Source organism: Cololabis saira, chromosome 6 (genome assembly GCF_033807715.1).
Source record: "Cololabis saira isolate AMF1-May2022 chromosome 6, fColSai1.1, whole genome shotgun sequence".
NCBI classification, from domain to species: Eukaryota; Metazoa; Chordata; class Actinopteri; order Beloniformes; family Belonidae; genus Cololabis; species Cololabis saira.
In genome coordinates, this window is record NC_084592.1 from 15754916 (window position 1) to 15827004 (window position 72089).

At 41.3% G+C, this 72089-nt stretch overlaps 3 protein-coding genes across 3 annotated transcripts; all 3 read right to left on the reverse strand.

Moving 5' to 3' along the window:
- Nucleotides 1–386: 386 nt before the first annotated feature.
- On the reverse strand, nucleotides 387–32716 carry LOC133445866 (follistatin-related protein 1-like). Its single transcript, XM_061723366.1, has 11 exons — nucleotides 32582–32716; nucleotides 32397–32453; nucleotides 13009–13110; nucleotides 12786–12915; nucleotides 10880–10912; nucleotides 10583–10713; nucleotides 8264–8382; nucleotides 6763–6875; nucleotides 5187–5297; nucleotides 5002–5096; nucleotides 387–1908 (listed from the first exon to the last, which is right to left on the reverse strand). Exons 2-11 carry the CDS (start codon nucleotides 32451–32453, stop codon nucleotides 1867–1869), a joined length of 933 nt encoding a protein of 310 aa, XP_061579350.1. The 5' UTR covers nucleotides 32582–32716; the 3' UTR covers nucleotides 387–1866.
- A 20137-nt stretch (nucleotides 32717–52853) lies between these two features.
- Nucleotides 52854–58675, reverse strand: LOC133446412 (uncharacterized). The gene is made up of 5 exons (XM_061724435.1): nucleotides 58534–58675; nucleotides 58126–58440; nucleotides 57920–58016; nucleotides 55586–55655; nucleotides 52854–54060 (listed from the first exon to the last, which is right to left on the reverse strand). Exons 1-5 carry the CDS (start codon nucleotides 58640–58642, stop codon nucleotides 53830–53832), a joined length of 822 nt encoding a protein of 273 aa, XP_061580419.1. The 5' UTR covers nucleotides 58643–58675; the 3' UTR covers nucleotides 52854–53829.
- Nucleotides 58676–66018: 7343 nt separating this feature from the next.
- Nucleotides 66019–68670, reverse strand: LOC133445568 (E3 ubiquitin-protein ligase SHPRH-like). Its single transcript, XM_061722893.1, has 7 exons — nucleotides 68484–68670; nucleotides 67260–67301; nucleotides 66924–67012; nucleotides 66731–66837; nucleotides 66516–66621; nucleotides 66210–66280; nucleotides 66019–66108 (listed from the first exon to the last, which is right to left on the reverse strand). Exons 2-7 carry the CDS (start codon nucleotides 67292–67294, stop codon nucleotides 66019–66021), a joined length of 498 nt encoding a protein of 165 aa, XP_061578877.1. The 5' UTR covers nucleotides 67295–67301; nucleotides 68484–68670.
- Nucleotides 68671–72089: the final 3419 nt, after the last annotated feature.

Sequence of the window (72089 nt, forward strand, 5' to 3'; positions counted from 1 at the left end):
ATATTACGACTTTATTCTCATATTACGACTTTATTCTCATAAATTACGACTTTATTCTCATAAATTATGACTTTATTTTCGTAATGTTACGACTTTATTCTCGTAATGTTACGACTTTATTCTCGTAATGTTACGACTTTATTCTCGTAATGTTACGACTTTATTCTCGTAATATTACGACTTTATTCTCATAATATTACGACTTTATTCTCGCAACATTATGACTTTATTCGCGTAATTTTACGACTTTATTCTCATTATATTATGACTTTATTCTCGTAATTTCCATTTTTTTTGTCTTAGTTCGGCCCTAATACTCCGTCGTACATCGTTTTTCTCTGTGCTTCTTTCGGCATTTAAAAATGAAAGCACACAAAAGACGACACTTTTTTGTGACGTAGGGGGTTTATTGGTATACATACATTTTCCTTACAGTCTCTGCACTTTTAGTGGAATAGAAAGATTGAGCTCCAACACTGTAATGAAATATCCACAGACATTTTTTAAGGGACAGAGTAACAAAGCGCTAGTTTTCCCTCTAAACTTTAGCAAAGCACACTTGTTCTTGTGATGCGCTTGTGGGATAACAGCCAGCATACAGGTTCGGTCGAGACCAACGCCGCTTACAGGTCTAAGGCACTGATTTCATTGAAAAAGGAAATTAAAAAAATCCCCAATTTAGGTACAAGTTTTAAACAAATACACATACATAAAAAAAAACAACATCTGCCATCAGATTCACGTTAATAACACACACACTCACCCCAAACACACACACACTCACTCACTTTTCATGTGCACCCAGATACTGATGCGTCTACGCTACTTCAGCTGACAGTGAGGCTAGTCCTTCTGTTAGTGACTTTGAAAGCACAGGTATAATATCGTTGCTGGGTCCAGAGTAATGGTTTACCTGGAGAATTTTGTACATCATTCAAACACTTCATCAAGACTTTGGTTTCAGTTTTTCACCATGCTAGACAGAGATGCGGTCTCGCCTGGGAGCAGAGAGTTGGACGGCTGGTCCAGCTTCGTCTCAGGACAGAAAAAGATGATCGAAAACACCAACCAAATAACAAAAAAAACACTGCACCAGTGAGACCTTGTCAAAGTATAGCATGGGAACAAGACGAGTTCAAGCCAATAACATGCTGTACATAGAGATAATCTACTATTTTTCCTCTTTTTTGGAAAAAAAAAAATCTTACTTGAGAAGTACAATACAAAGAAATGTGAGCATTGCGGTAAACTAAAGCCTAGCAAAGATAGGAAAACAAAAAAACAAAAAGAAAGAAGTGCATTGGTCAAGTAGTGACCCACTGTGTCAGTCCTAAACAGTAGCATAATCGAAAGCACGAGAAGCTCTTTGTTCTTATCTCCGCTTGTTCAAAACGTCTGCTGACACGACGGTATGGAGAAACACGCCGCACCAGGTGCTCCAACAGCTCTGCAAAAAAAGAAAAAAGGAAAAAGGGCCCTCCGGGCTCCAACCATCCTGTAAAACACTGACTTTCATATCCCAAAAGGTGTAAAAAACATAACACTTTCTTTTGTAAAGACTTGAAAAAAAGAGGATTGTAGTAAAAAAAGAAAAAAAAGAAAGGAAGAAAACAACACAGCCCCAGGACCAGTGTAGGAGCACAGTAATACAATCAAATATAACAGTACTGAACACAAGGCAATCTGATTACATTCTGTCATTGCCACGGCAACTAATAAACGTCGACATAAACATTAAAAGACTGAATAATAATTAACATGGAGAAACGTGGAAAAAAGTCAGTTTGATAACACTCGGTCCCGAGGAGGATCGAGTATGGAAGAAGGGGGCGATGGCGCGCATCCTCTTCCTCGCCATGTCTTTACTCAGGCCTCTTTTGTGCTGGTCTTCATCTTCTCAACTGTTTCCTGGATTAGAAAACAAAGTTTAAGGTGAAATCGAGGACACATTACGCCTTTGCTGACTTGAAAAAGGTCCAAAGTGGGTTTAAAAAAATGATTAAAAAGGTTCAACAGAGGAGTCATACCGGGAGCAGCCAGATTATTGGTTTGTTTTAAATGACTTCCTGCTTTTGTAAACATTGATTGCATAAACAGATTAAGCTACTGTAGCTCACGACCCCCATGTGGGGTCAGACCTGCCCCCTGAGACTCTTTCAGTTCTAGGGCTGGGCGATATGGACCAAAAGTCATATCTCGATATTTTCTAGCTGAATGGCGATACTCGATATATATCGATATTTTTTCTGTGCCATAATTGGGGTTTCCCCCAAAGCATTATAGCATAGCATCTCTGTTAGCTTCATTTTTTTCTGAGGCAAACCCTTAAAAAAACAGTCAGTTTTAATACAAAGCCTCGTGCCAAATGTCACACAGGTTCCTTTATTAACAGAGGTCTGCACAATATCAAAATGTATAAAACAAATGAAATAAAAATAAACTGCCTGCATATATATAAAAAAAAATGCTTCTTGAATAAAATAAAACAAATATCCCTTTCCTGCATAACAATTAAATTAAAATACACTGTGCAATTAATACAATGTAGACAGTAACAGGCAGACTTTTCCACTGAGGTTGACAGTTGTGCAAATAACAAAACATTTGTGCAAATCTCAAATAAAATATTCAAGTCAATTTGTCACAAAATAAGCTATATCAAAATCATAAAAAAAAAAAAGTAAAAAAAAAAGAATTCATATAAACGATATTGTCTCGTACCATATCGCGCTTGAAAATATATCGATATATATAAAAATCTCGATATATCGCCCAGCCCTATTCAGTTCAAGCAAAAATATCCTCCAACTGTCTCCGTTGCCGTGGCAGCAACGTATCTGATTGGTGTAGGTCGGTAACCAATAACCGTAGACCTTTAAACACAGACTTTGACATACATTTGGAAACAAATGTCTATATATAGTTGGTCCTGTGTCCTCAAATCTAAATAAAAATTCTGTCATGCAAACAAATATCACAGATAAAGATATATAAGTGCTGCAGCCTTTTACTGTGTTGTTAAAAAGAAAAGAACAGAGTGAACAAGCCCTTAATTGATTTTAAACGGTCCCAAACTTTTGTTTTTTTCAGGAAACCTGGATCGTTTTTTTGATCATTAATTCAGCGGACACCTTCCTAAAGTAATGCAATCAGGGCACTATTTGCCTGCCGCGGCATTACGAGCTGCCCTCCTGGGGTACAGAGTACATGATCTTGTTGACTCAGCTGTGGCCTCAGGCCAGATCCCTGGAGCTGCGTCGTGAGCATCATAATCTCTTTCACACATAGAGGCACACACACACACACACACACACACACACACACACACACACACACACACACACACACACACACACACACACACACACACACACACACACACACACACACACACACACACACACACACTAACCACAAATATAGCATATGTTTGCATTCATTTACTATTTTTTTTTTTTATGAGCATAATTCATTCAATCTTGTCACTGCTTCAGAAGCGCATCGAAGGGTAATTAGAAATGCACTCTTAGGGAATAACTAACGATTCACATTAAATTCCACATGAAGATGAGAGTAATGTCCCTCTGCCATCTGGGCTTCTACTTCCAACCCATAAAATGGTTTCATTGCTCCAATTCAGGGACCGTTTTATTATTTTCTAAGGTTAAGATTTATTATGCAGCTTCACGTGCCTACAGTGACAAAGCTGCAGACGCCGCGGCTCGCTCTGCCCCGTCAGGCTGGTGCACACTCGCATTAAAAGTTAACGCCTTATAATTCCTCCGTGAACCGTATTGTGCCGGCACGGCGTTGAAATGAAGATGCTTTTATTCAGGAAACCCACACTGCCAGTATTCAGGGGTCTACATCTGAGTTATATATATATATATTTTTTTTTACATTTATTTATTTGACAGGGACAATACAGTCAGACATAAATACAAGCTTGCAGCTGATGTGATGCATGTAGAGTTTATAGCTAGTGCTAATTCTCAACCCCAGTTGGGCTCTTCCACAACATTGCAGTACAATATAAAATTCATATACATCAATTAAAAAGACCATTCAATTCAATAATACAATCATGCAATATTGCATTTTCATGATATAAAACCTTCCCTCACTCACTCTCCCACACAAATATACACACTATTTACAGATGAGTACAGTTTTGATTTTTCTTTAACCAGGTTTTAGTTTTGGTGATGAACATGTTAAATGGATTTAATTTCTGAAGGCAGTGAGTTCCAGATTTTACAGCTCTTATAGGAGAAAGTTGTCCTGCAGAACAGGATTTTGAAATTGTGGTTCGAGGAGGTTCTGGTGACTCTGTTGCTGTTTTGTCTCCCAACAAATCGACAAAGTGGCTCAGGTGCTAAGTTGTTTATACACTTAAAAAATAATTTAAGAAAACATAAATCACTAAAGCTTTCAAAGCTTAGTAAGTAATATTTTTTGAGTATGTGGCAGTGGTGGTACCTGACTGGTTTTCTATCCGTCGTATATTTATATACGTCTTTGAGCGCTGGAGAGCTCATTCAGCGACAGGCTCCTTCACCCTAAATGTGTGAAGGAGCGCTACAGAAGGTCCGTCCTCCCTGCAGCTGTGAGACTACACAACCAGCACTGCTCACAGTAGACCACATACATAACAACCTGACAATAAATGTACATACTGGAAAATACATACTGGAAAATAATGTGCAATATCATTCACTGCAAAGTACAATTATGTAAATATCCGTCTGTTATCTTATTTATATACCAGTATTTTTTATTATTATTATTATTGTATATACCAGTACTGTTTATAGTGTGTCATACTCTGATATTATTATTGTGTTATTATTATTTCTATCGATGCCTCTTGTTTTTGCACTATCCCCTTTGCTGCTGTACACTGCGAATTTCCCCGCTGTGGGACTAATAAAGGAATATCATATCTTATCTTATCTTATCTTATCTTATCTTTTGATGGGGTTTGGGATGACAGATACAGACCTGGTGCTTGTTGAGCTCGGCGACGCGGAGGTTCCACTCCTCCTCGGTCATCTCGGCTCCGGCATCAGCTGACTCCTCCAGGGCCGCGTGCTTGTCTGCATATAGAGATAACGGCGCGGTCAAGGGGCATGTTATTGAGAAGGGGAGTAAATCAAAGCTCTCCAACGGAGCTGAAGAGGCCTCACCGGTGCAAGTCATAGCGGTGCAGACCCAGTTGCCGCAGGCGCAGACGCAGCGGTTGCACTCCACCTGGGTTTCTGCTCCGTCCTCGTAGGTGTCGTCCTCCAGGGCACATTCTGCAGGGAAACACACCACGACATGACGACAGATAACACACGGCAGCACGGGTCGACAGACCGGCAGTGCACGCTAAGTAGGAGGGGTCAACGAATGACTATTAAAGAAAAAAAAATACACCTACTACTACTACTACTACTACTACTGTCATTTAGCAGACACTTTTATCCAAAGCAACTTACATCTGAGAGAACAACACAAGCACAAAATCACATAAGAGGATCCAGCTGGATAAGTGCTGGTCAGACTGCTGCCACGCCAGTGCTAGAATATATATATATATATATATTAGGGCTGGGCAAGTCAACGCGTTATTATCGCGTTAACTCATTCATTTATTAACGCCGACATTTATTTTATCACGCATTAAAGCATGTTGCTCACATGCTTTTGTTTTGAAAAGTCTTTTGCCGGCTGCTGCGGAACCGGAAGAGAGTTGGCGGAAAAACATGCGGAAAAGCTAAAACAGACATGGAGAGCGGTAAAATTAAGGTTACATGGACATTTTCATTTTAAAGTTCTCCCAGACGGCGGATTCGACCCCTGTAAAGGAAATTTCAATAATGATTTTGTGCTTCACACTTTCTAAAAGGGACATTTGGTGATGAATATAGACGGTAATGCTGCTCCCCGTTAAAAGTTTCTGCTGTTACCTCAGAAATTGCCTGTTTTAATGTCATGATTGTGGATCAGGATTTTGTTTATTTTTCATTTTTTTATTTTTCATAAAAAACATGATGGCATTAATGCCCTGGCAGTGGCAATTTGACATTTTTACACTAAATATGTGTTACTGGCAAGTGCTGATGTTTGCACAACAAATGTTATGGCACTTTCGTTCATACTTTTATAAATAGAAGTGCACTTTACACAACTTTTGAATTCATTATTTGATTTTGCATATACAATGTGATTAATCGTCACAATGGAGGAGAAGAGTCTAGCTACTGATTTCACGCCACGTGGTGGTGGAAGCACCAGGCGTCTTTCACTGGCTGGGTGGAGCCGTGGAGAGGGAGTGTTGCTCTGGATCAAGTAGTGATCAAGTGTTTGGTAAGCCAGAAGCAGAGCCACTTAATTGTTTTATAACCCTCAAGCGTGACAAACTTGATTTTCATTGCCAAATAAATCCTGTGCATGTGCAAAAGACATAAAAAAAATTGAGGCCAAGTGTGAGTGAGTCCATGAACTTTGTGTAGCTTCAGGGTTCAGTGCTCCAAAATAACTAGCTGAGGAAGGAATGCCTTGGCTTCCTGCGACCTTTACCCCAGATACACCGGCCCCACAGCTGACCGACGGAGCAGACTGCCGAGGCGACCACGAAGCCAACTGCGTCTCAAATTCTCAGCAGAAAGCAGCGACTGGGTGATGACTTCCACAGCTCCCCCCCAGCTTTTTTTTCTTTACGATTCAGGAGTCCTAACTTTTATGGTACATTATTTAAAACGGTCCCTTTGGGCTCACTCTTCTCTGGTGGGTTGAAGCCAGGCTTCAGACAGTTGAGGAACTCATCAAAGCTCAGCTTCCAGTCGGCGTTCTCGTCAGAGAGCTCGATGAGGGCGTCCACGCACAGGCTCCTGGGAAACACAAATATGCATGAAAACACAGGAGAAAAAAGTGACAAAAAACAGTATTAGAAAAGCAAGAAGCATGAAATGGTAGTTTATAGATGGTTAGGAAAATGGGAAGTGGCATCTCTGTTGTTAGAAGATGCAGGACATATTTGTCACTAAAATCAACTGAATTAATAACACAAGCTTTAATCTGTCGACCCTTGACTACTGCCCAGTGGTCCGGTCAAACGCCACAGCAGACATGATAAATAAACTTCAAAGAGTGCAAAATAGAGCTGCTCGCTTGGTCCCGGGTTGTGATTTCAGAACAAATGTATTTAAAATGCATAGAAATCTCTGCTGGTTAATGGTAAGAGAAAGACTACTTTATTCTTTATGAATATTTGTAAGAAATGTATCCATATCAAAAACCCTGCAAGTTCTATACAAAAAATTATGTTACAGTTCAGAAAATCAGAGCTACAGCACAAGACGTGCTCTCAGAGGTAATTACTCACTGTCAAAAATAAAGACAAACTATGGTAAAAGATGTCTGGAACCCACTTCCCAAACACTTTAAGCAAACTATTAACATAAAAGAATTCAAATTGTTGGTAAAGAAAGATCTCTTGAATAGATACATATAAAAGCACTTTGAGATTATTTTATGAAAAGTGCTTTACAAATAAAATGTATTATTATTATTATTATCATTATTATTATTATTATTATTATTAAAACTTATTTAATTATTATTAAATAAATAAATAATGTAGATAGTATATGGGTATGTGTATTATATATATATATATATATATATATATATATATATATATATATATATATATATATAAATAAATTTATTAAATTTATTAAAAATGGTTATTGGTGAAAACTATGATAACTATACATTGTTTGAATTTGTTGATGTTATAAAATGTATGAATATGTATTGTTTTTATTTATATCTAAATGTTAAACGGAATGACTATATTATTATTATTATTATTATTATTATTAGTTTTTCCTTTCTTTTTTTATATGCCACCTCTTTAGGTTTGCTTTTAATTTTTTATTGTAATGTACTGTGTATTATGGGTCGGACCCCAGGAAGAATAGCTGCAGTTTTGCTGTAGCTAATGGGGATCCAAATAAAACTATAAACTATAAACTATAGAGGTTCAATTCCACAGGGGATAGGTGTTTGTTCATTCGCAGGCTCCCAGGGGGGGCCCGGAGGAGTGTTTGCTCACACAGCGTGATCTACATGAGCACTAACACAGAAGCAAATACTTCAAGGAGGTGGAAAAGGTGGAGATAATGGGGGTGGAAAAATGCAGATAATGGTGACAGCTGCAGGAACCGTCTCACACACTCTTACGTAAGCCTGCAGATGCAGGGAAAACTCTGACCTGAGCAGCTTGTTGCTCTCCTGATCCGCATAGGACTGCAGCTCCACCAGCGAGTCGTTGTGCTGGATGAACTTGAGCAGCTCGGCGGAGTCCAGCTTAGAATCGCCGTTGTCGTACGACTGGGGACAGGTGGATAAACACGGATAAACAAAAAGGTAGCACTTTCAACACCTGACAGTCCCTTACTCTCACTGAGTAACTGTATTCATCAAATCAATGAGTGGATGTGCCAGAATTTTCTCCAGCTAAATGCAGAAAAGACAGAGGTGATCCTTTTTGGCCCTAAAAATGCAAGATAGCGACTTTTTTGTGTCAATTGGAAACCATGAGTCTGAGAGAACCAAGATCACATGTGGGGTTCCTCAAGGGTCCATTCTCGGACCGCTTCTATTCAACATCTACATGTTACCCCTAGCCCAGATTATGGAACATCATAACATTTCCTACCATACTTATGCCGATGACACACAACTATATATTTCAGTGTCAACACCTGACTACAGTCCCCTACTCTCATTGAGTAACTGTATTCATCAAGTCAATGAGTGGATGTGCCAGAATTTTCTCCAGCTAAACGCAGAAAAGACAGAGGTGATCATTTTTGGCTCTAAAAATGAAAGGGAAACGATCAGCGCTCGCCTTGGCTCCATGTCATTGACAGCTACAAATCTAGCCAGAAATCTTGGTGTAATTATTGACTCAGACCTGAACTTCAACAGCCATCTAAAGTTTATTACTAAATCTGGCTATTGATACCTGCAAAACATTGCTAGAATTAATGGGTTTCTGTCTAAACAAGACATGGAAAAACGTATTCATGCATTCATTTTCAGGAGGTTGGATTATGGCAATGGCATCTTTACAGGCAAATCCATCAGGCAGCTGCAGCTGATCCAGAATGCTGTCGCCAGAGTCCTCACAAACACCAGGAAACTGGACCATATTACACCGGTCATGAAATCACTACACTGGCTTCCAGTGAGTCAAAGGATAGAGTTTAAAATCTTACTGCTGGTCTACTGAATGGCCACTGAATGGTCTTGGATCAAAATACATGCTGGATCTGTTAGTTCCTATGAAGCTCCCAGACCCCTGAGGTTCATCTGGATCTGGTTTGTTGTGGTTCCAGAACCAGAACCAAGCAAGGTGAGGCAGCGTTCAGTTATTCTGCTCCTCACCGGTGGAACAAACTTCCTGTAGACCTGAGGTCTGCTCCAACTGTCAGCTCCTTCAAATCGGGCCTAAAAACATTACTGTACAGCACTTTGAGGGGAAAGGAGAAGGGGAGTGCTAGAAATAAAAAAGAACATTGTATAAAATTGCATAATAATACTATAGATATGTACAATAAATATAAATACAAAACATTGAAAAACATTAAGACATTGGGATGTGGCAAGTCGGCCTGATCAACAGGCCGACTTGATCAACAAATACTTACCTGCTGTACTCTACTGCCCTTACTTTTTAACGTGTGCTTTTTATTATTTTACCTCTTTTCTTATAATTTTATTCGTTTTTACTGTTTAATTGTGTCTTGCCGCTTTTAATGTTGTTGTAAAGCACTTTGAATACCTTGTGTTGAATTGTGCTATACAAATAAACTTGCCTTGCCTTGCCTTACCTGTGAAGGTGTGGCAGAAAATCACGCTTGTCACGTTTTGTTCGATACGTCTCATGTGGGCCGTGAAAATTAACGTGCAAGACGAGTGAACTTGCACTCGCTCTGAAAAAATACCATGACAACCGTGCTGTAATTCTGATTCAGCTCGCCAAGAGCCACTCAAGCACTGGCCTTATTTAAAGTCTGCACTGTTGTTGGATTGTATTTCCAAAAGGAGACAGAGTTGTGGCCCAACATGAGACATTCTACTTATTTCTGGCCTACATTTTCATATGACTGAAGTAAATATTCACGCTCTGGAGGGGCTGCGTAATGAGGCTGTCGAGGTAGTTTAGGAGTGTGAGCGCCGGACTCGTCATTATTTAATAATTTTTGTAAGCTTGTGCAACAAAGATGATGCAAAAACTTTCCCTGCACTCTCAGAAAGTGCGCAAACGTCTCTCATAATGCAGAAAGAAACAGCGAGATACTTCTATTTCAGCGAACTTCAAAGCCCCATCTGCCCCTTGTCCTTAATATCATTCAGGTCAGAGAGGCGGGGGTCCTCCTCTGGAGAACAGAGGTCCTCATTAAAGGGAATTACAACCTTCAGTTGACACGCTTGGCGTGTCCGCCAGCCCAATAATCGGGCTCGGAGGAGGGACGTGCACTAGCACAGGCAGGGGTTCGGGCGCCGCCGGCGAAAGGAGGCCTACCTTGAAGTACTTGTGCAGGATTTCGGAGAAGTTGGAGCCCTTGACAAACCAGCCGTCTGGAACGACCTCGGTCTGCAGCCACTGGATCACACGACTCCGCAGCTCGTTGCGGTCGGCGGCGTAGCACACCACTGCAGCGGTGGAGGAAATATTTCCAAAGGTCAGAAGCGATAATTAATACCCCCAAGGATAAATGTTGTCTCAACAGTGACCGACTCTCGTCCTTTTTCTTTACGCCCTTCCCACCGAACTGTGTGAAGTGCAGTACATAAATGCAAAGAGGAGACACATGCTCACCTGGACTGGCGGCTGCCTGCTTTGATTTCTTTTCTAAAAAAAAAGAAAGAAAAAGATTTCAGATTTGTGGTCACTAGCGAAGGCCAAAGGTGCAGAAGAATGGGAATGTGACGTAACCATAACGACGTTGATCAATGTTCACGACACCCGTGACACAATGAGCGTATGGTTGGGGGGGAGTTCAGTCCAGATAAGCTGCCATTATTAGATGTGGCACCTTATCATCTAATAATGAAATGATAAGTTGAGGTCAGCGGTGTGAGCGGAACGGCTCGTTGGCAGTTTCGCATGGTGACCTTTAATGTTTCACTACGAACCCAATCACCTCGCTTTATTGTGTCCATGAAAGAGTCCATGTGCAGAGATCACATGTTCAGAGATCACATGGGCAGCCAGGTTAGAGAAAAAGCTCAGTTTGTCAAACTGGCAGGAAATGTTACTATGGGAGTTGGTGCTGTTACTGAAATACTCATATAAGTGCAGTCTGATGTTAAAATGGTCAAAACAGTAATCAATTGTGCATCTTTCACGCATCTGATCCCCGAGTCCACATAGCTGTTTAAAAAGTGGCATAAATGTGATTAGTTCTTGAATGTTTAGTCCATTTCTGGCTTGTTGAAGCAGCTCCATGTAACAATACCCCCTCTGACCACACGGGGGCGGTATAAACACACACTGAAGTGCATCTCCAGTAGGACAAAGGGCTGCTACAGGACATGCCGGACCGTCCCCACTCATTAAGGCAGCATTGTTAGTGGCTCTGTGGGCGACACAGCAGATCTACAGCATACGCCCCCTTGTGGTGAGAAGTGGTATTGCAACACAGAGCGACTTTAAAGCACCAGGAATACTGATTTCTTTTTTTTTTTAAGAAAGTCTCATGGTCCCTACTTACAGCAAAACCACCTAAATTATGTTTGGACTCCGGGTTACAGACATCATCATCAAAAAGACTCGAGAAAGTAACAATGGAAGAGAAAATGAGAATGACTTGACGAGTGAATCTTGCACAGCGTCATAAAACCTCCACACCTCTAGGGGGAGCCTCTGAGCTAAATGTTGCAGAAGTTCCTTTGTGTCGCATTGATTTGTTGTTTTTCTGGCATCATTTAAAAAAAACAACACTTTCCTTGATATCACAAATGATTCCCACGTCCAAGGCGCCTGTTAATGGACCTTCTGTCAGCGTTTTTTCTGTAACTTTATTCACTTCAACAATACTTTTTAACATCCCAAATGGAAATTATATCTTTATTATTTGCTCTGCAACTGTTTCTGTGTTGTTGTCACACTGGATTATACCATTTTTGTAACAAAGAAGAATCAAGATAACAAAGACATCAAAGTGGCATTGAAGATTAGTTTAGCTTATTTTATGAGACTAAATATAATGCAATATTCATTGCATTATATATTCATTTTTAATTAAATCACAGCAGTGTTTATGGATTAGATTTAAATTTTATTTATTTTTTTTACTTTTAACTGGACATAACGAGTTTAAACACATATTCTCAGTCACAGGCGTGGAGGTGGAGGAGCTCAGTGGGATTTATCAGAGGTGGCGATCAGGACCAGAGTTTATCTGACATTAGCAACACGTTATTAACCGTCTGATAAGGCGGTCGAGCCAGCAAGCGAGGAGAGCTGCAGCAGAGTCGAAGGGTAAGCAGCTGCAACGTGGCGACCGGCGGAGATAGAGGCGGGCCGCATTTGAATATCCGTGGCTTTGCATGCATTAAATGAGTTACACCTAAGTCATTGGACGCCATGAGGGGGATTATGAGAAGCTCTAAAGCCACCCACATAAGAGAAAGAAATCCCTTCAAAAAAGACTTTAACATTCACATGAAAGAATGAAAATGAAGAAGAGTGAGCGTCTGCGGCGATGAGCTTGTGCTTGTACCCTGACAGTGTCCTTCGTGGGCCACTTGGATCTTCAAGCCGGTCAGACAAGCGTCCCTGTGCAGCTCGCAGTGATTCCTGTAGGTCTTGCTGTTGCTGCCGCACACCGACCTTTTGTGTGGTTTACAACTCTGAGGAGACAGAGGAACAAAACCCGAGTGAGAAGGAAATGGAAAGTGGAGTTTCTGTTTCTGCCAGGCGGAAACCGCGAAGGCAACCCTCACCTCGATGCACAGGCAGCTGGGCTCCCCCTTCTCGTTGACGGCACACTCCCTGCCGGCGCCGCAGAACACGTTGGCGCACACTTTGCTTTTGCTCTGCGGCTCCTGGATGACACGAAAGACACATCGGTGACACGTTAGAGATAGTTGCAGCTTGGGCACACAGGGTGGTGCTGTTGCATCTGTGGAAGTGGTTAACAAGTCTGAACTAGGGCTGGGGATCGATTAAAATGTCAAGAGTTGATTCGATTCCGATTCTTAAGATTCAGAATCGATTATCGAGATTTGATTCGATCCGATTCGGTTCCGATATTGATTTGGGTTAGTGTTATTAAAACTGTTTTTTGAGCTGTTGCATGAATTATATGACTGCAGTTATGCAAAATATTACTAATAGTATCATATTGAGATTAAACAGCAAGTATTGGCAGCTAATGATGCTGTAAGGACCAATCAGCTCCCAGAATGCTGATAGAACTGCTTTCAGAAACATCGTGTGGCAGAATTATCAAACAGATCCAGGGAGGAAACAGAGACGTATGAAATCGGTTTTATTTTTTCCCACATTCCGTTTTTATTTGTTCCATTTTCGGTCTATTTTGGTTTTTAATTTTTGAGCATTTGGTTTTTAGCATTTTTTGCAAATGTAACCCCAAGACAGTATATAAAGTAATGAAATATAGACAATTTATGCTATTATAACCTAACACTTTAATGTTTTCATACCTTTAAACATATTTAAAGGCAAAAACATGGCACCAGTTATTCTCGTGTCCAACAAAACATTCCTTTTTTGGGGATAAACAAAAAAATAACCAAAAGTTGTAATGTAATGATGAAAAAAAAAATACATAAATAAATAAAAGAAAAAATAAATAAATAAATAAATCGATCTTTAGACATATGAATCGATTTTTAGGAATTAATATGAGAATTGATCTAGAATTGGGAAATCTATTTTTTCAACACAGGCCTAGTCTGAACAATCAATAAAAACGTGAAATCACAACCAATAAGACATTTCTGAAACCTCAATTTAATCAGTCTTCACATGTAAATCCCTTCTTTTTTTTCAAGTGTGTCATATTAAATATCATATAAAGGAACTATAAAAAGCTTAATTAAACCCAAATTATTAAGATTAAATCACCAAAGATCCGCTGCAACTTGCTCGGTACATTCTGTACCAGTGGAAGTGGAAGCTTAGGAGACAATATTCGTGTTATGGCTAAACCAGGCTTCTTTTAGACTCCAATACCCTTACAGTTTGACTGAATTCATTAAGTGAAACCAGCTTCTTTACATCTCGCTGATTTAAAACTTATTTCTTAATTCAATGCAGCCATTTGGGGTGAATAGCTTTAAGCTTTAAGTCTTTGGAGCAGATTCAAGGACTAAGTGGGGAGCAGACCAAAGATTAACTTGATAGATGAGCGTAATAAGACTTTAGTATTGCGTGATCCACTATGTCAAAAGCCTTAAAAAGATCATTAAAAAAAAAGGGCTGCACAGCATTACTTGCTTTCCAAAGGTTCGATGAAATCAGTCTTGACTTTAAAAGCTGCTGAAGTCGTTCTCTGTCCTGATGGACAGTCTAATAAGACAGAAACTTTCAGTTGTTCATTCTGAAGAGTTTCAAGAACCTTATGGTGGACAGACAAGCTGGAGATGAGTCTGGAGCCGCCAACATCCGCTGGGTCTGCGTCTTTAAACACGGGAGGGCGGAGTCTCAGAGGTGAGCATTGATTTTTGCGTTTGTGACGTTAAAAAGAGGCTCACTGACCCACCTCGGCCACGTTTGACGATAAATTTGACGATACATTCTCACAATTGCGTGAGATCATCGTAATCACACGGAGTGAAACAGCATTTATGACCGTGTTTTAACGATTTGTGAGAACTAAGGTTTAACATTTAAACAAACGAAGATGGGAAATATAATAAAACAGAACATTTGTTCGCGGTTCAGCCTCAGACCGTCTCCTCTACAACTTTAATTCACTCTCGTCTGCTCTTGTAAACATTCCTCATTTGTTGTTCCGACGTCTTTTCTGTTTAGTTTTTTAGAAAATTGCAAACAGACTCAGAAAATGAGGTCACCGCTGTTGCAGAGCAACCAATCACGGGATGCCAAGCGGCGCTCGGCGGGCCGCTTGTTTGACCCTGGTCACCTCCTCCTTCGCCCCCGCCTCCGACTGTGTGTGTGTGTGTTTGTGCGCTGGAGTTTGCATGTGTGTACAGGGTGTTTCCACATCTGGAGTCTTAGCTGTGTTTTCCTTTTTGGCCCCTTCCCATGAGCAAATCTTTTCTCCTCCCCGTGTCCCGGTAATCCCCTCCTCCTGCCTCTCTGCCGCTTCCTGCAGACGCCAGGCCAAAAAAAAAAAAAAGTTGTCATTTCGTTGCCTGAATTCACACGAGCTGGATCCCAAGTTTCTGCGAGCGTTCCTGTGTTTATACATCCACCGTCTGGTATGTAGCTTTGAAACGAGGTGGATTGCTGTCACGGCGCCTTAATAAGCTGTAATGATAAATATAGCCGTGTGGATTTAGGGGGTGGGGGGGCAGTCACATGCTCGCGTCACGCTGCAGCAACTCAGGAGAACTCCAGCGAGAGGAGGGGGGATTGTGGGGGATTTATCTTATTCCTCTGCGTATTTCCTCTCATGAAAAATCTTAAAAGCGATCCGTGTTGCCTTGAGCGAGTTGGACAATTTGGTGTGGTGGGCGCCGAGGGGCCGGGGGCCCAATGAAACCTGCGGAGGCCCCCGTAACAGCATGAATAATGGATGGACTCCTCAGATGAACCCGCCACGAGGAGTGGGTGTTCTTTGGTCCGTCCCTCCGAGCAGAGGATCCCGGCACGCCGCTAATGAAGGCGGAGGCGCCTGATCTGAGTGGATTGTTGCCATAGTGAACGCATGAACAGCCTCCTGCCGCGGCCTTTCTACACAAATGTCAATCTTAAATCCACAGCGGAGAGCGTAACTCAGATTTTATGACTTGCAAAGACGTAAATGTCACAAACGTGGAGGTGGAGCAGCAGGCGCTGCTGACCTAGTGGTCTTCAGGGTCGCTTATTCTCCATCCAAAGTCTGCAGATGACATCGTGCACATGACGAAACCGGTTACAGGTGTTACCGCCCCCTTTTACAAAGTTACCGTCCCTTTCTGGATGGAAACAACTCATCAAATCTGAACGGTCGTCATGGAGACGTCGATAGCTGGATTATTTCATTTCAAGGTGATGCATTTATGGCTCTCGTGGATCTCATTTTAGTGACTTTTAGTGACCTCTCTGGCCCACCTGCGATGAAGTAATTATCACAAACGACCGGTTTCGTCCTCCAGCGCCTCACTTTTACAATCTCCTTGCAGGGAATTTTCAGCAAGACGCCTCTTCTTCCACGGTCCCAAAGTGGGCGTGGTCAACTCAAGAGTGGGACATCTGGCTAGCTAATGTGGACATGGAAAAGCACCACCATATCTACAAGACCTCATCACTCCACAAACCTCCACCCGGTCCCTCAGATACAGGCAGCCTGCTCCTCCGAGTCCAACAAACAAGACTCTGCACCATTGAGGGCTCCACAGAACTTGGACAATTTTAAAACAGGCCTAAAAACCTTCCTACTCAGGAAAGCTTTTAACTGCTAAGGAGAGGAGAGAGGAGAGGACGTTGGCGTGTTTGTTTGCCACTTTTCCGTCTCTGAGTTCTTAAATTTCTTAATTTTATTGATTTTGATTGATATTTATTGATATTTTTTTTTTACTTGTTTTTAATTCATTTTAATCTTGTAAGCACTCTCTGAATGAAAAGTGCTCTATAAATAAAATCTATTATTAGGGCCCGAGCACTTACAGTGCGAAGGGTCTATTGTATCTGTAGGAATTTTTTTTTTTCTTTCTTTCTTTTTTCGACGAAATGAGGGCCTTTTTGCCCCCCTAAACGTTCCCCAAAAGTCACCAAATTTTGCATGCAAGCCAGGCCTGGCGAAAAATTTGATATTTCATGGTTTGCACTAATTGGCGTGGCAAAATGGCTCAACAGCGCCCCCTAGAAAACTTTGTGCCTCAAGCCCCACAATACGGTTTGACGTACATGCACGAAAATCGGTACACACCTGTATCATGGCACAACTTAAAGAAAAGTCTCTTGGCGCCATGGCCGAAACCAAACAGGAAGTCGGCCATTTTTAATTAATCGTGTAATTTTGGCGCAATTTATGCCATTCCTTCGGCAGTTAATACGGGCTGAACCGTAACGTGCACCCAGGTGTGTTTATACATCAAAATGTGCGTCTCCATCCTGCGACGACGTGCATTACTTTTCTCTGTCAAAAGCGTTACCGTGGCAACGCTAGACGCCAAAAAGCGCGCCCCCCCTTCATCTGATTGGTCCAGACAGAAAAAGATTTGTGCCTCAAGCCCCATAATACGGTTTGAGGTACATCCACGAAAATCGGTACACACCTGTATCATGTCGCAACTCATGGCATGAATTAGCCCCGTCCCTTCTTCTGATTGGTCGATATTTGATAGATCCTATTTTCTGCCATAACCTTTAAATGGTTTGACATACATAGTCGTGGGTGGTGTCATCGGACTCGGTTTTGACTCCTTCACCTTAATTGGTGCAAATTAGCCCCGCCCCTTCTTCTGATTGGTCGATATCTGATAGTTCCTACTTTCTGCCATAACTTTTGAATGGTTTGATATAGAGAGTCGTGGCTGGTGTCATCCTCTAAATGTCCAGGCCTGAAGAATCTACATGCAACTCATACAAGCTTCCACTGCAGCCTTAACGTGCACGAGGGTGCGAGGGCCCGTTCATCGCTGCTTGCAGCTTTAATTATTATTACCTATTATTAGCTTTACTTTAAAAAAAATGCTAAATGGCCTTGCTCCCTCCACTGTCACGGACATGAGACCTGGAGCTCTGTTTCATCGCGAACATTCGGCTACAAGCCTCCGAGGTCTCTGGTTAAGTTTCTACCTGGTTGCAGGTTTGAGTTCCACACAGTGGTGTTGGTCTCAGTTTCAGAGTCTGCAGCATTGCCACCGCTGGAAGAGGGAGTTTCTGAGGGATAGATGTATCGAATAGCTCGCACTGCGAGTTTGTAATACGACCCGAACATCCTGTGACAAGCTTTTGCTGTCAGAGGCTTCCTGTCAGGTGACCTCACCTCTCACTGTCGCCACTACGGACTGATCTTGTCCTCTGCGTGACGTCTGCAGCCGTCCTTCCACCCCGGTTAGTACTTTCTACACTGTCAACTCACCCGTTCAGCCCCCGCTTATACCTCCCACCACAGATCAGCGTCGCAATGTAAAAAAAACTACCTGAAAACAATGACTACGTTTACATGCAGTCAATAACCCTTTTAAAACCCGAATATTGACAATAACCCGAATTTGCATGGCCATGTAAACACCAATAACCCCTTTGAATAACCCGAATTTGCTCATATTCCGGTTTTTAAAAACCTGAATATGACCCCTGGGTTACTCCTTTTAAAACCCGAATATTGACAATAACCCGAATTTGCATGGCCATGTAAACACCAATAACCCCTTTGAATAACCCGAATTTGCTCATATTCCGGTTTTTAAAAACCCGAATATGACCCCTGGGTTACTCCTTTTAAAACCCGAATATTCGGTCATGTAAACGCCAAAAGGAATATCCCCATCAAACGGAACATGAATTTGTTTTTTGCACATGCTCTGTTCACAAGGAATCCTGGTCTTTTGAGTCCAGGAAGTTCTTATAAACACGGAGAAACACAAGACCACGCCACACTTTTGGAGTGAGGAGGAGACTAATCACTTCATAAATGTAATGAAGGATATGAACATTTTGGCATTTGTAGACGGTAGAAAGTACCGGGATAGCGAGATTTACAAGAAGGTGAGCGAAAAGTTGCGCGAAGCAGCATTTGTTTTGAATTTGGATACAGGAAGAAGAAGCGGAAATGACGCTAATTGCGCCATCACGTTCTTCCGAATGTTTCAGTAACCGGAATATTAGCAATAACCCGAATTTTGACTGCATGTAAACGTAGTCAATTACGCCGCTCCATGTTTGTGTTCTTCACACGGCACAGTGAAGTGAAGTAAAGATGCTACAGAGCCGAAACCAACCGACTGCGTTAAGAAAGCTAAGGATCATCGCAGATACTTTAAATATTCCCAAGCATCTTGCAGGAATCTCATTTTTTATCGTATCTATAAGAGAAACTTGAGCCACTCGGTCACACAAACACTTCTTTACTGGTATCGGTACAAGCGGTCGTTGACCCGGCCATCGGTGGAGCAGACGCTGGAAACACAACTCTGGTTGTCCTATTTAAAAACGGGGGAACATTTCACTGACGTCAAACCATTTCCTTTCTCTCTGGATGGAAACTAATCACAGCAGCTTGTTGCTAAATGAATCGCACCAGAATAACGAGGGTCGTTTATAGAACGAGCTGCCCACGTATGAACCTGCTCTACAAAGCTCTTTTTGACTCTTCTTCTTTTTTTTATGTGTGTGTGTGTGTCATCTTCTGATTAAGTTATTTTCCTTTTTACAAACATGCCAGTGAACCAAGACCGGACCCAGGGGGCTTAGATGGAGGTCAGGAGGAAAAGGAGGGGGTTATGAGGAGTGTGGATGTTTGGAAAAAAGGCAGAAGGTGAGGATGAGGGAGGAGAGGACAGGCGCTTAATCGTCTCCCTCCCACATGTTGCTCGGCTTGGAGCTGCGGCAGGCTTCGTTTAAAGGGCGATGTTCTCTCGCTTCACTGGAGAGGAGCCTCTCCTGTTTTCCACAGACGACGAGCATGTAGGCAGTATAATATAACGGCAGTGACACAATCTGCACGCACTAAATAAAACACTTTACATGAGCCTGCGGGCCTTTCTCGCCAGCGCGTCCTCACGCCGAGCCATCTGAGGAGCAGAGCTCATCCGACTGTCTGAGCGGGTTTTATGCACACGCCATTACACGTGTGTGTGTGTGTGTGGGTGTGTGTGTGTGTGTGTGTGTGTGTGTGTGTGTGTGTGTGTGTGCGCATCGGCCCGAGATGCTCCACGGATCCAACGAGTAAAATCGACGTTTCTTTTCCTGCGGATGTCACTTCTCCGCCTCTGTGAATCCACTCCCACGATGCACCTTGCCCTTCATTAGCAGAGGAAACATTGATTCAGAGATTGTAAACACCCCCTTCAGAGGCAGCAAACTGCATAATGGAAGCTCATTTTAGGGGGTTTTGGGGGGGGTAAGTGCTCTGAATCCTGGATGGAGTCTGTTCGTGGAGCCATTTAATCAGCGATTATTTGGCACAGCGAGCTGAAGTCGATGCCATCCAATACGGGCAACTGTTCAGCCTGTTCTCATTTTTCCTCTTGGAGAGGCGCCGCATCAGAGCTCGACTCCATCGCCAGACGAGAAGGATGGATCGACATACAAATGATTGCTTCAATCATGACAGCATCTGGACGTACGTACTAGAGCGAGCTGATGTCTTCATCTGCTGAAATAAAACCCGATTTGGGGGTTCAGGGTAGGGCTGGGCGATTTTGGACAAAAATAAAATCCTGATTTTTTTCTCTGAAAACCTGATTTTCGATTTCGATTTTTTTGGTAAAACTACAAAAGACAATGGAATACATTGTTTCAAAGATTTTATCTTTATTTCTAAAGAAAAATAGCAAACAAATGTCCCTATTGGGAATGAAGTGCAATTGAAAGATACTGTAAATCCTCCTTGAGTTTAGTAAAGTGACAACATTAACAATTTTCTTGACCAAACAAAGATGACTAGACGCATGCAGCCAGCTGCAAAAAAGGAAAATCGATTTTCCGATTTTCCTTTTTTTAACATCGTCTTGATTAATAAATCCGATTTAGATTTTAAATCGATTAATCGCACAGCCCTAGTTCAGGAGTACAGATAAGGTAGTGGAAACTAAAAAACGTGTTGCATGACTGTTTAACAAGAATGAGGTGAAGTAATAGAAGCGAAACAAGACACAGAAGAGAAGTGACAGAGCAACTCGGGGAGGGAGGGAGGGAGAGAGGGAGGAGGGGGCTGCATTCCTGAGCTATGTTGTGTCTCAGCTGGCGTCCAGCACAGTTCGCCTTCCCAGTATCTGGGTCAGAGAGATGCCGCCGCTCTCCCGCTCTCCAGCGTTTCCTGTTCGCCCCGGCCTCCGTCTGCCTCTCGGCTCCACCAGACCTGGGCCTGATCCAGACGGGGGGCTCAGAACCGTTAAGCTTCGGGGCCAAGAAAGACCTCCTCTCTTCTGTTTAAGCAGGACTTACCAGAAGAGAGGTGGACCGCTGCCAGCGGGGGAACGAGAACCTCTCCCACTCCGCACACTGTAAAAGCTCACAAACCATCCAGCTCTCTCCTGTAAGGCATTTATGCGAGCTTGTGGCTAAATCCATCACGCAAGGGGAGAAACGTGACGAGACTATCCTCACAGAAACATGTAGCACTTGTTCTCAATTATTTAAACCCATCCGATCTCAAACTCCTATTTGACTGCGTCTTTACTGAGATCAAATCAATTTCCGTCTCACTTTATTCTGTTACACCGGCAAAGACCTTCCATCGGTCCCCAAAGAGACACAATCAACCTGAGACGCTCAAACGCCTCGTTATATTTCATGGCCTAAACGGCGATTGACTGACAGTTGAAAGCAGATAAAGAGGAGTGTGTCCTTGGAGTAATGAGGCCGAAGAACGAGAGATGCGTTTGAGCCTGATGGATCATCTCTGAGGCCGAGCTGGAGACCAAACCAACGGGAACGAGACTCCGTTTCAGTCGCCTGTTACTTCTCCCTGTTTCTTATTCAGTGTGAAAAGAATGCGCCGATGATGTCATCCCCGTCTGCAGCGTGTTATTTTAAACCCCCCGTCCATCGTTCTGCAGCTGCAGCCAGGCAACTCCACCCTGACAGACATCGGATTCAGCAAAAAATAAATAAAAAATGACAGAAACACAATAATGAAAGGAGGCAAGGAATGCAAAGAGAACGGGGCGAACACAGAAGAAAAAAAGGGGTTGGAAAGAGAGACTAAAGAAATGCAGGAAATAAGTCACGGGCTGCGCAGAGCTACATCTGCTCGCAGTTAAAACGTCAGCAGAGGACATAAAACACAGAACGCAGCGCCGTCCCCGGTCCTGTTCATCCCCGGTGTCACTCCGCCGAGACAACAGTGTCCCTCCTCTCCTCACCGCCTCTCCTCATCATTCCCCATGTCACCCTGTTCAGGACTTCTCTCTGTATTGCACTTTTAATAACCAGGTAACCTTGACAACGGCCCTAATCCTGTCCAACGTCCTCTCATTTCCTCACTTTGTCACCTTACTGCCCCCTTGAACCCACGCCTGATCTTTTCTGGGCTTTTTTTTCTTCCCCCCCATCGCCGGGGAGGTGAAGCGAAGGGAAGAGGGAGCGAGGGAGGGAATGTGCAGACATCCTCCCCTCCGCTCGGAGGCCAGTATCGGGGCGGAGGACTGGAACATGTTTGGAGAAGGAAAAGGCCCTTTTACAGAGTTCAGTGTTCGGGAGCTGCTCGGCCGTGAACCAAACCTGCGATGACGTCCACGCAGCTACTGATCCGAACCAACCCGGCTGGTTCTTTGCTCCAAACAATCTTAAGACTCACGATTTAATAGGAATCTGAAGGAACGAATTAAATGATCATCAGCTGATTCCAGGAACGTCAGAGACGTTCTGGTGAAAACCTCCTGGAGAACTTGATTCTAGTCTTGACATGTGTGGACATCCATGCATCCATCCATCCATCCATCCATCTATAATCCATCCATCCATCCATCCATCCATCCATCCATCTATAATCCATCCATCCATCCATCCATCTATAATCCATCCATCCATCCATCCATCCATCCATCCATCCATCTATAATCCATCCATCCATCCATCCATCCATCCATCTATAATCCATCCATCCATCCATCCATCCATCTATAATCCATCCAACCATCCATCCATCCATCTGTACATCCATAAATCCTCCATCCATCCATCCATAAATCCTCCATCCATCTGTACATCCATCTGTACATCCATCCATCTGTACATCCATCTGTACATCCATCCATCTGTACATCCATCCATCCATCCATCCATCCATCCATCCATCCATCTATAATCCATCCAACCATCCATCCATCCATCCATCTATAATCCATCCATCCATCCATCCATCTGTACATCCTCCATCCATCCATCCATCCATCCATCCATCCATGCATCCATCCATCCATCCATCCATCTATAATCCATCCATCCATCCATCCATCCATCCATCCATCCATCCATCTATAATCCATCCATCCATCCATCCATCTATAATCCATCCATCCATCCATCCATCCATCCATCCATCTATAATCCATCCATCCATCCATCCATCCATCCATCTATAATCCATCCATCCATCCATCCATCTGTACATCCATCCATCCATCCATCCATCCATCCATCCAACCATCCATCCATCCATCCATCCAACCATCCATCCATCTGTACATCCATCCATCCATCCATCCATCCATCCATCTGTACATCGTCCATCCATCCATCCATCCATCCATCCATCCATCCATCCATCTGTACATCCATCCATCCATCCATCTGTACATCCATCCATCCATCTGTACATCCATCCATCTGTACATCCTCCATCCATCCATCCATCCATCCATCCATCCATCCATCCATCCATCCATCCATCCATCCATCCATCCATCCATCCATCCATCCATCCAATCAGGTTGCCAGTCCATTGCAGGGATCTTTCATGGATAAAAAAAGAAAACAATCTTCTGAATAATTATTAATCAGCACAAAAAGACCAAGAACCTGACAGCCTCATCAATACACGGTCCTAACCAATCATCCTTGTTTGGAGCTTCTGTCGTCTTTGAAACTGAGCCAACACTTCAGCCACCTTCCGCTGCATTTTGTCTTTTTGTGTTCACTTTATTTTTTATTTTCATTCCATAAAAAATCTATTTTATCTGTCAAATTCCACCCCATGAAAAATTACATTTACATATATTGACCATCATCGGATTGTAGCCGTCACGCTTTATAAAAGCCTGCAGAGCAATCGGCTGTTTGCAGGTGAATGCACAGCCGGAGAGTGGAGGCGGATCTTCTCCGGTGCATCTCCATAACAACATCTGACTCAGCGCTTTGCAATATACCGTTTACCTTTACTCTTACTTTGATTTAATGCTAATTACACCACATTAAACGTGAGGTATTAGGTATTCAGAAGCCACATTTACTTCCTTGTTGCTGTTCAGTACAGATACGAAGTCTGTTTAAAAGGGTGCTACATTTTCTTTTACTGTCTTCTGAAAAAAGTATCTAAAAAGGTCTTTAAATGAATTTCCTACATGCCACTTGACAGAAGGCAATATCTCGTGAAGGTAAATGGATGGTTTTCTTTTTTTTGAAAAGTACATTACAATGAAATTCAATCAGTTCTGCAGCGTGTCACATTAAAAGATAATTTGACCCATCCTGAGATTGAGCTCAGCCGAGCAAAGAGGTGGCGCAGCTGTGATCACTTATAAATTCATGAGACATTACTGAACAGACTAACACGTTCAGATAAGTCCTGAAATATTAGGACAGAATGATGTCTTTTTACAAATGTAAGCTGTCTAACGATACATATTCATGTCTCGGTTATAGAGTTATAGAGAGAATGATGACTCTCGGCTTTACTTTTAAAGTATTCACGTTCGGCGAAAGTCGAGGAACTACAGCTTTTTAATGTGTAAAACTCTCTTTCTCAGTGGCTGAAGCAGACAGGAAAGCTGTTTGATGGACAGATGCGGGTCATTCCTTCGCCATTTCTTCTTCAATTGAGCCAATAAAAGTGTGCCGTTAGTGAGTCCACCATTTAAAAAGAAAAGGCCTCCATGAAAGACATCAGCGACGTCTAAGATTGGAGCATCGCTTCTCAAGTCGGCCGTGAAAGGAAGAATTCATGAGATCAAATACAGAAAAGAAAATAAAGACCAGAAAAGATCTGAAACCCTTTAAAGGAAGTTAAAAGGGACCAAAACGACGACAATCAAAACAGTTTTGACTGATAACAGGCCGTTTTCAACAAAGTGCCAATTACTGCTAAAACCATGGTGCAATCGACCGATCCGCACTATCACTTAAGTGGAATGACATTTTTGTGACCTTTCGTGGCCTTGAAATATTTATACAGTAAAATATTTATTTTGACTTGCACTTTTTGGAGATGTGTTCCTGTTGACTTTACCGAGCCGTGATATTCAGCTCCCGCTGGAGCGGGTCGCAGCCGAGCGTGAAGCGGCGGGGATGAGAATCAGCACCGGCGAATCTCAGAGCGCGGCTCGGCGGTCGGGTAACCGGAAAGAAAAACCTCAGGTGGATGCATCTCAGGGGTTTTTCACGTTGTTGAGGGAAAGAACGGGGCAGGAGATTGGCAGAACTGTGCAGCATCAGCGGTCACGTAGACTTTGTGCAGGTCCGTCGAGGTGAAGAGGAAGCTGAAACCAGTCGGTCTGTGTCCACACCGAGACAAGGAGCCGTCTGATTGGACATTTGGTGAAGACACCCCTTCAAACACCTTCCTGAGGCCTCAGGCAGACCGGGGAGCCACTGGAGAGATTATATCTCATAGCTGACACAGAAGAGCCCAAGGAGCCAGAAGGGGGGAGGAGGGTGTTCCTCAGGCTGGAGACTAGGGCCCCGTACACACGTAGCCCATATCTGCTAAACCAAAGATATTTTCCTACGTTTGGACCTGTCATCCACATGAAAACGCAAATAAACGAATGTTTAAAAAAACTCTGGGCAAAGTGAAGATTTTTGAAAACTCCGTTTATGTATATGCATGTAGACCTGGTGTAGACGAAGACAACCCGGAGTTTTGCGTTTTCGAACGTCACATTATGCGCCAAAACAACAACAAATCTGCTCTGACGTCTAACGTGCGACCTTTGTTTACTACAGAACTACAGATGATCCACCATCTGTTCTCCAAGCTATTCATTAAATAAATGGTCTCTACTCTTGACCACCGTTTACTGCGTTACACCGACACAGAGCCTACGCAGTAGGGTACGCGGCGACGTGCACCGTACGGTGCGCGGCTCCCGCGGAGGCAGGCCCGAAGGCCGGAAGAACAGATGATCTACAGGTTAGAATGCTTATGAATGTGGTCGAAAATGCAGATCTTCGGTTATGTGTGGAAGGTTCTTTTTTTTAAAACGATGTAATGTGGATACAAATTATTTTATAAACGGAGGGGGGAAATATTCGGTTTTAAAAATACCCGGCAACGTGTGTACATAGCCTAGGAGACTAGTGGAGGCAGAAAGGTCCTTTGGCAAGACTGTTCCTGGTTCAAATGCGGCCTTTGCAATATCTCCCATACCCATTTTCCATCAAACTGGTTCCAGTACTGGTGCTAGTTCATAACTCGTTCAACTTGCGAACCAGCTTAGAACCGGTTTGATTTTTCCATAGCTCGGGTGCTAAGTGGAGCCACGTCATTACGTCATAACAAACGTGAGTTACGTCGCTGCGTTTGCGCGAAAGTTGAAGCAACAACAACATATACATGTATGCTCTAAACGGACATGGTCCACGTAGCACCTCCGTGGACCGTATCACTAAAAAGACAGGTTGTCTACTCCTCAGACCACTGCTGCTTTGCTGCATCCAGATTAATTTGTCGCTTATTTGAAAATGTCTCCGTCTCTCAGTTTTGCTATTGCGGTTGGTCTTAATAACTCCGCCCCCTCCGCTTACGTAAGAGTTCTTTCCTCCAGCCCAGCAAAGAGTTGGTGCTACTTTGGAACTGTTTTTTCTGGCCCGGAGCCAGTTCTTTGTCAGTGGAAACAGAAAGCCTGGTTCCAAACTCAGCACTGGCCCAGAACCAGAACCAGCCCTGGAACCGGTTTGGTGGAAAAGGGGTACCAGTGCCTGTGTGGGTTTTCTCTTGGTAGCTTTGTCCAAAGGAGGGAATAGTTTTGGTTCCTTGGAAGCCATTTTCTTTCCCAGGCATGAAACTTTACCCTCCCTAGCATCCAATAATAGGCCCGTGTTTGTTTCGACCCCCGAATTGGTACTTTAAATATCCAGATCTGTTCTAAGACGGCTTTGTTCGGATTAAACTTTTCCAGTGAGATGAGAGAGTGTGAAGAAAACAAAAACTCCTCCTTTTCATTTAGATCTAAATGTTCATAAATTAAAAACGATGCCAGAGTCCAAATATTTATGGGACCGGCCGCATGTTTAACTTTAGTTGTTTATGACGACATGGTCATTATCTCGGTCTCCAGAGGCCGAGGTGGCGCTCTGTCTGCCGGCGAATGTGCTCATCTGGGCGTGTAAGCCGGCAATGATAAGATGCTCGTGCAGCTGGAAGACTAAATGAGGAATTCTTTCAAGCCAGGCCAAGAGAGAGGAGCACACACACACACACACACACACACACACACACACACACACACACACACACACACACACACACACACACACACACACACACACACACACACACACACACACATATACACACACACACACACACTTCCCGTCTCCATAAAGCTACGTCTTACCTCATCCCCCCGCTATAATTGCACGAATGTGGTCCACCTCCTCTCTGTTTTACATCCCTGCACCTCGGCGCCCTGCACAATCCCTGCACAGCATCCATGACCGGCTTGCGGAGCTCCAGTAATTAGAGCAGGCTGAACAAGACAGAGGACACAGCGTCCCGCCCCCCCCCCCCCCCCTCCTCGTGCTTATGTTCCCTCCACCTGAGCAGATATTTTTAGCCCACCTTGAATGAGAGTGAGCGAGCATCAACATGGAAGCGTGGCAGGGTGCCTGCGTGAGAGGCGGCGACTTAATTAGCTCGGCTACAGACCCGGGGCCACGGCAGTGGACGGCGGCAATTCTTCTTTGTCCTCGTGATTGTTGGGCTCACTCCATCGTGAAGTATCCCCTTACTTTTTTACCCCTTTCTCTTACATCCCAGTGCAGCAGTAAGAAATGAAGCACTGTGTCATTGCACCCTCCTCCATTCAGACTCATGCAACCACACGCTGTAAAAAACAGTACTATAAAGACTCCCTTCCCCTCTGTTTATATGCCGTTATGGTGCACATTTGTGTCCCCTGAGGCTGCAAACTCTTATGACTTTCACGATGCCTCAAACCTCCTCTGCATTTCAAGTTGCCAGTGTGCTCGAGTAAAATAAATAAATAAAATGTGAATAAGAAAAAGGGAAAAAAATCAACATCTTATCCACAAGATGCATATCTTCCCTCCAGCCTGCAGACACACACACACATGCAGAGCCCCGACCCCGGCCACCCTGCCAGACTACATCTCCGAGCTGCTTATCTTCAAACACAGCAATTTCTCACCTCAGGCGGCTCGCGGACTTTTCGCCTTGATGATAAATTAGAAGTAACTGTCCTCGATTTTGAAAGCGCACAGTCAATAAAAACATCAACCGATGCGTTGCTCTATCATTCAATCTCTTGTTTTTTTGTTGGTTTTCTGCACATTAACGAAGGACACCCCTCCCACCATAACGCACATGCTCAGACTGCCTTCGGAGGGAGGTTTGCTCCGACTTGTTGACCTCCTCCGAGACGGGACTGTGGTATGCCGGCTCAGGCTCTTCCCACAGCAGTCAACAGGCCGTATATTATGTAGGTAATTACCTTCGGAGAATAGATGCCTTTCTAATGCCCCCTCCACCCCCACCGTCACCACCCTCGTTTACTACGCCCAGAGCTGCCCGCTGCGTCTCCTCCGCTCCACGCCGCGCCTCACAAGACCGCGGCCACGGACTCCACAAAGGTGCAACACAATGGCACATTGAGCAGCCGGCGGGCCGTGACGGGAACGGCGGCGGAAGGTCAGCGGGGAGGGCGGGCGTTCGTACGTGTCAGGCATTGAGCAACGTCGCCGCGGCAACGAACCCTAGGAAGATACAGCAGGAGGCGAGACGCCTGGTCCATCTCCAGGCTCTAATTAGACGACGGCTATGTGTTTATCTCTCCATCCTGTAATTGTGCAGGTCAACAGGAGAGTAGAGCCAGCTGTTCGACAGCTGTGTCGTCTGAGATTAGGCCAGCTGTTGTGTGTGCGTGAGTGTGTGTGTGTGTGTGTTTCTGCTTCTTTAAGGAGTTTGGTGGGAAGGTCGGTGCAGCTCTCATATCTGCACGGTTTTCCCGAACGCTTCTGGGAGCAGATGGCTAGCTCAGCCGAGAGCGTGGAGGAGATGTGTCACTTTTACATGGCGATGCGCGCTGAGCTTTCTTTCTCGGCTGGAACCTGTTGCCCAGCAACCAGTCTTCAAACGGGTTGTCATAGTCGGGTACAGCAAAGCTAGGTGTGTGACAACTTCCAGCATACGGCAGCTGCAGTCTTAGATGTTTTCAGGGCAGGGGGGGTAGCTTTCTTACAGCTGGAGTTCTCCATCTGGTTTCAGGTATAAACTTAATGAGTCAGCGCAAAAATGCTGAAGCCACAATACATAATTTGGTCATTAAAAAAAAATGGATTTGGGAGACAACGTCCATCCATCAATTATCAAATCCTCCTCATTCCTTTTTTGGGTTTCAGGGAGCTGCTGTGGTTTATCTAACCAAGACCGGTTAGGTGATAACAGATGTCACTTATCTGAATGTTTCCATTCGTTTTGGCTTTCCCCCAGCATCATCGGCACGTCCTACACACCATACGCAGAAGGGCTCGTTTACCCCTTTTTGACTGCCACTTTTCCCACGATCAGCAAGTGATGCTGGAAACATCCCCTTCAACAGCAGTTTTACCTTCTTTGTCTTTGTCTCTCGGGGGTATTTTTAAATATGCAGGATGAAGAGGACCAGAGACAGTAGGCCTGTATTGAAAAGATTGATTCTCCGATTTTAAATCGATTCTCATATTAATTCCTAAAAATCGATTCATATGTCTAAAGATTGATTTAAAAAAAGAAAAAAAAATAGTTTTTTTTCATCATTACATTACAACTTTTGGTACTTTTTTGTTTATGCCCAAAAAAGGAATGTTTTGTTGGACACGAGAATAACTGGTGCCATGTTTTTGCCTTTAAATATGTTTAAAGGTATGAAAACATTAAAGTTTTCAGTTATAATTGCATAAATTGTCTATATTTCTTTGCTTTATATACTGTCTTGGGGTTACATTTGCATAAATGTTAAAAACCAAATTCTCATAAATGGGGAAAAAATAAAAGCGATTTCTTTCGTCCTCTGTTTGCTGCCCTGGATCTGTTTGGTAATTCTGACCCACATGATGTTTCTGAAAGCAGTTCTATCAGCATTCTGGGAGCTGATTGGTCCTTACAGCATCATTAGCTGCCAATACTTGCTGTTGAATCTCAATATAACACTAGTATTAATATGTTGCATAACTAGACAGTCATATAATGCATGAAACAGCTGAAAAAACTGTTTTATTAACAGTAACCCAAATCAATATCGAATCGAATTGGACTGAATCAAATCTTGAAAATCGATTCTGAATCTTAAGAATCGGAATCGAATCGATTCTTGACATTTGAATTGATCCCCAGCCCTAAGAGACCGAGCAGAGAGAGGACCCTTCTCACTTCCCCCTGCAGCTAAATACCTCAAAGTTATTAGTCTGCTCTCAAAAACACCGTTGCAAACAACACCTGGGGTTTTTCGGGAACAGCCCTGACCCCGGGGGCCGCCTGGCATAAACGCTGATTTGTTGAGACAACATTGTTTAGAAGCACGAGCTGGCGACTTTAAAATAACGACTGAACAGTAAAAGTACTTGCAAATGGCAGATTGTAACTTGAGCTGCACTGACACATTCTGTCCTGCCACCTCAACTGTTTTCTGATAGGAAGAACTGCTCTGGTTCCTCTGGATCTGAACCCATTTACAGCACCATTCCTCCCGCTCAATGCTTGTTCTGGTTTCTGGTGTCAGTGTTTCTCTGACCCCGATTCTGTAAAATAGCTGCTGCTGTTTCCTCCGTCCTAGAGCCAACACTCGAACTGCTGGAATCAAAACAACTGGCTCAAAGTTGGGCACTGGTTCTAAACCGGCACCATTGATAATATCAGCGACGAGGGGAATAACTACAGATGTCACTGTTAAGTGAAGCAACCTGATCCGATCTGCGGCTCGCGTTGGTCCCAGTGTGCCATGAACCAACGGCACATTGCCTCTATGTTTGCTCTGCGGCCGGACCACTTAGGCCTGCGGTGCGAGCCGTCTCACCGCCCTGCAGCAGCAGACAAACACGGCTCTGGGACCGACCACCCTGCAGCGTCTGAGTGCCATTTGGGCTGCTGCCAGTTGGCAGGTCGTTGTGTGGAAAAACATCCATGATGATGATGATGATGAAGAAGAGGGCCATCATTAAAAGGGGGGCCTATTATGAAAAACACATTTTTTCTTGCTTTAACATATATAAGGTGGTCTCCCCTCACCCTGCCAACTCAGAGAAGGAGGAAAGCAACCAAATTCTGCAGTGTCTGTACAGCCGCCCGGATGAGCCGTCCAGTGTGATGTGGATCTACGAGCCGTTCAGATTCTGCTCCCTTTCGTTACGTAACCAAAAAGCGATTTTTACATAGGTTGTCCTCCGATGCGTGAAACCACACCCACAACTAACTCTGGCCGGAACAACAACAACTAACTCCGCCGGCCGGAGCTTCTGCCATTTTTCCGTAGCGGTGTATCGCGTCATTCCAGCAGCCAATCAGCACAGAGCCTCATTATCATAGCCCCGCCCACTCAGAATCCCTCATAGATAATGAGGTTAGAGAATGGGAAGATAAAGTCATGGCTCAGAGGCTGAATTTCTAATTTATCTAGCAAAAACAATCAAAAACTTGTTTTTAAGACATTCATGACCTGTTTAAAATACGTATTAGATGCCATAATAGGTCCCCTTTAAACCCTATTTTCATGTTTTTCTGCTGAACTGAGAGGTGGAGGCAGAAAAAACAGGCTGGGAGTTTTATTCAAAAAGAAATAAAGTGACTCATGAGTGAAGTGGATGTGAATCTATTGAAATCTGCTCCCAGAGGACAAAATGTGAGGACAATACGGACATGATTGTGTCCTCATGGGACCAAATGGTCCAAACACCGATGAGTTTCTCCATGAGCTCATTTGGAGCGTTTATCTCCGGCCCCCTCCAGATGTGAACAAAAGCTGCCCCACAAGTTTTTTTTCCAGCCTCCAAACCTCGCATATTGTCTGATACGAGTCTCTGGGCAACGTTTGTTGCCGATGTGAGCCCAGGAAAAGCCCGCGTTTGGGTGGTAAGTTGAGTCGGGGAAACTTACCTCTGCGCCGCAGAGAGCCGCGGCCAGCAGCAGGAGCGCAGCGCCGCTTCGCAACATCTGGAAACAAACACACACAAAGAGCGCTTTTTCTTAGGGGGAGATTGAGGAAGGACGCGTCGCTCCCCTTTTTTCATCCGATTTGGGGTTAAAAAAAAAAAAACTTGTGTAAAATCTTATTTTGGTACCGTTTTCGTGAAAAGTGGGAGATCTGGCCTGGATGACGGTCCGGACGGAGCTGGAGGTCCGAGATTTGAGGAAATTTGAGGAGCACAGAGGAATTCCTGCCGGTCCGTCAAGTCTCCCCTCCTCCTCTTCCCCTCCTCCCATCCTCCTCTCCTCCTCCTCTCCCATCCATGGCCAATGGAAACGCGCGGACTCCTCCGAGGACCTCCACAAAGCAGCGAGGAGGGGGAGGAACCGGGGAAAGTGCGATTATTATCAAGCCTGGTTTATGGTTCCGCGTTAAATCGACGCCGTAGGGAACGGCGTAGCCTGCGGCGTAGGTTACGCGGCGACGCGCAGGGTACGGTGTGCGTCGCCGCGTACCCTACGCCGTAAACTCTGCGTTGGTGTAACGCAGAACCATAAATCAGCCGTCAGCCCAACTCCTTTATCCTGCATCTGGAATGTCAAATCATGTTACTCTTCTCTTTTTACCTTTGGCAGGATTTCAGTATCAAGTCTAATAAAAAGGTTTTTTTGATTTCACATCGCGCTTGTAGGAAATAGTATCAGTGCCAAGCAGGAGAAAAAATATTTGAGAGGAGGAAGATTTTTTTTTATTGTGCACTTTGAAAAAAAAGTCGAAATTTCGTGAATAAAGTCGAAATGTCGAGATTAATGTTGAAATACAATTTCTAGAAAAAAGTCGAAATTTCATGAATAAAGTTTTTTATTCGTTTTTTCTCAACATTTCAACTTTATTCAAGAAATTTCGACTTTTTTCTCGAAATTGTACTTCAACATTAATCTCGACCTTTCGACTTTTTTCTCGACATTGTACTTCAACATTAATCTCGATATTTCCACTTTTTTCTCGACATTTTGACTTTTTTCTCAAAGTACATAATGAAAAAAAAAATCTTCCTCCTCTAAAATATTGTTTTTATTTTTCTCCTGCCTGGCCCTAATACTATTCCTTAGGATTTCAGTATCAAGTCTAATGAAAATGTTATTTGATTTCACATTGCGCGGTCTTAATGGCTCATGACTATCTTTATCTTGTACAATAAAATAAAAACACTTTCTCTCTCTTTCTCTCCCTGTGCATCCAATAACCCAGTTTGACAAAGTCCCTGTTTACTGACATTCTCATTTTAAACGGATTTGCAGAAAACTCCTATAATTGTGTTGCTTTGAGAAAACAAAACAAGGAAGGCGACTTCTAAAACCTGTTAAAAACCTGATTAAAACCTGGAGGATGGCGGTGAATCATCTTCAGGAGAGAAAAAAAGAGTAGAAAAATTCCTCTGAGAGCACACAAGGGATGAAATGAGCAGGAGAACCTGCAACAATATTCATTAGTGAAAAGAAGATGATTTCCACGGTTATAATTTGAAAAGAACTCAAGGTAATGGGGCTTAAAAGCTGCGCTTATCAGTGAGCAGGGGCGCGCCTAGGGGATTTGGGGCCCCATGAAAACTATTTAAAGGGCCCCCAACATGGCGGTGAAAGTTTTTGATGTTATTTTACATAAAATTATGCATTTTAATGGTTTTTTTGACTATTACCATATTTGTGAAAGAAGAAAAACACTCTGAATGTGCTACCTGCGGCTGATCCAGTCGGACTGAACCATTTTACATAAAGGAGGGGGGCCGCAGGCATTGATTTTTCCAAAACAAATAAAGTTAGCTAGGACATTGAAAATAAAACATTTGTGATAACATGTTAGTTAATAACTTATTTCATCTTCATTATCATTATTTCACCTCTTTGAATCCGTCTCCTTTGCCCCTTTCGGTGCCCCAGTCAGTGAGATTAATCCAGGAGAAATATGCCAATCTGCTTGGGAGCCAAACACTGGACTGTACAACAAAGGAAAAGCCCAGTTCCTGCCATGCAAGCCTGTGGCATCAGTGACGGTGTGAAGATGCTCCAGTTGTTCAGCTCTTGGTCTCAGATGACGTGGGCCTTTTGCAGGACGACAATACCAGGATTCATGAGATTCAAAATGAGTCGTAAGATTCAAATGAGGCGTTTTTTAAGACATCATCAGTACAAAAACAAAAAAAAACACCTAAAATCCTGAAGAAATAATACTTGTGATGCTGGGTGATGTAATTAAAGCTGAAGGCCCCCGTGAAAATATAAAGGTGTGAGGTTCTTTGGCCGAGCAGTGCATTATTAATGCACTCTTTTTACAGTGTGTCAAAAATCCTTATGGAGGATGTAAATATCTTCATCTCTCCTTCCCTTCATAACATATCAAAACGTAGTGTTTCAGAGGGTTTTATACGAATCTTAAACTCGTTGGAAGGTAGAGAAGACGGGAACTTTTCATTACCGACTAATCTGCGATGGCAGCTCATTTTTCAGAACATTTTGCGAGCATATGGACCCAGACATCGTTGCATTTGTGAACTGGGTCATCTTAGATTGCTTTGTTGTCGTGGCAACTCTCAATTTTCATGCTAAACAATAATGCTGTGTATACGCTGTCCTTCGGTATACATGCTGCACATAACCTCTTGAGTGGCTACGGAGTGATGCGCATCTGTTCAGATGCATCTGACGGAGCGTGGATGGCGTTCCCATGGTAACGGGTCAACAATGCATCTCCATATACTGAAGTGGCAACAAAAACAAACACAAAAAACTAATCTAAAAGATGCCTGTCAAAGTTAATTATAATAGTTGTTGTGTTTAAACATCTCCGGCCACTCGAGGGCTCTGACAGAGTGAGAGATGAGTGATTTCTTTCTTTTCTACTTTTTTTTGTGGCAAAAATCAATTTCCTGTTCTTGTTTTAATCTGCATGTCAGTGTCAAGATTGTCAAGTTTCTGGTTTTAGTGTTTGCTTGTATGCTTGTGTTCCAGCTTTGATAAAGTTGCAGCATCACTGTCACCCCCCCATCCCCCCAGTTTCTCTGTCCTTCAATCAAAGTAGTGTTAAGAAGTCCTCTGTAAATGAACTTCTTTTTTTTTTTCAAACCTCTTGTACTGAAAGATGAATGTTCAGAGGTTCTCAGTCTGATTTCAGGATTAAATTACACCGCTCGAGTGCATGCTCCGCTGAGGAGTAATCACAGGTGATTAGAGAGAAAGGTCTGTGACACAGAACAAAGCAGCAGACTGGCTTTTGATGAAAAGGAGAGAATTAATGATTTTTTTTTTCTAAGACGCTGTATGTAATCAGTTGTGATACAACCTCACCCGGCGTCTGTGAAAGTACCCGAACAGAATATAAGCAGCATGTTCGACACGTTCCTGTAAAATAAAACAAGATAAATGGTTTAATCAGGTGCATTTTACTGCTTTATATTCTAGTTTTCTCCATATTGTCTCGGTTATTCAGGGGCCTTAACTTCCATGCAGGAAGCTGTGTGAAAGGGTTTTTTTCTTTTTATTGTGCTTCTCCTCGGGAGTTGCCAAACTAATCCTTCATCATCTGTGAAACAAGACAACAACAACAAATGTGAGCTAAATTTAGCTTTTTGGTGAGTTGACAAAACACGTCAAGACTTGAGTTTGTTTGCTACCAACGTTCGCTTTCAGATGCTTTCTTTATGCCATCCATCCATCCATCCGTCCATCCATCCATCCATCCATCCATCCATCCATCATCCATCCATCCATCCATCCATCCATCCATCCATCCATCCATCCATCCATCCATCCATCCATCCATCCATCCATCCATCCATCCATCCATCCATCCATCCATCCATCCATCCATCCATCCATCCATGGGACTCCACAGGTTCTCCCTCCTAGCTGATCCTAGTAACCCAGGAGGTCTGGACGTCTCCACTCATGCCACTGACCCCGTGACCTGGCGTCAGATCAGCAGAAATGTCTGCATGGATGGTACCGGGGCCTGGGAGGTCCGGACTTCCTTCTCCCCAGTCACCTCCTCGTTGCCCTACCAGGAGAATACTGACGAGCTCCCAAGCCGGTTAAAAGGTATAATTTCTGTCCTGCGATTACCTTGGGGTCTCACTCCAGGGTGGAAATCCCCCAAAACACCCCCATGGGAGGCATGAAAGGTGATTAGTGAAACAGCACTGATGAAAGGAGCGAAGTGGATCTGAGGACTACGAGTTTAAGGCCCTGTTTACATGTAGCAAAAACGGTGCTGTTTTCATGCGTTTTGGCTGTTCGTTTACACGAAAACGAAGCTCAAAGTCACCAAAAACGATCAGTTCTGATAACTCCGGCCAAAGTGGAGATTTGCAAAAACTCTGTCTTCACGTTTGCTCCTAAACCGAAGGAAACAGACATTTAGGCTTCAGAAAGTCACATTATGCGACAGAAACGTCACCAGCGTCATGTGTGCGACCTGTGTTTACAATTTGTTTGGCCACCGTCAATATTTTCAGTATTTTACCTGTTTTATACTTAAAAGTAACTCCACTTCTCTGTCACTCCAAACGAAAGACTCTCGTGCCATCTTGGAAGTCTGGAAGTTACACGTGTCATTTGTTGACGTTTTTTTTCTAGGATTCTGATCGGCTAGCATGACTTCATGCTTCTCGTTACACTGCCCTCTATAGGTTTGGCTGCTCATAGCACCTTAACAGCGTATTTATGCGGGTTCGTACGGTGGCCAACAAGGGCCAAAAGCACTGCAACGGACAGACACACACAGTGTTTACATCCATGTTTTAAACATACAGCGGGAACAGTAATGTGATTTTTATCTGACTATATTTCTATACGATGTTTATATCACTGTACAATGCTGTACATTACGAGACGTTTCTTTATTATATTTTAACGTTACACCAGATGATACAAGGCTGCATACATACATCCCGTGTGTCTGTCCATTGAGCTGTTACGCCGAGAGCGCCCCCTGCAGGTTTGGAGCACTTCCGTTTGTAGTGTCCGGTTATGAAGCGTTTTTCTTTTGAAGATGGTTTCTTGTTTTATATCGTTTTGTGCTTTGCATCGTTTCTCTATTTGCAGCGCGTTAGATGATGCTGCATTTGTCTTTGTTTTTTGCAGCACGTTTTTTCATTTGCACCACGTTCCTCTTTTTGTACCTTGTTTTGAGTTTGTGAATTTGAATCGTTTCTGTACTTGAAGCCATTTTCCTTAACTGAGACGCATTAGGCCGTTGCAGTGCGTTTGGCCCTTGTCGGACACCGTAGGTTCGTGTAAATGATGGTATTTTTCAAAACGTCGAGGGAGAAATATCCGTTTTTGTAAATACCCAGCTATGTGTAAACGTGGCCTAAATATATCTGTGGTCTAAAGTCCAAAAACGTGGTTCAGGACCTGTTTTTTCTTCCACAAACAAAACAATACATTATTTAGGAAATAGTTAATTTTACAGCGACTGCAAACAAAAACATAAACTCATTCCCACATCCTGTTTGAAACCATCCTACCTGGAAATCTGGAAAACATAAAGGTAAACATGCTCAAACCAAACAAAGCTGTGTGTTAATCAACTGAAGTGGATCCTAAATAAAGTAAATACACCGGTCAGACTGGCACTAATAACACTACGTACTGTAAATATTCAGAGGTTTAGATAAACAGATCATGTGAGCGGTGAGAGAGCGTGGAGCTCCCTCTCTTGGGCAATTGTGTGAAAAAGAAATGAGCTTACCTCGCCTCTGCAGCCTGCTCCTGATCTCTGCTCGAGGCCATGTGGATGAAGGCTCGAAGCCTCGGCTGCCGTACTGCAGTCTGAAACCAAACTGTCTTGTTGTTAAAGACATCTAGGGCTCTCAGTTAAATTGACATTAAAAAGAAAAAGTTGTGTACCCGGCAGGATTAACAGCCGCTGAAACAATGCTTGCTCTTCAATGGAAACCACCACACAATCTACCAACATGTCACTGGTTTAATCTGTTTATGGACATTTTACCTATGGAAATTTCATTTGAAAGAATTCATGGTGCGGGACCCAGGACATTAAAAATATGGACATATGCCATTGAAAAACTGAAAGAACTGAACATTTATCAATTTTTTATTTTTTTTGGTTTTCTTGTTTCTTAATTGTTTTGTCCTGTTGTTGTGTTATGGGGTGATTTAAAGGTTTTTGCTATACAATTGCGTGCATAATTGTTCGATTTTAATTGTATGCATCAAAAAAATAATAAAAAACAGTTGATCACAAAAAAAAAGACATTTAGGGTCGCAGAGGTGTCAGGGACCTCATTCCTGAAGATTTCCTGAGATTTGAGGATCATTTCCAGCAGCGTGCTTCTGTCACATCAACAGAGCTGCTGTTGTTGTTGTTCCAGCAGCTTCTCGGGATCCAACCGTGTGATTCAGAACAGGGATTTACAAGCATGAAGAGTTTAACCTGAACAGGCCTTACAAAGGAGGGATTAGTCAGGAGAATCTTCTTTTCTGTGGGAAAGGACAAAGAGACAAAAACATGGCTGATGTAAAAGTACGACTGTAGTACGAGGAAGAACGCCATTCAAACACCTTCCCCCTCGTAAGTGAGGCCTTGTTCATGATCCTCATGTGAAATTCCCCACAGGATTGTACTTGCGTGGCTCCTGAACCGTAAAACATCTACGCAGGCGCTTGACTTCAGACTGATCATAGTTCACATAAGCTTCACTGATTTATAACTCTTAATATTTCTATGCTTGGACAGTAGAGCAAAGATAGATCAGTGGAGAACTTCCTAAATCTCTTTGAAAATCAAAGTACTAAAGCTGATGTTTCAGAGAGAGAATAATGATAATATTAATAATACACTGTATTTATTTATTTAATGAAACTCAAGGTCGCCACACGAGCAGCAAGAAACACAACAACATCAAATACTAGAATAAATAAGTCTGAATGGTTGAGTTTTGAGGGCTGGATTTGAAGGTGTTCGGGGGGATTCAGAGGTTTCTCTGTTGTTTTGGTGGTTGGAGGAGCAGGATCTCACAGGTGATACAGAATCTGAAAGGAAGCCAGCGGGAGTTTCTGCAAGACAATTTGCTCCGTTTTATTATATCACGACTGGGCAATAATCCCTCGTAAGGAAGGTTGCATTGTGGGTAACCTAGCTGTTCTGTGAAGTGAGTGAATTATCGATGGAGGGATGCAGCTGAAACGCATGAAGACTGATGTGTGAGCATGAACCCAGGCTCTGCAGTAGCTGTCACATAAATGTCACTCAGTCTTTTCTGTGTCTCAGAAATACAAATGATGATGCAATCTGGGCGTCTTCTTCGCCGTATTTGCTCCAAGAAGCATGTCAGTAACATTTTGTGTGACCCCCACCCCCCCTCCTCCTAAGTATAGATGCTTTTCTTTTAAACACACACACACACAGATATATATATATATATATATATATATATATATATATATACTGTATATATACTGTATATATATATATATATATATATATATATATATATATATATATATATATATATATATATATATATATATATATATATATACTGTATATATACTGTATATATATATATACATCTGGTATCTGGGATAGTGTTGCCGCTTTAACCAGCTGTTTGTGTTTGACCTTTGCTTGGCCTGACATGTAACATCATCATCTGATAGCTGAACTCACAGATTTAAACAATGCTGTGGTGCATAACTGCAGTCAGGTGGGATTGACTTTTTGATCCATTCACGTCTTTGTTAACATATTTAACTAAGATACCTTTGATGAGTCAGTAGCTTGTGAAAGCCACCAAAAGGCTTTTTGACGTCATTTGTAGGAATACTTCCTTTTTTTTTGGAAGGGTCATCCATTTAGTGCGATCTTTCCTCTGCCAAAGTAACTTTGGAAAAGCATCCTGATCCTCTTGTAACAACTGCTTTAAGTTGCTATGTAACCCAACAACAAAGATGAAACTAGTTCACACGGATTCCTTAGTTATCGTGGCCGACTTGACTAGAGTGGAGAAACTGAACAAGAGTAAATCACAACCTGCAGGGCCCTTTCCAGCTTTTTGGGGGCCCTGGGCAAGATGCAGTCTAGGGGAACCTAGTATGTCAAACTACAATGGAGCGACTCCTAACTCGTCAGATGATCGATGAACATGCTGCAATCTATCAAACTTCACAAGCAAAACAGACTACTCACAGGATGACCTCTCACAGTGAAAATAAAGTCTTAAACTGACCCACTCAAGCAGGATAACTGATGAAAAAAAGATAATACAAGGAAAACAATTGTCTTACTTTAAATTTTGAAAGCGATAACAAAACCCAAGATTTCACAGTATCACGAATTCTCACAAAATAATTGAAACAATAAAGTAAAGTGGCAAATGACAGGAATGATGGGCACCTGTCAATCATCGAACATGCATCAGCGAAAGGAAAGGAGAGAGTTGTGTGAGGAGATCAGGACTCTTCAAGCAGCGGGATGTTCCTGTGACTACAGCTGGAAACTTTATTCAGAAGTCTACACACCACAGGACCGAAGACAACCCCCCCGGACGTGGACACAGGAGGACAACTAATGACAAGCTGAAGATAACACGAATGGAGACCAAAGAGACAAGAACAACCTCCAACGAGATTCAAGGTGAACTCCAAGGTCAAGGTCCATCAGCGTCACCACCCACCGTTCATCACTGCTGGAACCAAAGAGGACGACCCAGCAGGACGCCGCTGCTGCAAGAGAAACATCAAAGTAAGAGAGATGAGAGGCTGGGATTTGTCCAGATGCATATTGATAAGCCACAAAGCTCCTGGGAAAATGTCTTTTTGACAGACGAGAACAAACGCCATATTTCACATAACTCTCTGCACGTTTGCTCAGTGTCAGAGAGCCGTGTTTGCTTTGCCAGCTATTTCATTTACCACAAAAAACAAAACACATAAATAATGTAAAAACACAAATAAATCCGGTAAACTGATGCACAAGTATGTAAAAAAGTCAAGATTTGACACAAAAAAGACTGATAAATGCAAAAAAGTGACGTCAAGCAGACAAACTGCAAATCCTGTGGCTGAAATGTTTCTTTCTCAGTCACCGGAGTAAAAGAAATGTTCTCATATGATTGATTTCAGTTCACGCTGGAACAAATATAACAGTATTTACCACAGCGCTCAGAGGTAGCAGCTCCTCCCGCGTCTCTGTTTCCTGCTGGGGGCTTTCTGGGAGGCATCTCATGTATTCACAAACATCCATCGGCACCTGAAAGGGTCAGAGACTCCACACACACACACACACACACACACACACACACACACACACACACACACACACACACACACACACACACACACACACACACACACAAAGTCATTTCTTTACTTCTAACACGAGTTTTCTACAGTCATGCTTTCTCCTCTTATCTTATCACCCTCATTTTCGTCACCTCTTCCTTTGAGATGTTCAGCAGAAAGTGTGTGACTCAGAGACGGCCCGTACCTTGTGTGCCATTTTCAATTTATGTGCCGACATGTGGGTTAAAAAGAAAGCGGGGCCATTTTGGCTGAGGACTTTGGGGTTAATTTGAAGTTAACTGCAGAAACTGAACGCAGGTCCAACGTGCTCCCGGGTGAAGAAAATGGGACTGGTTTTATGTGGCCCTGCAGAAACTAAAAATATGATCACATTTACTGTTTCACTATAAGAGCCACGAGATTTCTGTGCACGTGTAAAATGTCAAATATTAACATTAATGAGAGAGAGAAGCAAACTGGGATCCAATCAAAACAGGTAATTAATGCAAGTCATTTTAGGAGATATTTCTGTCATGAATGGAAGATAATGAGATAAAGCAGAGATGATTATCATGTTGTTAGTGAGAATGTGATGAAGACTACTCGCTGGTATTTGGATAAAGGATTCACACTTTATCAATCAATCAAACTTTATCTATAAAGCACTTTTCATACATATATGTAGCACAAAGTGCTTTACATGTTTAAAGATTGTACAATTTAAAACGTTAAAACAGGGCCCAGACCCCTCACACAAGCCCCACTCCCCCACATACACACAACAGACACATCAATTAAAATGTAGATTAAAAAAAAAACGTTAGCGAGAATGTGATGAAAAGTACTGCTGTTGGCTGGTATTTGCATAAAAAATGACCTAAAATATTTCATGCAGATACTTGCAAAGGAAAAAGTTTAAAAATGAATGTGAAGAACAAAGCATGGATTCGATATGGACCAAAAAGCTGTCGACTGAGGTGACTTCTGAGTAATAAAATGTTACAGTTGTATTTTTGCAGCATCTATGCTGAAAGACAAGTTTCAGGATGTATGTTGTACTTTGTATAAGCGTGTTTGCTTCTTTGGTACTCCAAATATCTTAATGCAGTCTCAAACCGTCTCTGACACACACACACACACACACACACACACACACACACACACACACACACACACACACACACACACACACTGCTGTTGAGATGTGCTCGCAGCGCCCCCTGCTGGCGCCTCTGCAAAACGCAAAAGGAAATCATGATTTAAACCCCCTCACTGCTGTTAATGGCTCGGAGAACCCATAGAGAAATCACCCGTGGAGGTACGGTGGGGCCCTGGCCCGGCTCGGAGGGCCGGCCCCCGTCAACTTGGATGGCCGGTGGGGGAACGTGGGCATCCTTCCAGGGCCGGCTCCGCTGGTCCTGCTTCCTGGCTTCGGCCTCCGCTCCCCCTCCTTCCCCCCCTACATGATTCATACGCACATAGGCAGGGGCGGGGGGTCTGGGGCGTGGAGGACATTGTCCCGCGTGGCCCGGCACTCCCCGTCTCACGGTTTTAATAACACTGTAGACACTGCACATTCAACATTTAACAAGGATACTTAGTTCTGGAGGGGGGGGATTATTGTCAGCATGATACCCTGACCTCCCCCTCCCTGTTTTTATGACATTAATCATATGCACTAGACACCAGGGTCGGGAGGGGGGCCCACATCACCCGCGCTCCCTCGCCGGCCTGGGATAGGTGGGTCGCGATGCCCGGGCCTGGCGGGGCTCGCCGCGCAGCCTGGGGTGCCTTCTGGCAGTGCTGGACCCCCCCCGAGGAGGGGGAAACGGTGCGTGATTGTGCATCTTTGTCGGTGAGAATGCGGTATGAAAGGGTCCTGCCCTGGAGGATTTGGGCCTCCATTGGCAGGACAACAAAATTTAATAATTTATTGATAATATTACTATACAAAGATGGTTATTAATATTATTATCATTATTGTGGTTAGTATATTATTATAGATACCGGATAGATGAATGGGATGCCTGGGTCCCTCCGTTATCAGGCCCGCGCAGGTGTCGCCCTGTTGGGGGGTTCCCTCTCTCCGGGCCCGTCTCCGGTCCCCCCCGCGGCGGGCGCCCCTCTGGTCCTGGAGGGCCACTTTCGTGGGGGCCGAGGCGGCTCTGTCTCTCCGGGCAGACTGGCCCCTCGCCGGGTGGGGGTCGTTGGCCTGGAGGGTGAGGGCCTCCTGGCCGCATGTGGGATTGCCTGGGTCGTGGGCAGAGACACACACACACACACACACACACACACACACACACACACACACACACACACACACACACACACACACACACACACACACACACACACACACACACACACACACACACACAGAGACACAGACATATACACTGGCTTATTCACCTGCATGCTTGGTCTGTAGTTTTTGGGGTTAGTTGGTCGGATCTCGAGATTGGGTCAATTGCTGCCCGTGTTTCGGTTGGCTCCGTGTCGGTTTTGTGTTACGTTTATGGTTTTTGTTGCAGATTTCCAGTGCTTGACGTGTGCCTCCATGTGTTCTTGCTTCCTGGATTGGCAGTGGATGTCACCACCAAAAAAAAAAAAACAACTCAATGGGTTTATATGTGTATATATGGGTGATTATTCAATTCGGGGCACTTTTGACTTTTGGAATTTTGAAAAAAAAAAGTTCTTTAATCTCTGTTTTTTCTATTTCAAAAGGTTTATCAATTGGTCTGGAACAAAGATCTTAGCATAGCTTTGATTGTACTTCATGATCATTTTGATATTATGATGCTTTTTTCAAAGTTGTCACAGTAAAATGTCATTACCATCACAAAAACAAAACACTGATTTTAAAACAAAATGATTTGACAAGCAAAGTTTTCACAATCATTCCAGTAAGTACAAAACATGCTCTTTAAGAATCATGTTCTAAATATTTGTAAGTACATTTAAAATACATTTTAACACCATGTTCTCTCTAACTTTTTAATATATTGCCTCGTCACAACAATGAAATATTGCATACTAATGAGAATATTTGAATTGCAATGCATATTTTTTCAGAAAATGCAAATGTAGACAATTAAACATTACCACAATGATTGAGGTAAAACCCAAGTTAACAAAAAAGCAACATTTTCTGTCAAAAAGTGTATTGTGACGGTAATGACAATGTATTCCGGTAATGACAACATGTTTTGGTAATGACATAAAAATTAACACTGGTGTTTTTTTTGTTGTTTTTTTGACAACAAAGATAAAGAAAACACTACTTTTTAAAAACAACACCTTTTGAACACTTAACCTTCCACTAAAATAATTATTTGGTGAACTACCACAGCATTGCTTATGTAATAATATCTTCTTCGGGCCGGCTGGTTCGATTCTGACATAAAAAAGGATCAAACAAGAGAATTGGCATGCTCAACTCAAATTTCCCATATGATGGGTGTCAATCCAAAAATGATAAAATAGAAAATAAAGATTTCAGCACTCTCAAATTAGTGTGTAGCATTTTAATTCATGCACAGCAACAGTGGCGTGACCCATATTAAAGGGGATCTATTATGGCATTTAATGTATTTTTTAAACAGGCCTTGAATGTCTTAAAAACAAGCTTTTGATTGTTTTTTTCTAAATAAATTGGAAATTCAGCCTCTGGGCCATGTCTTTATCTTTACCGTTTCTAACCTAATTTTCTATGTGGGATTCTGAGTGGGCGGGGCTATGATAATGAGGCACTGTGCTGATTGGCTGCCTGAATGACGAGATACACCGCTACGAAAAAATGGTGGAAGCTCCAGCCGGCGGAGTTAAGGCTGATTTATGGTTCCGCGTTACACCAACGCAGAGCCTACATCAGGGGTGGGCAATCCTGGTCCTGGAGGGCTGGTGTCCTGCAGGTTTTAGATGTTTCCCTGCTTCATTGGGACATGATACAAGTGACCGTGTCATTAACAGAATTGTGCAGCCCTGGATGACAAGCTGATGACGTTGATTAATTCGAATCAGGTGTGTTAAAGCAGGGAAACATCTAAAACATGCAGGACACCGGCCCTCGAGGACCAGGATTGCCCACCTCTGGCCTACAGCATAAGGTACGCGGCGACGCGCACCGTAGGCTACGCCATACCCTACGCCGTACCCTACGCCGTACCCTACGCCGTACCCTACGCCGTACCCTACGCCGTACCCTACGCCGTACCCTACGCCGTAGGCTCTGCGTCGATTTAACACGGAACCATAATTCAGGCTTTATGCGATGCGAGCGAGCGCCAGCGACAAAATCAATTCCATGTCTTTATTTTCTATTGGACTGTTCTAACTGGACGCAGCGACGCAGCACGACGCAGTGCGCCGTTTTGAGCTGAACATTTGTTGGCCCTGCTTCTATTTTCTTCCTGTCGCTCGCGTTGAAAGCCGGTTGAAAGCGCTGTAGGAAACGGTCACGGATGGGGAACGGCTGATCCAGTTAGTTGAAATGAGAAGTTATCTCTATGATATCTCCTCATTTCACTACAAAAACCTCAATTAAGTGGCAGCTGCTGGAGGGAGATGGACAGAGAGCGTCTGATGTCACGCAGTGCTACGATAGTCGGACGCTCGCATGCAGTTACACGGTTTTATAGTTGTGGGCGTGGTTTGCATTTTGGTTACGTAATGAAAACGCGGCGAATCTTATTGGCTCGTAGATCCACATCACACTGGATGGCTCATCCAGGCGGTTGTACAGACACTGCAGAATTATTACCGGTACTGGCCCTACTGTTTCTTTGATTAACTTTCCACTGTCGTCTCCTGCATCTTTGTTCCCGCTTTGATAATTGTGAGATGGCTTTCAATTTTCCTGTCTCTTTTCTTTTTTTGTATCTCTTCTTCTCTTTCAAGATATTGCTGATATTTCTCAGGATCTTCCTTGATTTGGTCTCTGTATTTCTTTGACCGTTAAGCTGGTTTAGCTGGGGCCATGTTGACATCTTCAAACAAAAATAATGTAAATTATGGTTTGTCACTGTTCAATTATGTATCATAGTAAAGTAGTGCATGATAAATTAAGCTAATATATTCTAGTTATAAGGTGATTAACAGATAAATTGTCATTACCATCACTGATAGTCATTACCATCACAGTCACTTTTGTGATGGTAATGACACGTGATGGTAATGACAATTCTCCCTCTTTGCAGAAAATGTTGGCAAATTTTTTTGATTAGCTAAGCTAACTGGTTAGCTAGGCACACTGTACACTGAATATATGTAAATAAAGGGAAATCTCCTATTAATGAATTAAAATACTCAACTAGTGACTTGTTTGGTAATGACGCCTAATAAACCTACTCTCAGATTAGGATGTATAAAACATCAAATTACTTACATATGTGAGCATCAAAAGATCAGGCTTCTGCCTCATGTCTGGGAATGTTCCTGTGGAGCATCTAATTTGCATGCAACAATGTAAATAACTGTTTGTAAAAACTTTATTGCTCTCTAAAATGTTGCGTGTGATGGTAATGACAGATGTATGAGGGACAGCGATATTTAACTATAAATAAATTGCAAATTGAACAAATATAAATTATATGAATTTGAAAAAGGCCTTTTTAAGTTGTTACAAGGAAATGCAAAGTAAAGTTTTAATGAATTTAGCACTTTTTATTGCTTTATTATAGAGGGGCGGTCAAAAAGTCTGGGTTGGGGACAAACCCAAAACAGTGAAATTCTTGCACATTTGAGTTTTCAACACACTGAAAAAGTATTAAAATGTCATCATTGAGACACAGTTATTTTTTTCATAGCTACTACAACCTAACTTTAACAAATGCAATAATTGTTTTTTCTAAAAATATTTTTTTTCTTGAAAATCTACCCTGGGGACAGAAAAACTCCCTTAATTAAATAATCACCCATATATGTGTGTATATATTAAATATAGTAATAATGCACTATATATGCCTTAGGTTTTTACCGGCATGGTATCAACCATTAATATGTGTGCAGACAAGGTAAAAAAAAAAAAAGAGAAATCACCAGAGGTTCTCAAATCATACTTGAGTGCAGCCACTGAGGAAAATTAAATCTCAAATCCATTAGAAACTGAGGAGTGGGGCTATTTTAATTTGAATGGCTCAAGTGGAGAACATTACAGGAAGACATCATCTGTTTAACAGAGCTGCCATCTGAAACTCTGACTGAGTTTTTAAGTCTTATGTGTCTAAGTCTTATGTGTTATACCTTCTTTATCATCTGGACTATTTACTTTATCTATCTATCTATCTATCTATCTATCTATCTATCTATCTATCTATCTATCTATCTATCTATCTATGTAAGTCGTCCATATGGAGTCAAATTCATTTATTTTAATGGTTTGATCCAAGACCAAAATAACATGAAAACAAAAACACTCCTACTGCAAGGAGACGTATTTAAACAAGCTCTTACCGATTCTACGGTGGTACTATGTTGATATTTGTGATGAAGGCAGAGAAAATAAAGACTTTTTAGGAATATGTGCTTATTATTGCTGCCACGTTGAAGGAGGTGAAACTTCGGTCAACCTTGAAGTAACTCAGTGGTTTGGATCTAAGTGAATTTCCAGATCATTTCTTTAGTTTATGCTATATGACACACATATTACTAAATGCAAAGGAAATAATATCTTTTAATAAAATTTTCTTTATTGTTGCCAACATTTTTTTTAAATCCAGATTTGCTTTAACGACAACAGTTATAGTTATGACCTTCATCAATAACTCTCTACAGTTTCTGTAATACTGAGTAGCTCACGCGATACTGCACATATAGTATTTCTCTTAAAAATGGTTCAAATATCTTTGAATTTATGCAAGTAAACTTTAATGGACATAAATATATCAATGGATGGCGTGTTAAGTTCCTCTCATCATCTAACCATTTCCTTTCCTCTCAAGTTTCTTGCTTTTTTATTTTCTGTCTGACGTTCATCATGGCCGACATAAAGCCAGCAGCTCTGCTCTTCATCTAGCCGTTCGTCTTTGCAAGATCAGAGCACATTTGATTTCATGATGTTTGTTTTTTTATTTATATTGAAGACAAGATTTTATTTATTATTCATCAACTGTTTGCTTCAACCTTCAGCGGCGCTGACGGATGACTAGATGAAACTCACACACGCTTACTTGAAAAGTATCTATATAAATATATATAAATCTATATGAATCTCAAAAAATCAGACCTTTTCTAATTTCTCTTCTCGCAGTCTTATAATAGACCCCAACATCCCTTCAAACCTCTGTATTTCTGATAATGATAATGCAGGACTTTATAGGTGTCAAGTGTCTGACAGAAACAACATCAACATCATCACATGGAATTTAACAGGGTTTAAGGACAATAAAGGTACTTAAATGGAAAAATAAATGTCTGATCATAGCAACAACTGAAAAAATCTCAGTTAAATCAAAGAACTAAGAGCTGTTTTTACCTTCCTATTAATATTTTTGCAGCATGTTAATCATCTTTTGTGAATTATGTATAGTGCTTGTAAGCCATGGGAGGATGAGGTTGTTCTTGTCCTGTGAGTTTACCAGTGCAGTTTCTTATAATTACTGCTCCTGTAAGAAAACTCAAACTGAACCAGTGGACTGTAACTGGGGTTTATGAGATCAATACCGGGAAACAAAGTGGGTCAAACTACAGTCAGAAACAGTCAACTAACAATTTCAGATTAAAACCATCAGATGGCAGCAAAGCTGCTCTTATAAAACATGTAACAGATATGTTTAGTTAAACAGTAGGTTGTGATGGTTCGCCACAAAGGGTCATGATTCCACCACCTGAATAAAGTTCACTTTCTTTTATCCATATCTGATAATCGCCTCTGTGACCTTGAGCTTTGTTTTGTTAGAGTTTGGCAAAGTTTCCAAAATGTGAATAACAAATGATCATATATATCATTTGTTATTATTATCTGTTCAAAGTCACGACATCAGTGGTTTGCGCATCGTCCTGGCAACTTATTGTAAGTCCTGTTCACAGATCAATTTAAAGGGTGTGTGTGGCTGTATAATGTGCCTAGCAATGATGCCACCCGTGCCCGTGGGAGAAAGGTGTTGCTGAGTCTGGCAGTCTCACACTTCTGCAGAAGCGCTTTGCACGTTTAACCGTCTGCAAGGCAGAATGAGTAGTTGGCGGTGTCTGACTTTGTTAGCATTTCTGTTACAGCAACGAGATAGGTGCGAGACAATGAGGCACGAGAGATGTACTGCTACTTTCTCTGCCATCTTCACCGCTCTTTGAAGGCTCTTCTGGTCAGAGTCAGTGCAGCTGTCACACGATCTATGTGGCACCTTAAGAGGAACAACAAAAAGTCATAGAAAGTAGGGTAAGTTACCATGGAGCTCGCCTGGTTTCTCTCCTGTTGCTCTGTTCAGTCAACTGTCCCACAAATGACTTTGAAAGGCTCTGTGAAGTTCTGTTACTCGGTTTTTTTACTAAAAATTCACGTGTAAACAGCGACCGTGCTGCTGGAGACAACCTGAGGACTGATGTGATGCACACAAACTACCAATCAACACAATATGGTGGAAATGCTGACGGATCCTCGGCCAGCGGGCGATTACGGTTCTGTTCATGGCCAAGAGATTAGTCAGGGGAACTCCTTTAAATACCCTGGAGTTCATATTAATCATGATTTAAGCCGGCGAACACGGGTGAACAGTGTTTGCAGAAGAATTCATCAGTCTCTACATTTTCTGTGCAGACTTAGGAGTGTGTGGCATCTGTAAAAACATCATATAAACTGTTTACAGAGCAATAATTAAATCAATGCTCAGGTATGGTAATGGTTAAGTCCAAAACACAGATTTCCAGTCTCGCTAGGAAAGATCATTGGTACATCCACCCACCTCAGTCTGGGTTCCTCTGTGCAGGAACAACAGGTATAAACACTTTTAAATGGTCAGAAGTTATTGTTGTTTACTATGTTGTATCTTTTTGTTTTTATTTTTGTTGACTACGTTGGGCATTATTTCCTTTTGTCTTCGCCATATTTCTCCCGACAGAGAAAAAGAAACGTAGGCTATAAATGAGAGCAAACTAAAGAAAAAGTTGTGCAAGTGCTTTGGGACGAAGTACAAATTTTGTAAATTTAATTAGTAAAGGTCATATACAGGTTGAAATAAAATGCACAAAAATGTCCTTTTTGAGGTATCAGTTGTTCGAGCTGCTCGTACATCCACATTACAAGTTGTTTTTTCACAGTGAAAAACGTGTGATATTTAACTTCTCCATTTCTGAGTCATGAGATCCGTCACAGAGTTCACTGAAGAAATCAAGTCTGAACACACTTGTATTCAATTAAACAAATATTATTCCCCAGACGGGAAAATCTGTTGTTTCAGTGGTCATTTTTAAGCTTTCTGAAAGAGTCACTGTAGATATTTTTGCTGGGGTCAGGAAGGATCTCCTGGAACGGCCTGAAGGATGTCCTGGACCAGCCAGGGTTATTGCCGATCTTCTTCCTTTGCACAATCCTCCCCAGAGGCCCCAGAACAGAACCAGCCTTCTTTATCAACTGGCTCAGTTTCTTTAGGTCAGTGGTTTCAATGCTGCTCCCCAACAGATTAATGCAGATGTGATTCAACTCTCCACAACAGACTTATAAAAGATGTTCAACATCTCCCTGGAAATACTGAAGGACTTAAACTTCCGCAAGAAGTCTTCTCTTGCAACTCAGTCCAGTCTGTTGTCCATGTGAACACAGAGGTATTTATCCTCCTCCACCACCTCCATTTCTTCTCCCATGATCAAAAAACCTATGTGACTTAATCCAGGTTCTCTTAAAATCCACAATCATGTCCTTTGTCTTGTGTTCATTCAAGATGAGATGATTGTTCCCACATCATGCAACAAACGGTCCACCAGTTCTCTACACTCAGGGCCTGATTTACTAAAGGTTTGCGTGTGTAAAAACCTGTGCAAACTTGACAGCACCCGCAAACCAAAGTGCCAGCTGATCTACTAACAGCGTGCAAAGAGGACTGCGCCTCTCAAATGCGCAAAATAGCACACACAATTCATTTAGTACTTTTGCCCTGATGAATAATCAATATGGGGCATACCCGCCAGAAATCGCTAAATTCCTGGGAGGGGAAGATGCAAATTGGTCCATTTACCACCCGCAATGAGATTTACCAAGCCTGAAAGTTTTTGCGTGGATTGTGATTGCGTCTGTATTTAATACGTTCGAAAGGAAGGTGCTAATCTCCACATGCAAAAGGAGAAATATTTTATTTGAATGTTAAATCGAGTATTATTCAGCAAAAGGTTGCCACAGGAGGCACATTCATTTTTTTATTTGTGATAATAAATAAATCACGTGTTTTCATGGAGAAAAAAGTGTTTCTCATTGTGCGCCTATACTTGTTCTGCAGTCTTCATAACCCGGTGTTGTGCCGTATTCAGCACCCCTGCCGTGAAAAGCACCCCCTCGTCTGACAAAAATTATATTCTCATTCCGTGTCACGTTCTGTTTAGCGTCCAGTTTTGTGTTAATGATTCATGTTTAAATGCGCTCATGGATTCCACAATAGTCATACTTTCCCACAATCACAGTCAGAGATAACAAAAATCGGGTAAATGGTTATTGATGTCATTAATTAATAGCCTGCTTACTGTGTTGTCTTCCATAATATTTGTAAATATATATAATATAAACTCCTAAGTATGTGTTTGTGTGAGTGTGTATATATAAATATATTGAAGTGTCAGTGTGTGTTTTTCTTGGTCTACTTATCATTGAATATACGAGGGGTTGCTTTTCACGACAGGGGTGCTGAATACGGCACAACAATTTGCCTCTTCCACTAATATCTCTATAACTCCAATTCGTCAAATTTCATTTTGCGCTTGCGACTATATCCTGCTTTCCATCCAGACTCTCCATGGCGCAAAGTTTGCGCCGCAAACCGTAAGACACGCAACACCTCATTTAAATACTGCTGTTTGCACCTGTTTGCACGCAATCTTAGTTGATCACCCGCAAAACACACAACAACAGCACGCGCAAACTTTTTCAGTGCACACGCAATTTAGTACTCTTTATTTAGGATCTTAGTAAATCGGGCCCTCAGTCTCTTGACCGTCACAGATTCACCACACAACTGCAGAGTAATCTGAGTATTTCTGCAGATGACAGGACTCGGATTTGTGCTGGAAGTCTGAGGTGGACAGCGTGAAGAGGAAGGGTATGAGTACAGTTCCCTGTGGTGCTCCTGTGTAGTCAGTAATCCAGGTGATTCAGGTGGGATCCACCTGTGTCTTCTGGAGTTTCTTACATAGTAATGGAGGCGGGATGGTGTACAATAGACTGGCCCACAAAGCTCTTACATTGTTCTGCTGGAGCCTGTTCTCCAACTTCCTCTCAAAATGACTCAAAATGTTTAAGAGGTAAATAAAACAAAAAAACAAAAAAAATACATTAAGCATCAACAGTTTAAAAAGTATGAAGTACAGTCAAAACCAAGGACCCACAGAACCAACTTAATGACTTAATAAGCTTACTGTACCCTGAACCAATCATAAGCCACCACGACTTCATCATGCTGCTCATAACAATAATTGTTTTACAAACACCGTTTTACTACAAATTGCTCTGATAATCATGTCCTCCATTGTATTATGAAGCGTTTCTGATCAGGGGGAGGGGTTTATTCTGGGTAGTAAGTTTGTTCAAAGGCTGCAACTTCCTACGTTGGTCTAAACTGTTTGTCATGAGCACGGTCATGTATTCTGTATTACACAGCATCGAGGTTTGGTTGGTTAAAGCAAAAATAGAGTTTATACAGAACTGTGGGGTCGATGTGTTACTTTCAGACCATCTTTGAAGGCTCAGAGGTTAAACGAGCACACAGGAACCTCACTGGCGCCACATGTTCTGTGAACCAGGAGGACCTTACAGAGCTCATGAAGAAAGAGCAACCACCTCAGTGGTTCATTCATCTCTACGTCCAGCTCTTTTGACTCAACCATGCTGTTGTGTTGTGCTGTGTCCCTCCACAGGCCTTCATTTGAAATTGCTGCTTCAAAACTAAACATAATGGCGTCCGTATTAATGGTGCCATCGGTGTAAACCGGAGTCAAGTTGTCTCGTCTGATTTATGTCTGACCTGGCAATAAAGCTTTTCTGATTCTGATTCTGATTCTGATAAAGTACATTGGTATAAATGTCATCCTCTCCTAATGTCTGTGAACTGTGTCTCAGCTCAGATGGACCACAGATGTTCAGCCTCTCCATGTACGCTCTGCTCTGCTTGTTGTTTGCCCTCCGGTCCGTGCCAGTCTAGGGTTTAAAGAAAATGTCACAGTTAGTGGCCTGTGGATCCAAGTGCACTCACTCAGAGGAGGTATCAGGCGGCTCGGTGGGCCGGCTTTGACTGGAATATGGGTCGAGAGGTGCAAGCAGACAGGGAAACAGAGAAACCCAGAGAGGTTAGGTACGTTTAACCAGTACAATGCAAAGAGAGGCCTTTCAATTATAAACAAAGTGAAACCCCTACTTGATTTAAATGCACTCCGTACTTTGTACTGCTCCTTGGTACTCCCATACTTCACGTATTGTGTTGAAGTTTGGGGAAACAGTTACCAATGCACAATTAATCCATTAGTCACATTACGAGCAGTGCGAATTATTCACAAGGTTGGATTTCTAGAACACACTCGTATTTTGTATAATCCTATTTAAAGCATTCAACAAATTACTACCAAGTAACATACAAGACTTTTTCACAGTTCAAGAGAGAACTTATAATTTGAGAGGATATGGTGATTTTAAAATACCGGTACCTAAAGTTCGAACTACTCGTAAAGTTTTTTGTGTGTCTGTATGTGGTGTGAGACTTTGGAACAGTCTGGATATCCAACACAAGCAATGCCAAAATATCAACAGATTTAAATTTCTATATAAACACATGATCTGGTCAAATTATAAAGAGAGTGGGTGGTAACACTTTCTTAAATCAACTTTGGTCTTGAAATGTTTGTGTAATTGTTGTTCCTCATTTAGTAAGTTTGTATTGTCCATTACCTACTGGTACTGTTGTTCTTACCATCACTGACGTGTATGTATGTACTATATGTATCTACTATATGTCCATGTCCATTATGTCCATTACCTTCTGGTATTGTTGTCCTTACCATTGCTGGTATTTATTATAAATATAAGTTAACGGTTTATTATAAATATAAGTTAACGGTTAACTATAAATATTACTATATATATATATTATTCCTGGACTTGCGCGCATTGTGGCCATGAAATGCATCTGCATTTCATGGCCACAATGTGTGTGAATTTAGGTGAGGTGAACTGTAGAATAATTTTTATTATAATTTGATATAGGTCTTTTGTTCATTGTTCTGGTTCAAATGTTGAGACAGGAAGAAGCCTTAAAAAAAAATCTGTCAAATTGTTAATGAGAAACAGGGGTGGGATTAAATAAGTTTTCTTCTTCCCACTCACTTTCGAGTGTTAATGAGTTAATTTGTATTTTGAACCTGCACCTGATAAACCTGATAAAAGGTATTTGTTTAATTTTATGTTGCACGCAGGTCACTTATGTTATGTTTTATTGTTCGAAATAAATATGAAGTGATTGATTGATTGATTGAGGGCAGGAAGTCAAAAACTACTACATGAAACTGCTCTGCTGGGGGTTCGACGGAGACTTTTTAAGAGAAGTGGTTGCACTTCTCTTAAAAATGAGTTCACGACCACAGACATAAAAAACCACAAGAGCGAGTTACAAATGATAAATATGTTGAGAAAGGACGTAGAAATGGGTTGAGGATTACTAAATTTATCTGACCTGTCCTTCTGACTGAGACTGAAACTGGTTCTGGACTGGTTCCTGAGTTTCTGCTGCCGTTCTGTGTTTCCTGCAGAGATAAAAAATTGACCAAAACACTGATCACACTTTTAAGGCACTATTTTGTTAAATTAGACTGCAGTAAGATTTTACAGTTCATAACAAGCAACAGTTGACAAATACACAGTGTTGGGGAATAACGGAACACATGTACCGCCATTACACATTTTTAATACGTTTTATGTTTGTGTATTGTTTTTATGTAAAGCACTTCGTGCTGCATTTTTATGCATGAAAAGTGCTATACAAATAAAGTTTGATTTGATTTGATTTTGAGTAACTGTATTGTGGTACAGTTACTATTTTAAATTAAGTAGTTTTTTTAATACCATTTAAATACTTTCATATTTTCTACTTTCCAACCAAAGATAAATAATATTGATAATATTGATAATAAATAAATAAATAAATAAATAAATAAATATTAAGAGAAATTGTGTTGCTTGCTTTGAATAATTCTCATAATTCCCGGTAAATAACTGCCTAAACACATAACGTAAATATGGTAAATCAACGTTGCATAAAATGCAGTCAATTGGTAATAATATGTTTTTGTTTTCTTTTTATATACAAAATGGTTTTAATGATATACAGTAGTAAAATATACTGTTCATGTTATTGATATTTTGAGTTCACTTACATGCATTCTTAATTTTGTTATTCTTATACGCAACAATTAGCCGGTAACATCACTAAAACTGGACATATACTATTCTGAAGAGTTTAGTTTTATATTATATTTTATGGAAGAGCTTTGATATGTTTGACCTTTTTTAAGTAAATGGGTACGCAGAAATGCAAAAATATTCAAATGTTAAAGTCAGTGCTATGTTCAAGCACTTTGTCACTTTATTTAAGAAACAGAAAAATGTTTAATAAAGAAAACAAAAATAATTTTGAATTTTGAATATATTGCATATCCTTTTTATTTTTATTTAGTAAATATATTAACTTTGGGATTAATATGCCCTCTCTTTCTGCTCCTGTGTGCATTTGCCCGGAGAGTTTTAGTTCCTAATTAATGGTAAGTGAGTTTGTAACAGATGTAACTGTAATCTTCATTTTTGTAATTATACGCCATATTTATAAATGAATATAATGACAATCAATGTTAAGTATTCTAAACGTATTCAAACAAAGTAACAGAATACGCTACAGAATACATTTTAAGGCAAGTATTCAGTATTCAGTAACTAAATACAATTTCAAAGTATTCTAGCCAACACTGCAAATACATGTTGTGGATCCCAGGTTGAATGTTTTGTTGGAGCTACATGCAGCCATCAAGCATCAACCAGCCGTTCACATTTGCAGCAAATCTTCACACCTTCAAGCTCATCAAAGGTCAACCAGCCATTGGATGTACAAGCTTTACACAACAAATCATTTATATAGCGAATGCTGTCTGCCACAAATCTTCAAATCTGTTTTTCTTTTTCAGGAAAAGTTTCCTTGGAGTGCTAAATACGTTTCTAAAAATTAACTGAAGCAGTTTCAGTTCACAGAGATTTGTAGAAGTGAATAGCTCATCCTCAGCAGAATAAAATAAGAATAAAAAAAGACTTTATATTTAGGTACATTTAGATCTATTTTGGATGAAATGCTTTCCTGTTAAGTTGAGGATATGCTTTTAACTTTGAACTTTGTTTTGTGTCAGATAATTTAAAAATGTTTTAAAGAACATAATCTAAAAAAAAAAGCTTCAAAAAGTTGTGTATATTGTTTCAACAAATAAACTCCAACCACTAACACAATTAATCAGTTTTTTCTTTAAAATTTTACAACATTTACTAATAGTGATTAAAGTATGATTGTAAATTAAGATTACTGTCGACCCAGATTATGTTTGTGCAGCTACATCATGTATAACGATGGTTAAGTAGATAAGACAAATCGTCAGATAATCAGCCAAAGTTTTACTTTGGATGTTTGACTTATTGGAAGAATAAAACTTCTTGCATTTATGGAGCTCCTCATACTCACTCTGTAGCGGTCCAGTTACATAAAAACTATATTTTATGTTTACTTTTGTTTAATACATCAGGCTGCAGAGAGATTAACGTCATTTGGCTAAAATGTACTGTTTAGATCAGATAGTTATGACTCTTTTTACACTGCTGCTCACTGCGTCTTCATGTTAAGTCCGTCCAGAGACTCCCGCTACAAGGAGAGACTGATGTGACTGGCTCTCTACAACTTTTGGGCATATTTAATGAGAAGAGTGAACGTTTTGGGTTTATATTTGTGAATCTGGAGCTGAAAGATGTTACTCACCTGCAGAGGCAGAAAGCTGACATGATGCAACCCAGCAGCAGTCCAAGAGCAGACGGTATGATGATATTAATATGGTCTAATAAACCTTTTGGTGCAACTACAACAAAAAGGTAAACAAGTCAAATTTGCGGGTTTCTTCAACTTTGAATTGTATAACTAGTTGTTTAATTGTATTTGTGAAGAAACATACTTTTTGGTTTACGTACCTTTGTTGACCTCAAACACTGTTAAATTCCATCTGATGTATCTGAAGCCGTTTCTGCCAGACACTTGACAGCTATAAAGTCCTGCATCCTCATGCTGAATATTAGAAATACGTAGGTTTGAAGGGATGTTGGGGTTTATTCTCAGACTGAGTGAAGAGAAATTGGAAAAGGTCTGATTTTGCCTGAGAGAATATATAAACCTAAATCTGTCTCTGGTCCAGATGACCTGCACTGCATTTTCATAAGATATGTTGCAAGTAAACGTGTGTGAGTCTCCTCTGGACACCAGCGCAGTCCTGTCTTCTGTCAGAGCCCCTGAAGGTCGATGCAAACAAAAAAATCAATAAGTAATTATTCAAACCTAGATATAATAAAAGCATAAATCACAAACTCAAATGTGCTCCGTACCTGCAAATACGAGCCACACCTGGAACAGCTGACAGAAGAGCAGAGCTGCTGGGTTTAGGTCGACCATGATGAACATCAGACGGCAAATAACCAACTGGAACTTCAACATTTGCTTTAAATATAAAAGCGGAGGAGGTTCAGAGAGGAAGTGGTGAGATGGTATTTCACATAACTCGAGTGTAACGCATCACACCTTTTGATAGATGGTTCATTTTATTAGATTCAGTTCAATGATACTTTAATAACCACTGAAGAAGAATTTTGCACTAGAAAGTAACTGTAAAGACCTGATGTGTTAATGACAGGAATGACTTCCTGGTTTCCTGGTGAAGTCACTCCATTCTTGCGTAACCTCAGTGTTGTGCAAGACGATGTGCAGTTGTCCGTTTCTGCAACATATGCATCCTTATTTTACCACCATGAACTCCAGAGGGCCCAGAACGGTCACCAGCACGGATCCAGACTTCTCTTCAGTTAATTCAGTTTCTTTAAGTCCACATTTTCCCATGCTGGTGTGGATTCTGCTCTTCCTGGAAGATTTGTACTGGTAATGCTGTGTTGGAGAGAAAACACTCAGTGATCTGAAGAAAGAGGCTGAGACTTAATTATTTCTTGCAAGTAGCACACTAGCTGTAAACTACAACCTGTCTGCACCCAACAGGGTTGATTTATAGACACAGAAAGTGGTTGTAGGATTACAGTTTGTACAATCAGGATGTAGGTGTGGTGTGGACCACAGCATCATTCAGCATCATTCAGCATCATATTACAAGCACATAGTTGATTAATAAATGGTTATAATCAAGAACTTTAAAATTTGTCATATAATAGATGGTTCACATGACATAATAAAATGAAGTAAAATAATATGAATAAAGTGAGGCCTTCACATGAGCATATTTTCCTTCTAACATGCTGGTACTTTAAAAACAAGGGGTCAGGGATGCAATAAAGGAGAAAAATGAAAAGAACAAATGGCTTTGACTTTTTTTATTTCTCCTTGGATCATCATGTGAGACCCCTGGGAGGTGGGACGCATGAGCAGGTAGAGCTGATAGGAGAGGATTGGACTGTTGTGAATTTAAACATCTTCTTGACTCCAGCATCTCTGCATGGATTTCAGGCAATACAGATGTTTAAACTGCCTCAGGTTAACAGAAGTGCAGATTTTTAATCCAGAACTGCAGCTGTGAAGGAGCACCTCTGCACCCCAGATGTTGAGCTGCTTTCAATGAGCTTCCGTCCGTGACCAACAACAATAGTGTGTTTGAGATGATCTCTGGTGACGTTAACCATAACTTACGATCTGAGAGTGCATCTAATTCTGGACGTTTATGATGATTATTTACTGTACTGCGCAAAATTGTAAAAGTTGAATCCTAAAACATAGTAATAAAAACCTTATATTTCCTCATCAATCAGTGATTCTCATCATAAACAGAGAGACATTGAGAAAGGATCAAACGAGATGGTGAATTAGGGTTAGGGTCACTTGTGCCGTTTTGAGTTCACCCACAAAGTTTGAGTCGAGGTTCAAACATCTGAGTGAAACCTCACATACTTTCTCATTTCAGCATAGCTGTTCCTCCAGCTGACCCTGTAACAGATATATATATATATATACATACACACACACACACACACACATGCTTATGACGCTTACCACAAGAAAAAAAAAAGTTAGCTTTTATAAACTAGTGCATTTAGGATTTATTAAAGTTTATCAGTTTATCATTTTTTTGGTATATATATATATATATATATATATATATATATATATATATATATATATATATATATATATATATATATATATATATTATACAATACAATACATACAATATATAAACTAGTGCATTTAGGATTTATTAAAGTTTATCAGCTTACTTTAACATACATCCTCAATCATATATTAATAACAGTGAAGTAACTCTAACACATATATATTTTTACTTCTGAGAAATGAGGCCAAATGACTGCTCAAATGACAACTTCCTGTTTTTCTTGTTTACTGTTCTGATAAGAGCGTCAACGTCCTCAAATGGCAACCTGTATTTAGATTTTTCCCTTTTAAAGATCGTTTATCCAGGCTTAGCACCAACACGGTGAAGACACCAGTGGACGGGGCAGTGGGGGGCATTTACTTGAATTGTTTAATTAGTACATATTCCTTATTTTAAAAATCATTAAGTAAATGGAATTAATTTCATTTAAATGTCAAGCTTTTCTCTTGAGACGTCGTCTGCCACCTGCTTGACCACACAAACCAACCAAATTATTTCTGAAACTGACTCTCTCCCTAGGTAGGTCTGTGGTAACTATTTACGGTCACCATATGGTGCAAAAACTGCACAATAAAGAAACTATAATTGTGTTAACCTGAGCTTCCATTGTTGAATCTTTGTAAGCATTAATGGAGGGTTTCAGACTACACAACTTGCAGGCTACACCACCACAAATTCCTCTACTGGAACATTCAACGGGTTTCCATCATGTGACCTAAATTTGACATGTTGTCCCTCCGACTGCTCGCTCACATGACTGTTCTGAAAACCACTGGTGTCTTTTCGACTTGTTCCTTCCCCTCGGTCAGTTGTTTAGAGGAGCTGAATCTGATCAGAAAATACACTTCTTCTAGAAATCTTATTCTGAGAAGACTTATTGGGTGTCATTTCCTCACAGAATCTCAGTTCCTGTGAGAAATCCTGTTGTTGACACTTTGGGTTTTCATCCACCCAGCCAGTTAAATAATTTCTACTGCATTTGGTGAATCAGTGTAAACCATCTGAGAAAAGTATATGTATTGTGCTTTGAAGAAAAAAAATGTGTTGCATAATAAGAGAAAAACACAGTACATAATCTGCAGTTTCCTAAATGGAATGAATAATTAATCAAAATAGCTGCAAAAGAGGAATTCACACACACACACTGGAGGATAATATTGGACTGGTGGTCCAATGCTGCGATGGCAGCAACGCTAATGAAAGTGTATACATGCAAAGGATAAGAAACCTGGCTGTATGAAGAAACAACTTCCCAAGAATCACCACAAACTCTCAATACCCGATGCTGGAAACTGCCAACCAAAAACCGACTGCCTTGGCCACCCAACTGAGAACATACATAATCAGACAGCTAGAAAAATAAACAGCAGGTTCTCCACTGGACCATCCAAGGTGTACGCTCAGTGGCAGAATAACAACATGATAATCGATCTACCCAAGGCTGAGACGGAGTAATACTAGAAAGAGGCAAAGAGCGGACCACAGCAGTCTCCCAGAACAAGATCCAGTCTCCATCACAATGCAGACATGCCAGAAAGAGTCTCAGGTGTGAAGATTTGGACAGACCTGGAGATGATCGACACTTACTGGCTGAAGAAACTGGTTGCTTTCCATGAGCACCTAGCAGCAACAAATACCTGGGGATGCTGCAACCAGATGGCAACTATGAGGAAGCTGTAAGCAAGTCTGCCACAGCCAGGCACCCGAGGAGAGTACGGCCGATTCTGAGGAACCAGCTGAATGGGAAGAACAAAGTCCGGGCCATCAACACATCTGCCCTACCAGTATTCAGTACCCTACTGGTATAGTGAACTGGCCACAGGAAGTAGGTGAAAACTACCAACATCAAGACAAGGAAGCTCATCACGATGCACAGAGGATTTCATCCAAAGTCCAGCACCATGAGACTTGACATAAAGCAGAAGAAGGGAAGCAACAGATTAGTGAACATCAAACCAGCATCCAGGATGAAACAACAAAAATCCAGGAATACTTCAAGAAGTTGGCCGCTAAGAATAAGCTACTAATGCCTGTTTTCCACCAAATCGGTTCCAGGCTGGTTCTAGGCCAGTGCTTGTGCTGGGAGGGGAGCCACGTCATTATGTTGCTGCAAACGTCAGTTACGTAGCTATGTTTGTATTGGCACGACAGTTGAAGCAACAACAACGTATTTGCTCTAATACAGACTTGGTCCAACTAGCACCTCCGCGGACCATATCGCTATAAGACAGGTTGTCTCCTCCTCAGACCACTGCTGCTTTACTGCATCCAGATTAATTTGTCGCTTATTTGAAAATGTCTCCGTCTCCCAGTCTTGCTATTGCCTGTGGTCTCAATAACTCCGCCCCCTCAGCTTACGTAAGCGTTTCCTCTTTCCTCTAGCCCAGCAAAGAGTTTGTGCTATCAATGAATCGTTTTTTCTGGCCCGGAACCAGTTCTTTGTCAGTGGATACAGAAAGCCTGGTTCCAAACTCAGCACTGGCCCAGAACCAGAACCAGAACCAGAACCAGCCCTGGAACCGGTTTGGTGGAAAAGGGGTTAAGTGAATGTCTCAGGCAGCAGAAATCCAGTGCAGAAGAAGATGTTGAGGAAGAACCATCGTGGACGGAGAAGCCCTTGCACAGCACGGCATGTACCATGGACAGATTGAAGAAGTGACTGGTGTTGAAAAATCCTACCAGCGGCTGGAAAAGTCTGCTCTGAAGGATAACAGATAAACATTAGGGGCGGGACGATACGGGTAACTCACGATTCAATACTGTGGCGATATGTGGCCCAGCGAGACAGTGGTGGAGTGAAGAATTATTTTATTGTAGGGAAGGGGAGGAGAGGACAATGGAGGGCTGAGTGGAAGCCAGGGGTAGCTTGGAGCTGGAGGGTGGCTAGGAGAACAGACTGGTTGGTAGCTGGCAGATGAGAATGGTCCACGGAGGTTTGACAACAATCTGGCGAGGAGTTGTGGAAAAGCCAGTGTAGATATACTGCAGTGGAGATGAGTTGATGGATGGCAGGTGTGGAGACTGAGGGAGCTGATGAGCTGATGGCAGGCAGGTGTGGAGGAATCCAGGAGCTGAGAGTGAGTGGCAGATGACCACACCCACGCCAGCACACAAAACAAAACACAGGGAGAGACACAAGGAAACACAAGGGAGGGGAGAACACAGGGCAACACAGGGGAAAAGGGAGGTACAGCCATGGCTGTAACAAATAATAAAATTAGGAATATATCAAATCAACAATAAGCTACCAGACAATCAAAATTTTAAATTTTCAACTTTTAAGTGCTGCAAAGTACTTAAAAGTGTACATGGGAGATGGTTTTTCAATGAGTAATAAGGAATAAGTGAGATGTTCAAAAATAATCCAACATTTTTTCTTCATGTGCACATTATATACACATATGTAAAATAAAGTTGCCTTACGCTCTTATCTTATTCATTTATATTTACAGAATATGTTCTTAGTGGGTTTTTTTAAATCTGAAATCAGTTTATGACCTGAATTGTTTTATTTTAATGTTCCAGGAATTCAAAAGTTTTTTTGTTTTTTTTTACATATATAATCATTGATCATGATCATTTGTTGTTTGTATCTTACATCCAGGTTTTCTTTTCTCTCTTCTTGTCTGGATCTCTGTCTTCTCTTCACATTTGGAAACTTTGACCAACTCTAACAAAACAAAGCTGAAGGTCACTGAGACGATAATCAGATTTGAATAAAAGAAAGTGAATTTTATTCAGGCGGTGGAATCATGACTCTTTGTGGCGAACCATCACAACCTTCTGTTTAATGAAACATGTCTGTTGAGAACAGCTTTGCTGCCATCTCATGGTTTTAATCTGAAAGTGTTCCGTTACAGTCGTCTGAGTCAGCTTGAGGTTTCTTTATTACCACAGGAGCAGTAATTATAAGAAACTGCACTGGTAAACTCAGTACAACAACCTCGGTCCGGGGATTAAAGTATAATTCGTTTTTCCATTAAAACCAAAAACGAAAAAACGGAAACAGCGCCCCCATTTTCGTTTTTTCCTTTTAAATTCAAAACGGGAAAACCGTTTCTGAAAAAACCAAAAAACCAAACAACCAAATCAAATAACGGCCGAAATTTTGTTTTTGTAAATTCCTTTTTTAAATTTTTGTATGAATATGACGGCGGACCGACCGGAAGCGGAAGTACAGTGTAATACCGTCAAAATAATACAAACTTATTTTCGTACATATTATATTTATAATATCTTAGTATACAGTCTTATATGGCTTTATAGTCTTAACCTGTGAGCATGATACTGTTGCTTAGTTGTTTTATGATGTTTGTATAGTTTTAAATTGTTTAATGGTCGCTGCCACAGTTTGCTCCGTTGTCCTGGCAACCACAGCGGCGGTGATCTGCCGAGTTGTCCTACCTCCGCGAATCGTCCTACCCGTAGGATGAAATGACATTTTCTGCCGAGATGTCCTACCTCGGCAGAAAATACTACCATACGATCCCCGTTTCTTTTATCTCAGTTTCTTTTTTTAAAAAACCTTTTTCATGCAAATAGACGATTTAAAAATCGTCTATTTTAAAAAACCTGTCAAATCACGCTTCCACATAGATATTGGCAGGTAGGATGATTTGACAGATGAAAATACCCCGTCAGATCACGCTTCTACATAGACATCAACATTTATCTATGTGGAAGCGTGATCTCACAGGGTATTTTCATCTGTCAAATCATCCTACCTGCATTTATCTATGTGGAAGCGTGATCTCACAGGGTATTTTCATCTGTCAAATCATCCTACATGCATTTATCTATGTGGAAGCGTGATCTCACAGGGTATTTTCATCTGTCAAATCATCCTACATGTATTTATCTATGTGGAAGCGTGATCTCACAGGGTATTTTCATCCGTCAAATCATCCTACCAGCATTTATCTATGTGGAAGCGTGATCTCACAGGGTATTTTCATCTGTCAAATCATCCTACCAGCATTTATCTATGTGGAAGCGTGATCTCACAGGGTATTTTCATCTGTCAAATTCTCCTACATGCATTTATCTATGTGGAAGCGTGATCTCACAGGGTATTTTCATCTGTCAAATCATCCTACATGCATTTATCTATGTAGAAGCGTGATCTCACAGGGTATTTTCATCTGTCAAATCATCCTACATGCATTTATCTATGTGGAAGCGTGATCTCACGGGGTATTTTCATCTGTCAAATAGTCCTACATGCATTTATCTATGTAGAAGCACATAGATATCATGTAGCACGATATGGCAGATGAAAATACCCCGTCAAATCATGCTGTCACATACACGCATGCGGATAGAACTGCCTGTATCTCACCTTGTTGTGTTTCAATAAATTTTCAAGCTACATATATCTATTTTTTATCACTAATTTCTTTTTGAAAAGAAGTAAATGCACATTTCCAGGAAGTATCATAAAGAAAAGGTTTATACAAAGTTTCATATTCATCAGATTTTCAGATTCATCTGAATGCAGCAGTAGTCTCCATGTGACAAATCAACCTGTACATAAAAAGTGGATATCAGTGGATATGAGGGGTGGGGTAGTAGTTGGGGGTAAAATGAAGATGCAGTAGAAGATCAGCAACCTTGGTAAAGGAAGCTGGAATTGTGATTGGGGCAGACCCACAAAGACACTGCTGGCAGTTAAACATTCCTTTTTTATTCTGCATTTATTCAATCACAAGCATTTTGGACAGGTGTAATTTTCTTCGTCGGTGTACTTGGCGCATTCCAAATGGGCCCACTGATGACATGTCCCACACTGCACCTAGTGAGACAACATAACAGAAACAATACAATTTAAAAACATGTAACATTCATAAAGTCATTTCACATAAAACAATTATAATTCTTTTATAAAATATTTACCATTCCTATCATGCTGTGCTCTGGATCGCACTCCAGCAGGGCGCACACTATGCAGTAATCTTTTGCATCGCCTTGAAAAGAATAAAGAACCCTTTTTTATGCGTGTATTGACAGCAGTGTAGGCATCTCTGTTGTTCTTACATTTCTACATTTTGTAGCATGTGCACCTACAGATATCAAGCATCCATTATGAAATGTGTATTTAAAAGTACACTTTATTATGTGTACAGAAAAAAACAGTAGTTGTAGTAGTCATTGTAATTACCACATTGTGGCAACTGATTATCCAAGCATTTTTACACTGACCCGGATTTTGTAGCCGGCTACAGGCAATCTGCTTCCTGTATTCATGCAAAGCCTCCACTGTGGTGACGACCTCTGTGGATTCCTCAGTGATGAAGTTTTCTGCAAACTGAAACGCAGTGTTTTTATCCACATTCACATAGTCACCAAGTTGGAAGAAGAGGACATTAATTTGGTAATAATCTATCTAGTCATCTATCCAAATGATGATTTAATACCTTCATAACCAAAACTCTGCAGCTACTGGCATCCTGCTGTTTATTGTGGTGCACAGTCTCCACCTGCCATGCCTCAGCCCCTTCTCTCCATCCTTTTAAGGTAGTTCCTGGGAAACACAGAATAAGAAACAGTTAAGCATTTAGCCATACAAGTTCTCATTGTAAATCATTAATTTTGAGTAGTGCAGATTACCTCCAGTTGTGGAGAACTTTTCTTGAATAATAGTCCTCTTTCCCAAAGGGATCAATAAGGATGAGGGCCTTCTTGGGGATGTTGACAATCTTTAAAAAAATTCAATTTAAATTTCTGTAAGCAAAACAGTACTTTCTGAAGTCAGGTTAGCAAAAAAACTGTATAGGTACCGACATACCATAAGAATCCAGTGCACAGAAAAGTAGTATAGTATAGTATAACATTAAATCCTGCATATCAGAGCTCATTTCTCTGCGCGTGAGTCCTTAGGTCTCCATCTAACAGGACTAATAATGGACCCTATATGCTAACCTGGAACATGTTATTCTTACTTGCCTTGTGCTTTTCAATGAAGATGTGCAAATAGGCATCTATTACCTAAAATGTGAACAAAGAATGTCATAAAATATATAATACAATAGAAAGACTGCTATAAGCAGCCAAAAATAGCATATTGTATATCATGCACATATTATATATAACATATGACAGCAATACATGCATTATTATTATCATCATTATTATCATTACCAGTGTTATTACTATTATTATTTTTGCACTACACCCCACCCTACTATTTACGCATATTTACATCTCTTATAGGCAGTACTCGAGTTGAGGGGGGATGAGGGGGGATGGCATCCCCCCCCCCGAAATAAAAACGGTCCAAATCATCCCCCCTGAAATAAAAACGGTCCAAATCATCCCCCCTGTAAAACTGCCATCTCCCCCCCTTTCCATCCCTTGTCATTTCATCAATGAATGTGGTTTTACTGCTATTTCAACATTTAGAGTCATCACCAGAAAAATAACTTATTTGACAATTTTCACCTGTTTCAAGTAAATTTTCACTTGAAATAAGTAGAAAAATCTGCCAGTGGGACAAGATTTATCTTCTTATTACAAGCAAAAAAATCTTGTTCCACTGGCAGATTTTTCTACTTATTTCAAGTGAAAATCTACTTGAAACAGGTGAAAATTGTTGTTTTTTCCAGTGATGAGTCTTGTTTTAAGTGTAATGAGATTTTTTTACTAAAATGAGACATTTTAACTAGAAATAAGACAAATATTCTTGTTAAGATTTTGAGTTTTTGCAGTGATCCATCCTGTGAAGGACAGAGTCATATTGATAAGTTCAGAAAAGTGTTTTTTATTGTTGTGTTTTGATGTATTTGATGTAAGCCCAGTGGATATTTAAAGCTTATAGAAGGCTGCATTTAACTGCTGCTATGTCATTCCTGCAGTATTTCTGCAGGTGTTTTGGTCAGTGCTATTATTTGTAATATATTATATTATTTGTAATCAGCACAAATTATCTGTCCCCATATGATAAAAAAATCCACCATCCCAGCTGATTTTCTTTTACAACTCGAGTACTGCTTATAGGGCGTTGCAACACGGTAGTTTATATTCAACTAACAAAAGTCATGCAAAGGCTGGTCGACACGCACGCAAACATGAAAAACTACAAGAAAGTTGGAATTTGGTTGTAGGAAACATTAAATTAGCACGCAAACATGGAAAACTACAATTTGGTTGCAGGAAACACTAAATTCTTACCGTTTTCCCAGTTTTCTTCTTAAACAGCTGTAGGACGATTCCGTGTTGTTTTAGTCAAGTCGACGCTGTTGACTGGTGCGCATGCGCATTGACGCAAAGTAGGACATTCATCAGATTTTATTAATAGATCCATGCATTCACCGGGTAGCATAATTTGACAGAACACCGGCGGCGGCGGTCGCTGTGGTCGCCATGGCAACGGAGCAAACTGTGGCAGCGACCATTAAACAATTTAAAACTATACAAACATCATAAAACAACTAAGCAACAGTATCATTCTCACAGGTTAAGTCTATAAAGCCACATAAGACTGTATACTAAGATATTATAAATATAATATGTACGAAAATAAGTTTGTATTATTTTGACGGCATTACACTGTACTTCCGCTTCCGGTCTGTCCGCCGTCATATTCATACAAAAATTAAAAAAAGAATTTACAAAAACCAAATTTCGGCCGTTATTTCATTTGGTTGTTTGGTTGTTTGGTTTTTTCAGAACTGGTTTTCCCGTTTTGAATTTAAAAGGAAAAAACGAAAATGGGGGCGCTGTTTCGGTCAGTGTATCTTTTGGTCATTGGATTTTTCCATCATGAGTGGGAATCAAAAAACAAAAAACGATTGGTTTATTTGATTTTCCTTTTAAAACAAAAAACAAATATTGAATTACACTGCATTTTTTCTTTTTTTGTGTTAATATGATTTAACAAAGATTCAAAATACGCTTTTATTTTCGTTTTCTATTTCATATAAGAAAAATGAAATCACGTCAACAGGAACGAAAAAACGAACCAAAATCAACCGTTTACTCATATTCGTGCACCGGAAGCTGGCATTTACAAAGCAAGCGCGCGAATGAGCTGTTCTTTACCAACCAAGAGCGCAGTTGAGGCAGTTATGCCGTCTTTCATTGATTAGAAAAAAAAAATCAGTGTTACAACTTTTCTTTTCACTACTATTAGGCTACGAACATGACATGTCCATTTGACGAGGATCCAATTGATGCAGGTGGAGCATTAATCCACAGAGAATTTAATATAGTCTTACGTTGAGAGCTGATCATTAGACCACGCATAGGCCTAGATGTATTATCATATTTAGTAAAAATCTACTTTAAATTATGTAATTGATTACAATCACTTCTTGTGAGTAAATACTTTTGTTTTGACTTTTAAACGTCTGTAGGCTCTGCTAATTCTCTCTCTCTCTCTCTCTCTCTCTCTCTCTCTCTCTCTCTCTCTCTCTCTCTCTCTCTCTCTCTCTCTCTCTCTCTCTCTCAGACTTCCTTAACTCAGACGTCGTTGTGCATTTATAAAATTATTCATAGCCTAATATAGCCTATTATATTATCTTATAAGCTATTAGGGCCTGTATATTTCGTTGTCTGTGTTGTTTTTATCTGTGCTTTTTTTTTAAATCTGTTTTTGAAGTGCCTTGCAAACTTAGAAAAGTTCTATGACAATAGAGTTTATTATTTTCATTTTATCACCATCTTGTCATTTTGTGGGTAAAAAAGCCTAAGTTCATTTTATTTTACCTTTTGGTCTAATAGATGTATTATTATTGTTGTTGCTGTTGTTCTTTATTTTGTATGGATAGATATTTATCTCGGCGTTTTTCCTGTGTGTGTTTCTTGTTTCAAGTGGTAATTGATGCACGCTGCGTGACCGTTTACTATTTAGGCCACTCAGTGTCAGACCTGAGCCAGAATTTATGAATGAAGATTGAATGACACAATGAGTGACGTGTTTTTCCACCTACATGAACTGTCTGACAGTTAACCTGATGAAGGTCACAGCCTACCCAAACGTTGTAACAATTATAGCACGACCTTCGGCATAATGGACTGTCGGCATATTGTAGCCTATTCTAGTTTTTTTTTTAATTATTATTTTTCCGTGCTTTTCACGACCCTTAGAAACATGGAGGCTGCAGTGGAAATCATGAATGACCGTCTTGAAATTGTTGTAGCTGCAAATGCATGTAGTTCAAATCCATCAGAAGAGTGAACTTTCACATGATATTGAGATGCTAACATGCAGCAGCCTGTGGTAAAGAACATTTTTCTATCTTTTAACAAGCTCTAGAAATGACGTCAGCCCATTATCCCCACAACAAATGACCACAGTCCTGTTGCTGCTTTGACCTGGTGTTTACTGTTGCTATGACAACTGTAGCTACATCTGGGGGCGTAATGTCAGTAAATACGAGTAAAATACATGCCTCGCGTAGTGTGAATGCACTGCAGAAAACACAGGGGGGGGGAATAGTAGCCTAGAGTGGCTGGCTCGAGTGGGACGGGGTGGTACAGAACAACTTCCCCTGGAGAGAATTGTCACAGGAATGCCTGTCAAATATCCAGAACTAAGTTCACTCGGTTGTAAATGCCAGCTTCCGGTGCACGAATATGAATAAACGGTTGTTTTTGGTTCGTTTTTTCGTTCCTGTTGACTAGTGATTTCATTTTTCTTATATGAAATAGAAAACGAAAATAAAAGCGTATTTTGAATCTTTGTTAAATCATATTAACACAAAGAAAGAAAAAAATGCAGTGTAATTCAATATTTGTTTTTTGTTTTAAAAGGAAAATCAAATAAACCAATCGTTTTTTGTTTTTTGATTCCCACTCATGATGGAAAAATCCAATGACCAAAAGATACACTGACCTGTTTCTCTTTTTTCGTTTTTGGTTTTAATGGAAAAACGAATTATACTTTAATCCCCGGACCAACCTCATCCTCCCATGGCTTACAAGCACTATACATAATTCACAAAAGATGATTAACATGCTGGAGACTACAAAAACATCAATAGGACGATAAAAACAGAACAAACATTTAACATGAAGGCTTTTTTCTTTTGTGTTGTGGTGTGTCTCTCTTCTAAAAACCCTCCTTTGAAGCCGCTGATTTGAAAGTTAAAAATGCTAATTATTTTAATTTGCTGATGTTTCTGAACAATTTCTCAGTTTAGAGGTGACCATAGTTTGATCTTGTCCTGTCCATGTTCTCCTCCGTTTGTTGTCCGTCCACATCCACGTCACTGTACAGTTGAGCAGAGACCGGCTACAGCATGAAGGTGATGTCACGGTGAGTGTTGAGAGCACCCACGTACATAAACACAGAGAACAGAGGGTGGAAATGTCAGGCAGTGTTTTTAAAAACAGGCAAGATTATCAGAACTGGGGGGACATTTGGGAAAGCAGACAGGAATAAAGACAGAAATCCAGAGAGACGGAAACAAACTGAGCCGATGAAGACATGAGGACCAGAGCAAAGTCTCAACAAGGAGGATGTAGAAGAAGGAAGCTGCAGCTTCTAAAGTTTCTCACTTACATTCTGCAGAAATCAGTTGATTCCTTTATATTTGCTTCATCAGGTTCTGAAAATAGCTTTTAACCTAAAAACCAAACAAATTAAATGCATTTTTGAAACATTGTGAACTTTGTGAAAATCATCTGTATCTGCCTGTAGCAGGGCGAGTGCTACGGGGGCCGACCAACAGGACAGAGAGGACACGAGGTTTCAGTGCAGAACTCTTTATTCTCAATTCACCCACACACGTTCACCAGCAGCTTCACAGGGAGACCTCTTGCTGCTGTGCAGCC

What these genes read in the sequence shown, in the direction of transcription:
- LOC133445568 (XM_061722893.1), bottom strand. Translation starts at nt 67,294, where the DNA reads ATGCCTATTTGCACATCTTCATTGAAAAGCACAAG. An exon ending in GCAGAGTTTTGGTTATGAAG is followed by an intron (nt 66,622 to 66,730) that starts GTATTAAATCAT and finishes ACTGCGTTTCAG; the next exon opens with TTTGCAGAAAACTTCATCAC. An exon ending in TAGCCGGCTACAAAATCCGG is followed by an intron (nt 66,281 to 66,515) that starts GTCAGTGTAAAA and finishes ATTCTTTTCAAG; the next exon opens with GCGATGCAAAAGATTACTGC.
- LOC133445866 (XM_061723366.1), bottom strand. Translation starts at nt 32,453, where the DNA reads ATGTTGCGAAGCGGCGCTGCGCTCCTGCTGCTGGCCGCGGCTCTCTGC. An exon ending in CCACGAAGGACACTGTCAGG is followed by an intron (nt 10,913 to 12,785) that starts GTACAAGCACAA and finishes CTTTTTTTTTAG; the next exon opens with AAAAGAAATCAAAGCAGGCA. An exon ending in CCGAGCTCAACAAGCACCAG is followed by an intron (nt 1,909 to 5,001) that starts GTCTGTATCTGT and finishes TTTCTAATCCAG; the next exon opens with GAAACAGTTGAGAAGATGAA.
- LOC133446412 (XM_061724435.1), bottom strand. Translation starts at nt 58,642, where the DNA reads ATGTTGAAGTTCCAGTTGGTTATTTGCCGTCTGATGTTCATCATGGTC. An exon ending in GGTGTGGCTCGTATTTGCAG is followed by an intron (nt 58,441 to 58,533) that starts GTACGGAGCACA and finishes ATCGACCTTCAG; the next exon opens with GGGCTCTGACAGAAGACAGG. An exon ending in TCAGCTTTCTGCCTCTGCAG is followed by an intron (nt 55,656 to 57,919) that starts GTGAGTAACATC and finishes TTATCTCTGCAG; the next exon opens with GAAACACAGAACGGCAGCAG.